At 40.4% G+C, this 72,089-nt stretch overlaps 1 protein-coding gene and 1 pseudogene across 3 annotated transcripts; both read right to left on the bottom strand.

Annotated features, from left to right (window-relative positions):
• Positions 1-1,640: 1,640 nt before the first annotated feature.
• CAPSL (calcyphosine like) lies at positions 1,641-42,020 on the bottom strand. 3 transcript variants are annotated; one of them, XM_086676983.1, is made up of 6 exons: positions 40,308-42,019; positions 23,770-23,906; positions 20,730-20,907; positions 20,229-20,438; positions 15,116-15,219; positions 7,307-7,887 (listed from the first exon to the last, which is right to left on the bottom strand). In XM_086676983.1, the coding sequence occupies exons 2-5, from the start codon at positions 23,904-23,906 to the stop codon at positions 15,118-15,120; spliced, it is 627 nt and encodes a 208-aa protein (XP_086533109.1). In that variant the 5' UTR covers positions 40,308-42,019; the 3' UTR covers positions 7,307-7,887; positions 15,116-15,117. The 3 variants fall into 3 exon arrangements, with proteins under 3 accessions (XP_086533100.1, XP_086533109.1, XP_086533118.1); XM_086676992.1 differs by lacking the exon at positions 7,307-7,887 and adding an exon at positions 8,936-10,728; XM_086676974.1 differs by lacking the exons at positions 7,307-7,887; positions 15,116-15,219 and adding an exon at positions 1,641-1,934 and having other exon boundaries at positions 40,308-42,020.
• Positions 42,021-44,337: 2,317 nt separating this feature from the next.
• LOC112860452 (UDP-glycosyltransferase 3A1-like) lies at positions 44,338-52,439 on the bottom strand (annotated as a pseudogene).
• Between the last annotated feature and the right edge of the window lie 19,650 nt (positions 52,440-72,089).

The following is a 72,089-nucleotide window of genomic DNA, read 5'->3' on the forward strand; positions in this document are numbered from 1 at the left end:
CTAGTATTAGCTGGGAAGAGTTCAACATCAGCAACAGAACAGAAGTCAGCTGATTTAGGCTGGGTTCAGCTGGGAATACCACTGATCTGTGACTCTCCTATCTTTTTCTTGAGACAAAAAGGGAATTCAGGTTTATTCTTTTCATAGTAGAGGCACAAGAGAGCAAACAGAAACACAAAAACCTTTTGAGGCTTAAGCTCAGAATCAGCACACCTGTCACTTGCACCTCATCTTACTGGTCAAACAGGCCAAATGACCAAGCTCAAGGAGTGAAAGAATACTTTCTTTTGTGTGGGAACTCTGAAACATAAGGAAAAGCATGCAGATAGGAAAGGGATGAAGAGTTGAGTCACTAATGCACCTCCTTCAGTCAGATATGAAGACAGATATAAGGCCACATTTACAGGAGAACACAATGGCATCCCTATCTGAAGAAGCTCCCCTGTCCCATCCATACAGCAGCAGACCCAAAGATACCTTCTATCCAGTCCTTAATGAAATGGCTTTTGTCTATACGTGTACTGGGAATCTTTAGGGAAAGAAAAGTCGTTGGCCAATAAAAGGTTTCAATATTTATAGATCCTTTAATCTAATAACAAAAAATATAGCCATTTCTCACATAAATTGTTAAGCAAGAGGAAAAAAACACACACTTCTCTCCTAAGCACAAAATTTAATTTCTTCCCTTCAGTATGACTGACCCAGCTAAAGTCATGTGTATATCCTTAGACCAGTGCCAGTCACTAATGAATGCTATGCACTGACTGGCTTGGAAATGGCTCACTTTCTGGACCTGGGGATGAGATGGGAACCTGGACAAAATAGGGGTGAGAGGAAGGAAATAAAGGATGTTAAAGAAGCAAACAAAAGTGTCTACTACAAAATATATTTTTTAAAAAGTATATATACACAGAGAAAGAAACTTAGAGTTAGAATATGCTCAGAAAAACTCTGAGGCAAAACTTTGAAGGCAAAGCTCCAAAATGTTTTCAGTGGTTATTAATAAGGAGAAGAATGGAATGATAGATTACTATATAAAAGTAAGGGATTTTCCAATTACTACATTTGTCTTCTTTTCCTTTTGGAAGGGAGTATATATGTTTTATTATCATAAAAAAATAATTAAAAGAATAAAATGTTTCTTAATATAATTCTTACTTGGAATTAAAACTTCCATTTCTTTATGTAATGTTTAATTTTCTAGAATAACATTGATACTGATTTATTCAAGAAAAAAATGAGATTCTACTGTTCCAGAGTCATCATCTGATTTCTTCCTTGTGTTATGGGTGACACAACAGTGAACTTCAAGATTTCCCTATCCTCCTATCTTTTTTTTTTTTTCAACGTTTATTTATTTTTGTGACAGAGAGAGACAGAGCATGAACGGGGGAGGGGCAGAAAGAGAGGGAAACACAGAATCGGAAACCCTATCCTCCTATCTTTTAAATAATTACTGAATTCCAGCACAGTTCATTGAGCACCTCTTGTGTGCAAATTGCAGAGATAGATACTATGGAACAAGATGAAATTGTAACCAGGGCCCAAGGGTGCAAAAGAGCACCTGGCTCCAGGAATCCCAAATAGACCAGGTTTGGCCACTCATCACTGACAAAATCCAAAGGCAGAGAGATGAACAGTGGTGAAACAAGAAAGGAATTTATTTCAGTGAGGCCAGGAAGACAGAGGTCTGATGTCCCCGAGGCTGTCTCCAAAGTAAAAAAAAAATACTTCTAGGTTTATATAAGGAAAATATGGAACAAAAGTTGGTGGGTACATGTAGGTGAGAAGTAAAGGTCAGGTCAATCACTGCTTTGGGGTCAGTTATGTGGGGTCTTGCTAGCATCAGGGCAGTTATTGCTTGAAGATGTGGTTTTGGTTCCCATTATGGGATGCTTTTCCTGGCAGGTCTTTTGCCTGAGTTCAGAGATAAGCTGGAAAAACAGAACCTAATTAGGTAGAAAGTACACATTGAGGTCAAAATGGAGATAGCTAAAGTCCTATTTCAATATGACACATCTCTATGATTCACATCTCTTCTTTATCCTATCTGCTTTACTATCCTGGTTGAAAAATCTCATAATTCTGCCAAAATGGTGTCCACATAAATTTGTGCTTTCCTTTATTTGTGCTTGGCAGCATCTTTTCCCTTCCAATGACCTCCATGACTACTGCCAAATCTCCACCTCCCCAAGTCCCCCATTGAATCTCAGTCCTCCTCATTCCCAGCAGATGTTTTTGCCTTTGCTTTGAGAAAACTGGGCCATGACTCTTTTTCTTCTCTTTCTATTTCCATCTACAAGCTCCCAAATTCCCATAAATCCTTAACAACTGTTCTCCCAGTCAAAGGAGAAGATGCCCCTCTGTCAGTAGAAGACCAAATCAACATTAAGTCCTTTATTCCATCTTTCCCTCCTACTCCAGAACTTTGCCCCTTCAGTCATCTGATATCTCTTGTACCTTTGTTTTTTTCATTACATTCACTGGCTCTTCAAGATTTTCCTATCCATCCAGACCAACACCCTGAACTTTAGAATCATGTCTAATAATTTGAACTTCCACAAGTAAATATATCATATGTCTTTTGTTCAAGGTTAAATCCCCAGCACCTAAGATATTACTCACTGATAATACTGAATATTTTCTCAGTAAATACTTGTTGGTTTAATGGATGAATATCCAACTTCCTGTTGGATTCCTCACTTAGATATCCACAGATGTCTCGAAAGTGAGTTCTTCATCTACCCCATTAGTAGCTTCTCAAAGTTGTCATTTCCCAAGTATGGTAGAGAAGCTGCCATAATTCAATGGACTTAAGAGACCTTGAAAAACAGTAGATGTCTCAAGGATAGCCTGTATGAGCTGAGATTATATCCTGCCCCTCCCCTGCATGCCAGATCTAAGAACCATAGAAAAACCTTAAGTGGAAGTCCCAGGAAAGACTTAAGCTACATTTTCTGCCAGCCATCTTGAATGGAGGAATGCTCCAAGTCTGAAAGTCTATTAGAGAAAATAAAGTAAAATTTCTTATACATCTGACTGGCAGACTGTCATATAAAGACACATATATACTCAGTAAAAGAGGAATAGAATAATGAAAGAGGAAGTCAATCTGGTTGGAAGATTGTGGAAAGCTTTGTAAAGACTTTATCTTTTGAATTGGGCCTTGAGATTTGAGCCAGTTTAGCAAAGAATCACTCAGCTTGTTATGCTGCTTCAACCCCAACTGAGTGTACTGAAAATCAACTCTGGTACTAACCACTCAGAGTTAGGACAGGCCCCTCAAGTGATAGAGGACAGTCTCCAACAAGAATGCTCTTACTTCAGATGTTTACTTCTTACTTCAGGGCTGTTCGCACATCAGTATTAGTCAGAGTTCTCCAGAGAAACAGAACCAATAGTGTGTGTTAATGTAGGCTGGGGGAGGGGGGAGGGGGTGGTGGAGAGGAGACAAAGAGAGAGAGAGAGAGAGAGGGAACTATATATAGATTTACTTTAAGAAAGTGGTTCACATGATTGTGAGGGCTGGAAAGTCCATAGAGCAAGCTGGCAAGCTGGCATCAGGTAAGAGTTGATGAAGTCTTAAGTCTGAATTCTGTGGGGCAGGCTACAAATTCAGGCAGGATTTTTATATTACAGCCTTGAGTTTATAGCCACTTGGTTCAAAATGCAGGTTCGTATGACACCCTCAGTTTCAGTAAGTCACTAGCATGACTCCAGAACTCAGAAAAGCATTATGCTTACTGACAATTACAGTTTCATTATAAAGAATGCAAATCAGGAGGATAAAGAGACATGTAAGGCAAAGTCTGAGAGGAAATGCAGAGTGCTCTCTTCTCTTCTTCTGAAATCATGGGATGTCACACTCCCAGCAAATCAATATGTTCACCAACCAGCAAGTGCCACTGAGACTCAGTATTAAGAGTTTTTATTGGAGTTCCTTATGTGGGCATGCTTGATTAAATCATTGTCTGTGAAACTGAACTCAGTCTCCAGAACCCCTCCCCTTTTCAGAGGTGGGCTGGCCCAAAGTTCTAACTCTTTCATCATATGGTACAGCTTTCTGGTGAGCAGTCTCCATCCTGAAACTGTCTAGGTGTTCACTCTGGGTCACCTTGTTAACATAACAAAGACATGCTCTCACTCAGGAAATTTTAGAAGCTCATGCTCCAAGAACCCAGGACAAACACCAGAGAAATTCTTTATGAGAACACACTGTATAACCAAAGCATGGAAAACATGAAGGATGTGATGGGACAGATGTCTGTAAATATATAGGTCAGGACAAATCAGGGAGGCCTTAAATGCCATGCCAAGATATCTTAACTTTTAAATGGGCTTGGGGAGTTACTGAACATCTTTAAGAAATGAAGTGATATGGGTGAACCTGAGGCTTAGGAAAAATCATCTTAGTATCAATGTGAAGGGTGGAGGAAAAGGTAAAAGACTGAAGGTAAGGACTTATCTGGGGACCATTCTGAGTTTGAGGTAAGAGGAACTGAACATGTACAGTGGAGAAGGAGAGAAGGGACACCCTAAAATATAATCAGATGACTCTAAAAAGTGATGCAAAATAATAACACACACTTCTACATAGCTTACTTACCTGGCATCAGGTAAAGTTCTAAGTGCTTTCCATATATTAACTCATTTAATCCTCATCCTGTGGTGTAGTTACTATTATCTCCACTTAACAGGTGAGGAAACTGAGGTTTGAGAAGTCAAGTAATTTGCCCAACATTATACAGCTAGTAATCCACACAGAGTCAGATTTTAAACCATGCAGACTGGTTCTGGCATTTGAACTCTTAACCATCTTTATTCTGCCTCTTGGAAAGAGAGGGAACAAAGATCCTGGGATTTCTTGCTCATGTAGCTGAAGACGCAGACTGAGATAGAAGCATCCTTGGTGTAAGTAGAAGATGGTGGGGGGAGGTTAATGGAGGGCATGGAAAGGAGTAATGAATTTTATTTTGGATCTGATCATTTCAAGTGAAAGTAAGGAACATGTGCAAACGTCTACTACCTGAACTCCTGCAACCAAAAAAAGTAAGATCTCCCCTCCTACCATTTTTAGCAGCTGGTATTATAAGTTAGGGCTAATATCTTAATGATATCCTGATTTTTAACTCTACTTGATTCTAAAACTGTTCCCTACAATTTCTATCTGTAATAACAGTCCACTTTAATTATCAATATATAATACTTGCAAACCCCAAAACCTTCCCATGATTTATTAAATCAAGATGATTATTCTGCTGAATTATCTACAGATAAGATCATTCTCTTACGATTTAATTTTCCCCTCCAATATGAAACAAGAAAATTGCCTCAGTGTTGTCTTAGCACGAATTTCAAGGTCAGGAATAGAGCCATAAAAGCCCAAGTGACAAGACTCGCTAAGTGGGAAATCATTACCAGATACGGTTGTAGAAGTTGTTTTCTTGGTTGTTAACATGGTTAAAGATAGAAAGACCTCCATTCCATACTCCTTCAACCTGGAAAATATCTTATTCCACATGGGTTACTGAGACCACCAAGCATGCCTCCCTAAGAAAATGGAAGGCAATGGGGACTGCTGTTTTAAGTGGCAGAGACAGCTAGTAGTCCACTAAAATTTCTTTTGACCTTATGTTAGATATATTTTCACCAGCAAGGAGATTCCCTGACCAGGACTACGCTTCCCAGCCTCCCCTGCATTCTATGTAATCATGTGACTAGTTATCATGAAATGAAATGCCAGCAGAAGAGAGGGTGTCCCTTCCAGACCACAGCTTTTCAGAAAGTTGTTCAGTCTCCTCTATACACTCTTGTTCTTCAGGCACATGAATATCATTGACTACAAAACCCTGGAAAAACAGCCGAACTACAAAATGGAGGAATCTTGCAACCCAGAATCACTACACAGAGGAAAGCTGTTCATCGACCACAAACAGCTGGTACATAATACTGCTTCATGAATGAAAACTATATATCCATTGTTTGAACTTTTATAAATTTTAGGGTTTGTTTCCCACATCAAACATTACCCTAACATGCCATAGTAGTTGAATGGCTTGGCATTCCAGTTTTAGCAACGATTGCTATGAGCTTGCTCAGTGTAGTCCCTCTTGAGCAACGACCTACTCTCGGTGGACTGACACATTCAGATCCTCGAAGCTGGAAGGCTGTGGGACTCAGCCCTGGGCTGTGAGAAATTCTCCAATTAGAATGTCACCACACGAGGTCTCTTGGAAGTGCTATTTCTCTCCTACACATGCCTGCGAGGCACATACATTTTCTTGATGCTTCCTTCATATTTTCAGAACTTCAAGACAAAGAAAGGATGGCTCAGCAGTCAAAAATCACAAATTATGATGGCCAACTAGAGATGGAAAAATAATAAACCATAAGTACTGGAAATATACAGGCTGGTACCTCTATCCATTGTAACTTGAAGTGTTACCTGAAAACCAGAGGCATCAATATCACAGAGAAGCTTGTTAACAAGTTAAAGTTTGAACCCCAATCCAGCCTTCTGAAATAGCATTAGCATTTTAACAAGAGTCTCTGGTGATTTGGGTATTCATTAAAGTTCGAGAAGTGGGGCACCTGGGTAGTCAGTTGGTTGAGTGTCTGACTCTTGGTTTAGGCTTAGGTAGTGACCTCATGGTTTGTGAGTTTGAGCCCTATGTCGGTCTCTGTACTGACAGGGCAGAGCCTGCTTAGGATTCTTTCTCTCCCTCTCTCTCTCTCTCCCTCCCCCACTTGCACTCTCTCTTTCTCCCAAAATAAATAAGTATTTAAAAAAAAATTTTTTTTTAAGTTTGAGAAGCACAGCATCAGCCTTTCCTCTCCTCTCCCACTTCATTTCTTCATCTTTTCAAGGTGAAGAGCCTGTGGTTATATGAGTAATCAATTCCCAGCCACTTTTGTTTCCCGAGAAGCAGATATTAGAGGAAGAGAAATGGGTCCGGAAACCTGGTATCACCTGCCTTGTGAAGGAGCCTAAATGTAGGTTCCAAAGATGAATTCCCAAAACATTTTCAAAGTCCTCCTCATCAATTTACCTTAAAGCTCCAGAAAGTATCCAAGGCTTCTTATAAGCCCATCGATTTCCCTGTGCACTGCTTTTCATCCTAATAGGCCAACCCAGGAAGTGATCCCACTCCATGAAAACCCAGCCTTCAACTAAGAGGGCCAACTGAGCTCACCCTCCTTTTGTCCCCAGAATCCCTTATGTCCCCGTTCATTCATGTGTGGAAATTTGCTAACTTTAAATCCCTGGATCAAAATATGAAAATAGGGGGGTAAAAAAGCCACTAAATTTCAGAATAAAATAAATTTTATTTGCATTCACCAAGAGACACATTAAAATAAGTAAGCTCAGGATATTTTACACAGTCAGATGTTCCTCCAATCCTTTTATCATCACCTCCTGCTAAAGACTCCAAAGACAACAAATAAGTGAAAGTTGGGGAACCACCTACATGTACACCTATAAGAGAAACAACTATAACAAGAAATACATGATTTCACCTAAGAACCACTTTCCAGCCTCACTCCATGGCTTCCTTTCTTCCTTCTGTTCTTCCTTTCTTTCTGATTTAAATATATATCCTAGGCATTTAAGAATATGGATATGTTCCAGGCAATTAAGTAAGATGACTGAAGATCTATTGCTTTTCATAGGCTAGCTTTTTCAGAAACTTCAGTTTATATCTTATCAAAAATCTATAGCAATGGACTTCTTTCAAAGTCATTCCACTCTCTGAGAGTCCATGATTTCCAAAAGAATTAATAGTGTCATAATCTCCATGATTTTGTCATCATTAAAATGAAATAGGCGTCGGTGTCAATAGAAGCACTAACACCAGCGTAATAGTTCAAAAATTCTTCTTTTGAAACCTGGTTGGGGGCGGGGGATAAAGCAAGGGGAAAAGAAGGAAATGGTGTCAAAACATGTGAGTCTTAGTAGAGCATTTTACATTCTCCCTGAAATGTTTTCTATTGAGTCTGAATTGCCATTGGCAATCAAGAAACTCAGGTAATTGGGGATCAGGGTACCTGGTTTTCCTTTCCCCTCTAAGGTGGGGCATTTGCAAGATTTGCCAGCCCAGTGGCCATTGTTTTTTTTTTTTTTTTTTTTTTGGATTAAGATAAAAAATGTTTAGAACTGTGCTATCCAGTAGCCACTAGTCACATATGGCTTTTTAAATTTAAATTATTTAAAATTAAACATAATGAAAAATTGAATTCCTCGGTTGAACTAGCCACATTTAAACTGCTCAGTAGCCATATGTGGCTAGTGGCTGACATCTTGGAGAGCACAGATGTAGAATATTTCCATCATCACAAAAGTTTCTATGAGAAAGCACTACTTTAGAGCATCCTTTGTATGATTGCACCTGTGATTATTATTAGTACATTAGGATAGAGAAATTTACAGCATAAATGCACAGATAAAAAGCTCTTTAGGGAAAGTTTAGACTGATCACATAAGTAAGGATAGAACTAGAGAGTGGGGGCACTTTCCAGGATCCTTGGTCACCCAGGAATCCATGATGCCTGGTGTTCAATAGCAGAGGGCAAGGAACTAGCCATATAAGAAGTGCTAGAAGGCCAATTTCTCAATTTGGTCAGGATACATGTTAGCATTTCATAGTTGGCCCTGTGCCTCCTACAATGGGAAACGAGAAAGTAAAAGAGCAGGAATCAGCCCCTAGGTTCCAGTTCTCTCTCATCCCTCTTAACCACCTCCATTCCTCAATACCAACGCATAGAATAATTCTATTGCCCACAGTCCTAGGGGTACCACTCAGAGGCTGAGCATTGTGGGAACTTGCTTGGCCCACTAGACAGAAGTAGTCCAAGCCTGCAAGAAAATGAATGTTAACATAAAATTTTCAAACTCTCATTCTTGGCTGTCAAAATAATGTGGGGTTTTTTTTGGGGGGGGGGGGGGTGGATTACATTTTGTTCTTTTAAAAACATGAGCAAGTACAGTTTGAACAGGGCCTCATCATTTTCAAAGAATACATTCCATAACCTGAAACTGAAATATCACACACATAACATTTTTAAATGATCCAAAAGCACCATCTAGGAAGTAAACTTTTAAAGAAGCATGATATGTAACATGTTAGCTAATTAAGAAGAAATAGATTTTAGAAAGACCTTAAAACAGAAATAAAAACTAGATGAACTCTTTTAGTACAAGGGTCGTTAATGTTTTCCAGCCTTAAATTGAAGAAATTCTATTAAATCAGAATCATGTTAATGGCAAGGCACGGTATGATAAAATAACAATGACAAAGTTGGTATTATATATTTAAACCATATCTAATTTTGTAACTCAAAAACTTCTTAATTTCTGGTTCCTTGAAGTAATATCCTAACTATTGCTTTTATGACAAATTCTTACTTTCAATGCATATGTAGCTTACTACTATAAGCATGTATAACTTTTTAAACAAAATATTTTAAAATTTATAGCATAAATGTCATGGAAATTGTGCCTTATAAAACATTGTTTTTTCAGCTTCAATTTCTATTTAAAATACAATCAGGATAGGATTTACATATAGGAATGCCTCAATATCTAGAAAATAGTTTGTGTTACGTACAGTTGCATAAATAAAGCTTTGCCATCAAACAATTGGCCTAGGACGGTTTTGAGATATGTGGGAACTTTTTAGGACTAGCCTACTAATGGCATTCATATGCAAATAGATATCTCCAAGTACCTATAAAACACACATGAACGTAGGTAGGCACAGCTCCTATAATCTTTATATACTGACCTGCTCATTCTCTTTAGTATAGATGAAACAAAAGTAAATTTTCATTCAAACCCTATCTAAATGAACTCAATTAGCAAAGTTAAATTAATGGTGATTTATGGTATTTACTGTGCAGCTTCAAAGATAATCTTAAATAAATGAATGCTGAATGATATTGCTAAATGAGATTTGAGGCATGACTAAGTATGCAATCTGTGGAACAGAATTTAATTTCCAGTCCCCCTTGGAAACTAAAAGAATGATCTGGGTCTCATTAAGTCAGTGCCTGACGTTTGGTAATGCCCTGCATTTCTGTTGCACTTTATCCCATCAAGGTGGAAGTGCTTTGGGGCTCCCTATAACCGTGGCAAGAGCAAACTACTCTGCCATCTGTCATTTTCTCTCAATTATGGGTTCCTTTCCTGCTCTAAGGCTCTCTCCGAGCACTGATTGTCATCAGTTCTGCATGTGGCCTAAGTGTTTCTAGGAGACAAGCAACTCAAACCTTTCAAATTGAAGATCGAGATGTTCCCAGAATCAATACCAGTGTCTGAGCGCCAAATTTTAAGGTTGGTAAAAAAAAAAAAAAAAAAAAAAAAAGAAAAAGTAACTCAAGTCTTTCATGACAGGATTACAAGCTACATACTCAGGTCTGGCTTCAAATTTCAGGTGCTTGAGCTCTGAGTCACAGGGTCCATCTTAAATTTATTATGGGACCTAGAGCAGAATGAAACTGGAGATGAATGATAGTTACATGGGCAGCGTAATGGGTATGACCCTGTGCATATCTTGGCTATCTGCCACTTGACCCCATGTTGGGAGTGAGAGTGGGAACAGGAAACCCACGGCGCTCACAGGAACTTTGGTGAAACAGAAATTGCATCACCCGTGTTCAATGGCTGCTAGGATTTGTGTAACACTCCAGAGAAACCATAAATAAATTCCACTTATGAAGAGGAAGAAGAATCTAGAACAAAAGAAAATAGACCATTAGGAGATTTTTCTTTCCCTGATACAATATACCTTTCTGGTAGTTGCCAGGTCCATTATCAAAACCTCAGCTAATGGTTGGTGGCTCATAGTTTCAGTGTCTTGCACTCCTAACGAGCACCTTCCACTCTATTCTGCTGAGGGAAGATACTGGCTTTGGCGAAGCAGGTGTGAAAATAAAACAAGAAGGTCATGCTATTCTCAGAGAGGAAGAGCTGCTTCACCACAACCTCTCACCGCACCAACTGAGGTGGCAAAAGAACTCTTCTCACACAGCAGTGTTCTCAGAACGCCCATCAATCATTTGTTTATGTTTCTTCCAACAGATTTCACCCGTCATCTGTTTTACAAGACATAATTTTAGAGGATTCATTTAGTGAGCTTTTTTATGAGAAAAAAAGAACTGGCTATCTCCATCAAGGTTATATAGTTTCCACATCAGCGACCTGGAAGAGTAGGATCATGCTTAGAGACATTGGTTTTCAAAAAGATCAATTATATGAAGATAACATTATATGACAACCTATCAGATCCTTGGCCCCTTTGTTTTTCCTTGAATCATAAGCATTTCTGAAATGTAAAACTTTGCTGCTTCTTTCAACAAGCTCTTGATTTAAAAGAACAGCCTATAATTTCCAAGAAAGCCATTCTATGGACTGAACTGAGAAATTGGAACTGCCATGATTCTCTATGCCCCAGAGAGTTGTGTATAAATCCAAAAGGGTATAGCGCTCAGAGGTGTTAGTAGAATTTCATGAAAGGGGAGCAGAAAGGCACCCACACACCAGCCAAAAATGCATTTGGTTAATTTCATCTCTCCACTTGATTAAACATCAGCAGAACAAATTCCATCTGTTGGGTGCCTAAAGAGGCTTGAATCATTACCTGCTTGTACTCTTGTGGCTCAGTGAGGCAATCCACACTGGCCAAGAGAAGTGAAAGGCAGACACAATGGTCTGCTTCCAAGAACAGAAGAGTATTTTCCTGACATTGTCTTGATAGATTGTCTACATTCAACAAATTTACTACATGCTCTGCAACACACTGCCATATAAAGGGCTGCAACTGTCTTGGCTTCAGTGCCTATGTTTCCTCTCTGATATCTTAGCTCTGGGCTATTAGTTTGGTTTGAAAGCCAGTGGTTTTATTTACATTCATTCTAGCTCCTTCCTCTATCCCCACAGCCTAGAATAGAACAGGGCACATAGCAGTGACTCAATACATATTTACCAGTGGGATGTATTCAATCTAACACTGTGATGTGACAAAGCCAATCTACAGCCTACTTGGGGGGGGAGGGCAGCTCTGCCTTAGAAAGCTGCTACTAGGGTATGAAGTGTTACTCAATGCTGCCACCAAACCAACAGCCATACATCAGCCTCCAGGGTGCCATTTGGGTCTGGGAAGAAAAATTCTATCAAGGTTTGAATGTCTATGAATGTCAGAAAATTAGCCGTGCAGAATGACAGGAGGAATTCTGCCCTAGACTACGACACCAACGTTTCTTGAATTACTCACCTGTGCTTCTGAAGGGAACTCAGGCAGGATGTGAACCAGCCCTTGAAGAGAGGCTGAGTTAGGGTCACCCCTCCCTTCCTCCCTAGGGTTGCCTTTAGGGGGAGCTAGAATCCAGATACAGTACTGATATTGGCGGCTTATTCTGAGCAATTACGGTTCTCAGAATATTCACATACACTGTTTCTGTTTCAGGAGAAGCTACTAAATTCACCCTCTTATCTTTGGCTTGTATGTTTACTTGCTCTCTGGGGTTCAGACCCAACAGGTAAGGTGCTCCTACGGGTTATTTTGGAGATTTTTTTATCGTGTTTTATCTTCTGACCTCGGTACTTACTTTTTAATTTGCAAATGGAGTAAAATTTAAATTGTGAAAGTCAAATAAACAAAAACTACATCCAGAAAAGTATTAGCAAATGATTTTTCTTAAATGACTCTTCTCTGTTCCTCCCACTGCTACCAGAAGGAATAGAGTTAAATAATGAGTTAAATTTATAATACAGTTAAATTTATAATAATCGAGTTAAATTTCTGACTAGGCCAGAAATCACAGAGAAGCCTCAAAATAGGAGTGGAGTGATCCTTGATGATCAACTTGCTAGATCTTGTTTACAGGGGTGGAGGGAGGAGGGGGGTAGGGGAGAGGCCCTTGGGGGAATCCTCACTTTTGGGCCCACAACCTGACCTGCTAGAAGAGAGATAACTGAATGTGACCAAACAGACTGTGAGGCACGTGTTATCTAAAATCTGAGAGAATGGCCTGTGCCCCATTTAGACAGGAAGTAAAAATATGACTGGGGGAGACGAAGCTGATAGCTATGACCTAGTCCTTGTTCAGAATCACATGCTAACTCTATGTCCCCAGTTAAGCAGAGGTATGAGTCATTCCTAGAATCAAAGACACAGATCTATCTAGAGCAGTAGGCTTGAAACTGCCCATGGCCAGGAAACCAGGAACCTCTCCTTAGCCACGACTGGCAAAGTACAGGTTACAGAAAACATGGATATTTTTCTGATACAGCCCATCACAATTTCTACTGGATTTCTGCCTCATTTCTACATATTTCTTCATAATACTTGGCATCTTTCAGCCTTCCAATCTTTATATAAGCCTAGAAAATAAGTCCAGTGGAAAACCAAACTTGTGTAATTAATTTCTGAAAAACTAGCTTCCCAAAATTTGGGGGTGCTCCCATCCTCAAGAAAAAGGTCACTTTTCCAGTCTGTCATCAGAGTCTGTGGGAGTTTGGCTTCTTGACAACAAGCAAACTGCCATGATTCTCATCTGGAAACACCTGCTCTAAACACAAATTTTAAATCAAAGTATATCTTGATCTAGACTTCCAAGTCTGTGAGATAAAAGTAAACAAGTGAATTAGTACAAAATATGGCAAGTGTGCTTGAACCTAATTCTAGAGCCACTTAAATACATGGGATCTTAACTATTATCCCAATGCATGCCCCCAAGCCAGGGGATGAGTACAGCCAGGGACAGAGGAGACAAAAAAGGATGGCCCTGATAACAAGGCAGGTGGTTATTACCTCCAGCATCATAGCCAAAGGGCTGACCACTGTGTTTTTATCTCTGACCCCAAACACAGAACACATAGAAGGAGAGTGATAGTTTCAACATCTATTTCCTAACAGCTGAAGCTGCCTTTGCTTCGAAGTCTTTCATGGGGAGATTCTTGCACATTGACGATATAAAGCCAAAGCTTAGAGCTGGAAGGAGAATACTTTGGGCCATAAAGTGTCAAGATGGAACACACTCTTTGGAGTAGGCCTGTGACCCTTGTCTATGTCATACCCCACCCTCTTGTGATGGTGGGAATGTCAACATCATTGGCCCATGGCAGGCCCATGGTGAACATTCCACCGGACAAAGGTTTGATGATACAATCTGCTCACTCACTAAACAAGAGGTCCCCCATAAAATCTGAGAGCACAGCCCAGCCTCAAATTTTAACCACAGGGATGGTCCTAGCTCTACTGCTCAAGGAAATGGCCTCCCATCTCACAGAAGCTTTAGATGACCCAAAAATGTCATTCTAATCTATTCACCACACCAAGGCTTCCCTAAACCACGGGCAGAGAAACTCAAGATTCAGGTATAAAAATTGAGGCTAATGTGTGTTCTCTTCTGGTACCCAATTTGTAACTGAAGCTCTTAAAGTCAGGGGGGTGCCTGGGTGGCTCAGTCAGTTAGACATCTGACTCTTGGTTTCAGCTCAGGTCATGATCTCACAGTTCATGAGTTTGAGCCCCTCATCTGTCTCCTCTGCAATGATAGCATGGAGTCTGCTTGGGATTGTCTCTCTGTCCCTGTCTCTCTCTGCCCCTCCCCCATTCATGTGCGCTTGTGAGCTCTCTCTCTCTCCCTCTCTCTGTCTCTCTCTTGCCAAATAAATAAATAAACTTAAAGAAAATTTACAGTCAGTCATAAAAACAGATGAATTCTCACACCTAGAAATAAACCATCTAAAAGGATGTGGAGAAAGACTGTGGGTGTGTGGGTGGGAATTATAATTAAAATACTCAAACTTTTATTAGTGGCCAAGGAAGGCACCTAATGTTTATTAGACACATGTATGTATCCTAGAGCCTGGCTCTAAGAGCTTTCCAAATCTTATTTTAATTAATTCCTATATTAGAGCTAAGGAAACAGCTTCAGAGAAGTTAAGTCACAGTTAACTACATAGTGTCATGCCTGCCCTAGAAAATACAATGTGTGTTGATAGGGAAGAATCACTGGGATGAACATGAAATCAAATGTGATCCTGCTTTGGGGCTGATGTTTAATCATTTGGAGCCATGTGGCTGCACCCAATGCCCTGGTCCCCAGATCCTACATTTAGAGCTTCCAGGCAGTTCTCATCATGATGATGAAATACACATCAGTGTCAATGGATGCGCTCACCCCTGCATAGTAGTTCATAAACTCCTCGGGGGTCACCTGCAGTGGAAAAGTCAGAAACAAAAACATAACTTTGCTTCCCACCACTTCAATGGAAGCATATTTCTAGTACCTGTAAATGGGAGGGGAACTTTGGTCAAGGAAGCTTTTTAATGACACAGATCAAGAATAGATCTCAGACAAGAGCAGAGTCAAGCTGAGGATGGCCTTGATGGGTGGCAGAGGGGAAGATGAATAGAAAATCTTGAAAATTTCCACACCAACGTAAATGGAAAGTGAAACATAGGTTCTCGCCTCTCTTTAAGAGCAGGAACCCATCTGTTCGGATCAGTGAGACTGAAATTCAGAGCAAGAAACAAGTTTCTTTAGCTGTAGTTAGTACAGGCTTTCTGTGACACATCAGAAACAACACGGCATGCCCTGGGGTCGAGGCAAGTAATGTGTTACCTTTTAGAAAGTGGAATTCTGTCCTGTGGATAAAGAAATAGATTTATAGTTAAATCCTCCTTAACTTCATGCTTTTTTAAGATAGAAATTACTCATTCAAGGCACAAAGTGAGTGAAAAAAGACGCCCCTCCTCCATGCCCCCTCACACTAGCCTGGGTTCTCTCCATCCTGTTCTTAGAACTGTCTCTTTGGTATAGCAACCAATGTGTTTTTCCAGGCTAGATTTTATATCACTTTACTGCTAGAAAGAAGAAACAGGTATCGATCTTATTTTTTAATAGCTGTCGGTGATATGTACACTGCAATTCAACCATAGTAGCTGACAGGATTAGTTGACTCAGAGAAGGAATTGTCTTCCTGTTGGAAGGATCTCTGTGAGCAATCAGTGTAACCCAAAGTACAGCCCTGCTTCCATGGGAGGACACAGACACAACAACAATGGCTGGGAAATTTGTTGTTCTCTAGTTAGCCCTCAATTAAAAATTTTTTTAACGTTTATTTATTTTTGAGAGAGAGAGAGCGCGCGTGCACAAGAGGGGAAGGGGCAGAGAGAGAGGGAGACACAGAATGCAAAGCAGGCTCCAGGCTCTGAGTTGTCAGCACAGAGCCCCATGCGGGACTCAAACTCACAAGCCTTGAGATCATGACCTGAGCCAAAGTTGGCCCCTTAACCAACTGAGCCACTGAGGCACCCCTAGTCAGCCCTCAATTTTAAATGTCATGAAAGATTAAAAACATCAAAAAGTGAAATCCATAAATAATTCAAAACCCCCCTTCCAGAATGCCTACTTATGTCTTCTAATAATCATATGAGCTGATCGACCCACTTGCCTTTTTTACTGTAATCATAAGTGAACAGAGAAAAAAAAAGTCAGGGGACGAAATTTCTCTCCCTGTACTTACCCCCTGCCCCACCACCCACAAAATAGTAAAAAGCAGAAGGAAGAAAGTCATTGGACTGAACTAATAGTTGAGCTGGGCTTTTCGATGGTCTGGAAGTAGAAATAAATATGTGCATAGCTTTTGTTAAAATTAGAATACCATTAGTGTTCTCCTTTCTTCAATTTCTTTACGTATGTCCTCCTTTGCATTTCCCAGTTATCCAGCATTAAACCTTCCAGAAGTCAGATTACATAAAACCAGACATCAGAGCTAATATACTTGATCATTTCAGAAAAGGCCATCAGTTATTCTTAGTGAAGTGTCTGCTTGTTTCCTGAGACTCAATTTATACTCAGAATAGCCTGAATGACAAATCCTATAATTTCCCCAAGTTTTCCCTCATTGTAGTAAATTAATTTTCAGTCATAATAACTACTCCTACTTAATTATTTTGTTTGACATTAGTAAAATGGAGAGAATGGACACCTCTGCTTTTGATCAGCCTCTTGACTATGCTACCGTGAATTGACAGAATATTCGTTATATAATGGAGAAGGTCCTGAATGGGAGCATTGGAAATATTTGAGTCATGGTACAGAACACAGTACCTTTTTCTCTGTTTCAGACTGATTAGAAAAATCATAAAATAAGTTCAGGTTATTTATATACACTCAGTAATGTATTTAAAATATTTTTAATTATTAAAAAATTTCTATATGAGAGAAGACTGTAAGACCCATATTTGCTCAAAGGCTAATCTACTTCTGACATCTAAAAAATATATTTGTAATTGTAAAATAACATATATAAATGAAAACTTCCAAACCTAGATATTAAAAAAAGGAAGAAGTGGAGCACCCCAGTGGCACAGTGGGTTAAGAGTCTCACTCTTGATTTTGACTCAGGTCATGATCTCACAGTTCGTGAGTTTGAGCCCCGTGTTGGGCTCTGCACTGCCAGTGGTTGGAATTTTCTGTCTTCTTCTCTCTCTGCCCCTCCCCTGCTCACACGCTCTCTCCTTCTCTCTCTGTCAAAGTAAATAAACATTTTAAAAAATTGAAAAATAAAAATAAAAAAGTAAGAAATGAAAATCTCACCCAACTAGGGTGGGTTTTAGGGATAGAATTAGAGTGAGGAAGGTTCACTTCATACATGATTTGGTTGCTTTCATACCTCTATCCATATGGCTTCTGGTGTACAGAGGGCTCTGAGGATGGGGTGTGAGGATTATTAACACAGGATCCATTACATCAAAATCCATGACTGCTACAAACTCAGGAGTTTTTATGACTACCTGAGAACTTAGCCCAAACTATTAAAAGTTCACAAATTTCAGCATCATAATGAGTATGCTAAATTTATTGGCTTATTCTAAATTCTGTCTTATTTGGATATCCGCTACATTTTTTAGCCATATATGAGTGCACTGGCTTCAAGCATCGCTAGCTATGCTTCACCATAAGAAATCTTAATGTATAAAACAACTCAATTTGGAAAATCTCACTTAAGGACTAATTCTTCTCTTTATAAAAGAATTTATCGGGGCGCCTGGGTGGCGCAGTCGGTTAAGCGTCCGACTTCAGCCAGGTCACGATCTCGCGGTCCGTGAGTTCGAGCCCCGCGTCAGGCTCTGGGCTGATGGCTCGGAGCCTGGAGCCTGTTTCCGGTTCTGTGTCTCCCTCTCTCTCTGCCCCTCCCCCGTTCATGCTCAGTCTCCCTCTGTCCCAAAAATAAATAAAAACGTTGAAGAAAAAAAAAAATTTATAAAAGAATTTATCGTGGAGTTTGTTTACATCAATAGTTCTTTGTGTGTTTAAAATATGATTCAATGAACAAAAGTTTGAATTCCACATCACTTTCCAAAAGTATTTTCATTACGTATTTTGAGACCCTTAGTACTATATCCAGTAGATAAGTAGTCAATAAATGATCCAGCTCCATAATTATGCCAAATGAGGTTCATTTGCATATTATATGTAGTAATTAAAAAGTACTTCTGAATCTTTTAGAGACAATGATCTCAAATATGAATGTGAATAAGAGCCATCTGGGGTACTTACTAAAACTGTAAATCCTTGATCCCCACCCAAAAATAATCAGATTCTGTAGTTCTGCAGTACAGCCAGCAATGTACGTTATTAATACGTAGCCTGGATGATGATCATGCACAGTCAGCTGGATATTAACACAGTGTCTGTGATAGTCAGGTGATAGCAAATGCTGTAACTACTAAAAACCCCAATGACCTTTATGAGTATTTGAGAACTTAAGATGGCTTGTTAAAATAAATGTCAAAAGGGACAGAAGTGGGAACTTTAAATCAGTTGAATCATAACAACTGGCTACTTTGACTTGGGGTAGAGAAAAGAGCAGCTGAGGTTTCCCCTGGCAACGAGGAGAAGGAACCACCTGCAGAGAGGAGGCAAGTACACCCTGGGATCTCACGTAGAGGCGGGCTAATTTGGGGAAATGGCAGTTGACTCTTTTTCCACTGCCATTTCAGAGATCAAAGGCCAGCAATGTTGGAAGAAAACATATGGTTTGGTTCTGTTACTTCTGTCCCTAAGCATTAGGCTCCCCTGAGACTCTAGCCCCCCCCCCCCCGCCCTTTTTTTAATCCACCTCTCTAATCCTTCAACTAAAATGAAGGGTATTTCTCTGTCCCCAACAGGAAAATGTCAGTAGGAAGGAAAGAAAGGTTGCCTTACTACTCCCCTAACCCCTTGCTAATTAGACTCACTATGAAGTTTCATGGAAAAAGTTGGGAGAAACTCCCTTAAGAAGGGGGAGCCTTGCTTCCTATTCCTATCATTAATATCTTTTCTTCCTGCCCAGTGCCCCACTACTCCTTTCTGTGTGACACAGGGGTTCTCAGTAACCCTCCCCAGGCATCTGCTGGTGCTGACTGTGGACCAAGTAGAACACTCCCTTCCCCATCATCAGGGCCTTGAGGACACCTAAGACCAGAGCTGGTTCTGAGTTCAAAAGCCCACTTAAGCCTGTTGATAAAAGACAGATGACATTGTCATCTCAGCCTGGGGAGACATCACAGTTGCAGAGATGTAATTCCTTACCCTACCAAGCTATGTGTTCATAACTTGAAGATACCATTAATGGAGATCAGGTGTTTTGAAGTTCACTATAGTTTAGAAATGCAAGTTAATCTCAAGCCTACTCAAGACAAAATCGAAGTAAATTCTGTTATCTGGCATTCCCTTTACCGAAAGCTTCCCTTAAACGGCATTTCCACACAGCAAAGTGTGATAACAAATGATACTGTAAAGGATGAGTGCGAAAAGCACTTCAATATCTTGAAATACCTTGTGAATCATGTTCCAAAAAATTAAATCATGGTTTCATTTTGAAGTTAAATAGGCTTTACCCTAGTCGAGTTCATTGGAATATGGCTGGCTAAGTATGGTAAACATAAGTAACCGTGCAATGGAGTGTTAAATCAAAATGTTGTGTTCTTCAGATGATGGGTATTTAGCTATATGTGGACCTCTCACCAATATATATATCACATATATATCATATATCACACACACATATATCATCACTTTAGTTGCCAACTTTCTAAATAGTCTCTAAGGAGATATTTTACTCCTATTTATAATGAATATGCTATAAGTACTTTTTAAGGCTTTGGACCTATTTCCTAATTTCAATGACAAATTCCACAGAAGAAACTTCACTTAGATTAAGCTCTTTTACTTACCAATCCATCTTTGTCATAGGGTGAATCAAAGTTATCCAGAAACTTCCTGAATACTTGTTCTTCGGTCCATTCTCCATTTTGGTACTTAGGATGGTGTTTCACATTATACACTTCACGAAGATCTTCAATCGTTATAACTCCATCTCCGGTCTTGTCTAACTTCCTAAAAGCTTGCATAATTACCTCTTTCCTGGCTCTAGACATTGGAGGCTAGATAAATAGAAAAAAAAAAAAAACACAAACACAGACAACACAAGCAAATGAGCTTTTTTTTATAAGATATATGATGAAATATCTGATTCCTCTCAGTAGTATGAAATTGTGTGCTGTTAAATGACATGCATTATGGTTACTCCAAAAAGTCCCTAAACCTGTTATCAATCTCCTTCCCATCTCCTCCACAGCACAGTAACAACTTCTGAAAACAAAACCTCAAAATAACCAACCCAAACCACGTGAAAGCCAAACTCAGAAGATACACTGATTCATGAGGCCACTTACTCTTAATGTGAGAAGAAATTCATTGAAGTCTATTGTTCCATTTCCATCTTTATCAAACCTCCGGAAGAGCTCTTCTGCCTCTTCCTTTTCCATGACCACAGCATAATCATTTAGTCCTTTCAAAAATTCTTTGAAATCAAGGGTCCGGTTGTTATTGTCATCCATAATTCGAAACACTCTGAAGAAAATGCACACACACATACACACACACACACACACACACAGGAAAGAAAAGAACATAGAATAAGATGTAAGCACAAAGATTTAAAAATAAACCACTCTCAACGTTATTCAAAGTAAAATACAGAAGCCCTAGATTCTTGTCTGTACTCTCCTTCCAAAATTGGAGAGCATCTTCCCAGAATCTCATAAAAGGAAAACCTTAAAAGAAAATGTACTATGTGATTCTAATTCTATGACATTCTGCAAAAGGCAAAACTATACATAGAATGAAAAGAAAAAGGAAGGAAGGAAGAGAATAGGTGGAGCAACAGGGAATTTTTAGGACAGTGAAACTATTCTCTATGATGGTGGATACATGATATACTTGCTAAAGCCCAAACTATAATGGTGGATACATGATATACTTGCTAAAGCCCATAGAACTGTAGACTACAAAGAATAAAATTTAATGTATACAAATTTTAAAATAACTATTTAGGAGGTCAGGGGATCCCAGGAAGGAATGCACAGTGACAAGAGAACTCAACTGTATTACAAAAGTTTGAAACAACCTCACTGAAAGGGGGTGGGGGGGAGCCATGGAGTATGAAGGTGCTGACTTAAGTAGCTGTGGAGATGGGAGTCTGTAGGACTAAAGGCAAAAGGAACTGCACATAAGCACTGGACTCTAGTTGATAATAATATTTCCCATGGAGATTTGAGTTAACAATTCTGACATTGCTATAAGGTATACTGGAATTGAACAATTAAGTAAATAGATGGCAGATGGTGGGAGCCAGATTTATCACTGTTGAAATGGGAATTTATAGATAAGCCAGGGGAGGAGGCTAAATGGTCGGATGCATGTGGTAATGGGCTAGAGTTGGAGACATTAGTATGAACTCATGCTTAGCTTAATATAAACACAGATGATTACATATAAAGATATCTATAGATTGTACATATATTTACACATATACTTTCTTCTTCTGTCAGCTAAGAGAACCTAGAAGTAATACACCAGTAACAACAAGTACATCTAGAGCCTAGATCTTGATTTCTAATGCAATTATCCAATAAAAAGAATCGGGCTTCTTGGAGAAATGTCTGATTCTAGGACTGGGACACGAAATACTCAAGATGAACTTGGAGTATCTTGTACAGAAAGTAAGGAAGCACTCAAAACAAACAAACAAATAAAAAAACTTAACAATGATGGGGATATGTCAAAGGGACATAGGAGCCAACTGAAAGAGCTTCTAAAGCTCAATTTTCTAGAGTTTGAGCAATAAGATAGTGTTAAACTGTAACACAAAGTATAAAATAAATATCCATGAGTCCATATGGGTTTAAATAAATGATTAAATAAATAAATAAATAAATAAATATTATTTAGAAAAGACAAATTTCCCTTGAGTAGAATTCCAAATAAATTATGCACATACGCTCTGTCCTCAAGAAGGGAAGCATACTCCCCACTTCCTAAGTGTGGCTTTGCATGGAGACTTCCTTCCTTCCAGTCCAGTATGGAATGGGGTTGGGGAGGAATGGTAACTTTACATGGGAAAAGCCAGACAAACACTACCTCAGCCAGGTGATCAAGGTCAATACCAATACCGATAAATCATGTTGACAGTATGTATCCTTGACATCATGTGATGAAAATGGCACTTTACTTTTGTGGTCCCATGAAGAGGAAAACTAGGGAGCAGCTTCCACTTGAGTTGAGGAAAGATTGAGGGAAGGGAAAAACTAGTAAAGGGGCCAAGGCAGAGCACACAGTGGAGCAAAAGGCCAAGGATGAGCCAATAGACTGGCTCACATTGGAAGGGCTAGGAGGGGTTGGGGGGTGGGTAGGCAGTAAGAAGGACTCAACTGAGTGGGCCAGTGAGTGGGACAGAGGGCAGTGTTCCTGAGGGATTTGCACCACGGACAATAACATGGCTCCAGGATGAAAGACGTGGAGGTTGTAGGTTGGGGTGACACAGTATTGAAGAGAAATGGGCTAGTCTTCTCACTGGACTGTGACTGCCTGGGCCACCAGGGTCCACATACCCACAGCCTGGGCTTCTGACAGAGCCAGGCTTAGTCTGAGAATTTGAGACTATTAAAAGTGATGTCCCCAATGCTCAGTAAGTTCCTCACTGTAAGTGAAGCTGTCTATAACCTCCACATGTGAGGTCGGATGCCCCTGCTGTGGTGCCCTGTATTTCTCTAACCTACAACATAACCACGGAGATTCTGGTTTTTGTGACAGTCAATTTCCTTAGTCTAAGTCCTGCCTGGGGCCTGGAGAAGCCTTGTTCACCCACAAACATACAAACACCTGGCCCATGGCAGGCATTCCATGCAGTCTGTTAAAAAGAGATCCTGCCAGTTGGAGGCTTACAATCTCTTTTTCCTTGGGTTTCCTGGTCCTGAGGACTTCTCACACTCTCAGAGGGCCAGAGGACAGGTCCTATGGAGTTGGGAGAAGCCCACCGGCAGTGAATATCCCACAGGCAATTCCAGTGCCCCGTGGAGGTCAGCAAGATGTGACTGCCTGAAAGCAACTTCCTCCCTCTTCCAAGCTCGCTTCCATTGTCAGTTTCTAGCAGAGTCCCTCTCCGCATCCTGCTGGGTGTCGCTGGGACCTGGGCACGCCTCTCTCTTCACTTCAAGTTGTCCCAGGGGCTGTGCTCTCATCTCAGACACAGCCTTGCTGAATCTGGGACTAAGAACCAAAAACGGTTACAAGATGCTTCAGAGATCAAGTCTTCCAAACTACATTTTACAAATAGGGAACTGAGACCCTAGGAGAATAAGACTCGGTCAAGGTCACACAGCCAGTATTAGCCTCACCTGGCAGTGTCCTTCCTCCCCATGGCCGGGACCCTACCTGCCAAGACCTTTGATGCCTGCGGAGCCCCTGGCCAGACACTGCAGTCGGAGTCTTTCAATGGGATCGGTGGCCGTGGTGAGCTTCCTCTTGGACTGGATCTCCATCTCTCGGTCATGACGTGCCGTGCCCGCCATCTGACAGAAGAGTTCACAGCACATTAGCAGAGCTCGGCCTCTCACCTGCTTCTGGCCTACGGGGTGGCAGCAGCCTCTCCAAGGAACAGCCTTGAACCTCTCAGAATTCCCAACTTTCATTTAGACCAACTATGTGCTCAGCATATTTCTTACTTACTTGTTTAGTCCAGAGAACATCTGATTTCTCCAGCCTGGACAACAGTTATAAATAAACAGCTTTTCCTAGATACACTTTCATATAGTTGAAACCCTCCTCCTGCCATAAAATAAAAAGTCTTACTTCCCTTTACTCTCCTTTTTGAGTCAACCCTATATGCTTTATTCTCTTATTTAGCATTCTACATGTTCCCCTTTGACTCCACATTTAATATTCTCATCTTTGGTCTAAATATTAACTATTATTGTTTCTGTCTTGACTGAGATTCTCAACACTGAATGATCCCTGCCAGGAACCAGCATGTTTTGATTAACAGACTAGTGTCCATTAACACCTAGATTCTGAGGACAGAAAAGGGTAAATAGACACTAACTGTCTCCTGACAAATAGACATAATATTTATTTTTCTGCAGTTTGGCTTTTGTGATTTAAATATTCAGGAAGAGAAGAGTGGGTGCAGTGAAGCATCCTCTCCTGAGAGGTCCCTGGCCACATACAGACTCCTGCAGTGGGGCTGGAGTTTTCAAAACCTGCACAAGAGTAGAAAGCATACTGGCCTGGGAGCCTGGAGACGCGGCTCCAGGGATGTCTGAGCAAATCTCAAGGTCTCTGGTTTCTCCTCCTCTGTGAAATGGAAGGATTGGATTAAATGATCTGAAAGTTCCTCCCTATTCCAAAAACAACTAATCATCTTACGAGCTCACTGACCAATGTAAATGAGGGACTCTAGAAACTACTTTTTTTTTAATGTGAATTGTGAATGAGGGAGCAAGATGGTTGAAGGCTATGCAAACACAGCATTCAAGATGCAGAAAGATGGTGTTAGAATGGATCTGCCCTTGGCTTAAGGGCCCCCCATCCCCCCATCCCTGGCCAAGTGCTGATATTTCTCCTGAGCGCCACATTAGGAGGGGATTCTTGTCATCAGAGAAGACAACTCTCAGATTAACGCTCTCTAAAGCTGTTCCTCTCCAATACAAGCTATAAATTCTCCCCAACAAAGATCATATTGGTTAACTTTGGAGGGAGGGAAGCTCAGATTGAAAACAGACCAGAAGAGGTAAGTCAGGGATGCGCGTGCCTGACTGCCTCATTTCCTACAGCACCTCCTAAGAGCCATCTTATGGGTTCCCTCCACCTAGACCTGCATTCTAATTCACACTATATAAATGCAAATGTGAGTAATTATTCTCAGTTCTCTTGGACACCAGGGCAAGAAGGAGGCCTTTGCCTGTTAGGTCGTGGCCTCTCTATTCCACATTAAGAAGAAATTGCTCTGACCAAAGTTATGCGGATCCTTCTTTGCTCCCTCCAGCACCAGAGGTACAGGTGTGCCAGAATTCCAGATGACCACACGCCACACGTTTGGAGACCTCCCTCTCAGCTCCTGAGGAGCTTTTACCCAGAGTGTTCAGACTCTACTCCAACAATCTCATCCACAGCCCAAATCAACTGCCTTCCTGGCAGCATTCGTGTTCCTCAAACCTGCATTTTCTTGTTACTATTTTGTCACCTGATGTCAAGCTGACGACCCCAGGAGCTTGTTCCCAGCTTCTGGCCCTAAAGCCACCCCCACAGAGTGCTCCAGACACTATCAGAATCTCCTCTTTCTGTACAAAAACATCAGTTCACTCCAGCCACCTCCTGCTCCCTTGCACATCCTCTCCTGAGGTACCTCTTAGTCCTGACCAGAGGCTGCTGGTGGTACCGGCCCCAGCCTCACCCCGCCTCCCTCCACTGGAGCAGGAAAGCAGCAACCCCGTGCCCTCCTCATTCTTAGACCCACCTCAGGGTCTGCTTTTTCCGGACCTGGTGTCCTTCCTGCCTCTGCCCCTTCCTCCGTACTACCTGTCCAGTCGTTCCCAGCCGCTCACCTCCCCCTCTGCATTTCCACTACTTCTCCCCTGCCTCTTTCACCCCCCCCCTCCCTGGTTTGCCACACCAGCCACGGCAGCAGGCAGGAGGGGAATGGAGAGACATACAGGCTACAAACCAGTAGTGGGAGAAAGCGAGATCCAGCTCCCATGTGTGTGAGACGGCAAGAGAAAGAACCCACGTGGGGCCCTATTTACACAACTTCAAGATAAAATTAATAACATCAATCCTAACATTTATTCTGCCCCCACCATGTGATAAGCATGTGCCCAGTCCTCATGAAAACCCTAGGAGCTGAATTGAAAACAGAAACTCAAACAAATACACATACGTCATATTCACAGCAGCATTATTCACAATAGCCAAAAGGTAGAAACAACCCAAATGTCCATCCACAAACAAACAGATGAACAAAAGGTGGTTCAACTTGTCCCAGGCCACCAAGTTTCAAATGCACTATTTCCACATGACCCCAGATTTAGGATCATAGTAACAGTGCATTATCCTGAGCTGTTTCCACACTACTGCCTACTCCTTTTGTGTAATAAGTGTAAACTTGACAAATGTGAAAAGAATCTCCTCACTCACTAATTCAACAGATATTTGTTGGGTAGATAGTGTTGGTCAGGTCTGCTAGGTGCTACGAACCTGAAGATGAACAAAGTTCTGTCCCTGTTCCTAGGGAGTCCAGACTTCCCTAGTGGGTAGAGAAAGGGAGGTACACATGGATTATTATGGAACAGTGAGAAAAGTACAATATTAATGCCTAAACAGAGAGCCACAGGAATTGGGGAAGTAGCCTGAGATGTGGGCATCAGGGGATGAATAGCAATTTGATAGGCAGAGAGTGGGACAAAGCCACTAATGAGAGAAGAGATTACGTACAAAGGCAAGAGAGTAAAAGCATACCACAGAATATTATTCAGTTATAAAAAGGAATGAGGTACTGACACGTGCTACAATGTGGGGGGATGTCAAAAACAGCACACTAAGTGAAAGAAGCCAGATACAAAATGTCACACGGTTGTACGATTCCATTCATTTGAAATATCCAGAATAGTCAAATACGTAGAGACAACACCGCCTGGTCACGGCCAAGGCCTGGGGGAAGGCGGCAATGGGGAGTGACTGCTTAATAGGTATGGGCTTTAATGTTTTGGGACTCAATATGGGTGGTGATTGCACAGCATTATGAATGTACAGTATATTTTTAAATGACTAATTTCATGTTATGTAAATTTTATCTCAATTAAAAAAAAACCCTATTAGCTAATCATAACTATGATTTCTATTTCACAGATAAAGCAAGTGGGGAGCAGTCAGTGTGGCTCCCAGGAATTCACACACCATGCGAGACCCTGAGTGACGGCCCCGGGTCCTGACCTCTGTCAGCAGACTAGGGAACTAAGGCGCGGGCTGGTAAAGCAACTTGGCCCAAAGTGTTGGCTCATACCCAAACATAGATCTTCTGACTTTCATGCAGACCTCTTTCAACTTCACCACCTTTGTGAAATAATATAAAAGAACCTCAAAGAACAGTTTGATGGAACCCACTCATAGGAGAGCAGGGTAGAGTCCAGGAAAACACCCTGCTGTTTCTATCTCCTGTGCCTAACTGGACACAGTGACCATACTAACAGTTACCTCTGGAGTCGAATTTGATATATTCAGGAAAAAAAAACCCCACAAATTCTCTCCAGCCATCATACTTGAAATACCCATGTTAAGCATTCTCTTTCATCATTTATTTACACATTTCATGGACAGTTAATAGGCTTTGTGTGCTGTTTTCGGGGCACCAGTGCTGTAAAGGAAGGATTACTCTGACAAGCAAGCCCTTGAATAGCACAGAATCCTAAATTTGAGTACTGAAGTCACGTAGTTAAGCAAGGCAGGAAACAGGTTTGGTAAGAACTGGGGGCTTTCAAAGAAGGCACGGATCGGGGAGGGTCTTGGGGAAGAAAAGAGACACTCAGGGCTTCCATAGGCCTGGGCCAGAGTCTGTCCCCAAACGTGTGTCACCAACATCACAGCGTGGCACAAAGTGTGTCCCTGACTGCAGGAGACCCTTCCGGAGCCTCGAAAAGCAGGCATGGGGACCACAGAGGAGGCCCAGCCTTGCCAGGGCAACGTCAGGATCCCTCCTGATGCACGTGGCCGCAGCGCCACCTGGTGTTGGCCCTGCACACTTCCCTGGGCCAGGTACACTTGGTCCATGGTGCCACCAAATGTTTAGTAAGGGCTTAGTTAAGAGGAGGGCACTGGGTTAGACTGCAGAAGAGGGAGTAAGAAACACAGTGCTTCCGGGAGTGGGAATTGGCAGGGAGCAACCCACTACTCAGCCATAACAAATCAGAAGGGGGTGCTAACCCTGAAGACTTCTCAGAGGAGGTGATGTTTAAGCTTTCATCCTAAAGGAGAGTAGTCATCCAGCCCAAGGTTGTACGGGGTGGAAGAAGGAAGGACACTGGGCATTTTCCAAGTACCAAGGCCAAAGCGAAAGAGAAAACGGTATAAATACAGAAACACAAGTATTGTAGTATGACTGATGAAGGGTGGGTGGGTGGTAAGGTGAAGCATTGTGGCAAAAGGAAGGGGGTGTGGGAAGTAGAAAGTCGGAAAAAGACGAAACTGGGCAAGTAAGCAGGCACCAGATCACAAGGAGCCTGGAACACCGTGCTGGGCAGTTTGGATCCTGTACTGAGAGCAACAGAAGATCACAAAGAGCTTCAATGAGGGGGTGACAGTTTGCAATGTCAAAGAGCTCTCTGGTTCAGTGTGGACAATGGATGGGAAGGTGGCACAGGCTGGGGATGATCAGGTGAGAGGTCATGCTGACTGGATGGAGATATTGGCAGCAGGGCAGAGAAAGGTAAAGAGATCTGAGATGGAGAGCACATGAATGTGCAGTCTGAAGGAGAGAGAGGGCTCAGCTGTGGCAGCTAGAGTGCCTGCTGACAGCTCCTCACCACCACCCCACCCCCACTGGCTGGTGAGGAGGAACACGCACAGAGCAAAAGGATGCAGAGTCCTGGAGGCATGGGGCACTGGCTGAGTGGAGCCACCAGCAGCAAAGCCAAAGGAGACTTTGCAGCAATGGTCACCAGGTCTTCTCACACTGTAACTAGTTAAGGCTCTTTCATCCCACTGTCCTGGTGCACAGCTGCACTCTTCTTGGAATGCAAGAATCATTATGGGACAGGATGTGGAAAGCTAAAAATGCATGGAGGTCTGTCTCTTCATGATTCTCAATGAAAGTCTTCTTTGCTGAGTTCAGGGACAGAGTTAAGTTGAACCTTTATGGGGGAAAAACAAAAAAACAACCACCACCTCTCAAGCCCCAGACTGTGGTCTTTGGTGTCCTCTAGTGGCAATACACTGAATTACATCACCCTGTGTGTCTGTCTCTCTGTGTCTGTCTCTCTTTAGTGTCAATAAGCTGAATTACATATTTCTCTCACTTCTCTCTCTGTCTCATGAACCTACACCCCAACAATCTGCAACACAGAGGTAGATCTCAAAACCAAAGAGACAGCCCCAGGGATCACTTATTCAGACATCCATCAAGAGAAAGCACAAAGATCTTCCATATCCTCTGATGCAAAAATCCAAAGGAAATGTCTCACTCCACTCTCTATTTATTTTTGGGACAGAGAGAGACAGAGCATGAACGGGGGAGGGGCAGAGAGAGAGGGAGACACAGAATCGGAAACAGGCTCCAGGCTCTGAGCCATCAGCCCAGAGCCTGACGCGGGGCTCGAACTCACGGACCGCGAGATCGTGACCTGGCTGAAGCCGGACGCTTAACCGACTGCGCCACCCAGGCGCCCCTCACTCCACTCTCTAAAGAACACTATCCTCTCTGTTTTCTGTGACACTACACTTCTTGTTTTCATCTCTCGGGAAAAGGGTGGTTATATGAAGGAGCAGAGGGAGCTGAAGCAGGTTTAGTCAGCTTGGGTAAACTTTAGAGAGCAGAGTTAGCCTGTAAGAGTTGAGACAGAATTAGGGAAACAGGAAGGCCTTGTAAACACGGGAGGGGGAGCACAGGGGAGGTGGGCCACGTACTGAGGAGAAGGAACGGCAGCAGCCCGGCCTCGCCAGGCTAGGCAGGGATGTGCACTACGATGGGTGGGCCTGGTTTTGCCTGGACAGTCCTTCTTTGCACCCTAGTGCTCGGGGTGCTGGGACAGGGGGACAGTGTGTGCCTTGAGGAAACCGTCCTACTGAGAAAGTCACACAAGCCCACCCTGTGAGGACAGCAACTGCCAGCAAAGCCATCCAATCTTTCCAAAGACCTCTCCTGCCTCTTGTTGCTATCAAGCTCATTTTCCCCACAGCCAGGCCATGTGATGAGTTTTGCCTTAAAAGCATTTTTAGGAATTTATGTCACTGTTAAATACCTGTGCCATTACATTAACCATTTCAGTAGCAAGGGTCCTAGGGTTGCTATAATAGCTCCTTGTGATTTTAAACTCTCTTCTATTCAGAGAAAAGAGTAAGGCAAAGAAAAGACTAGGTAGCTGCTGCTAAAACATTAGGGCTCCAAGCTCATTCTTAAGACGTGGGAGTCATACTTTCCTTCTCCACAGCTCACATCCAAGCCAAATCTTTCCCCATCTGCCAGCTCAGATTTGACCCTGTACCTAAGGGCCATCCCCATGGGGATGGAGGGCATGCAGTGGTTTTTACCCTTTCTCTACTTGGGAACAGAAAGTAAGACTGGAATTTTAATTTTGACTCAGTGCATCTTTTAATACTTGAAATGTCATCCAGGGGTGGAGCGAGACTTACAACAGATCACGTTTGAAGGTCGTGGTTGGGAAAAATTAAACTATCTCTATTGACTCCAGTCCATTCAATAAATTAATTATTGCTGTGTGGTAGACGGCAAAAAGCTGTGGTCCCTCAAGAGGTTTTCCCCATAGAAAATGTTCCTCTGGAATAAACATTAGATCCCAGTGCTCAGAGCAGTGTAGCAGGTGGCTAGGATGTGCTTCCTCTGAGACTGAAATGAAAGACTCAGACGATATGAAGAAAGACATAGTTTTTGCAGTAGAATATTGGGAACCACCCCGCTCCAGGCATAATCACAGGTGTGTGTCAGTGTCATTGACATCCTGGGAGATCCTTCATTGAACCCATCTGAGCTCAATTCAACTAAACAGACTCTTGGCACCTCTGGCTATGCAAGGGACTGTGCTAATTATGCAGGTGAGGTAGAGCTGTAGTTCCATTCAGGTCTGATTTCACGCACCCTGCCCACCCAGCCCCTGACCCCAGGGACATTTGACAAGGTGGAGATATTTTGGGTTCTCCTAAGAGGGGTGAGGGGTACTACTGGCATCTCACGCGTGGAGGCCGGAGATGCTGCTAAATGTCCTACAATGCACAGGAAAGCCCTCAACAACCAAGAATCCCTAGTCCAGAATGCCAGTAGTACTGAGGCTGAGCAGCCCTGCTGTAGAGAAGGAACTGGGAGGGGCGCCTGGGTGGCGCAGTCGGTTAAGCGTCCGACTTCAGCCAGGTCACGATCTCGCGGTCCGTGAGTTCGAGCCCCGCGTCGGGCTCTGGGCTGATGGCTCGGAGCCTGGAGCCTGTTTCCGATTCTGTGTCTCCCTCTCTCTCTGCCCCTCCCCCGTTCATGCTCTGTCTCTCTCTGTCCCAAAAATAAATTTAAAAAAAAAAAAAAAAAAAAAACGTTTGGAGAAGGAACTGGGAGCATCAGGGACAAGGAAAGCCCCAGAAGTGTTGTTGAAAAATAAAGATGTCCACACCCCACCCCAAACACAGGAAGCTTGAATCTCTAGGTGTGAATGCCAGTTTCTGTATTTTAATGTTTTCCAGAGGTTTTGCATGTACATCAGAGTTTGAGAATCTAAGTGACAGGAGCTGTGAAGTTCGTCTGGTGGCAGGAGTGAGACCTTGAGGGGAAGGCCTGGAGGAAAGATGGGAACCCAACATAGGATCAGATCCAGGCAGGAGGAGAAGTGGTAATAACCACAACTGTAACCACTCCGGTGGCCAGGCCTATGGCTCAGTGCTTTACACACATGAGCACATGGCCTCATGCGGTGGGTTCTATGAAATATTGCTGCCCTATTCCAGGAAGTCAGCACATACCCCAGTCATGGGCTGAGAAAGTGCCACAAGGCAGTGGCAGAGTCAGGGTTGACAGCTAGGAGTGTCCTGCCCAAGTCTCTGCTGTCAACAGCTATGCCATTGTGCTCATAAACTGCTTTGGGAATTCGGAGAAGGCCCATGAAATGAGAAGGAAAGCAAAAGCTTCAAGGAACAGACTGCCTTGGAACGCTGGAAGGATTTCACTGCCGAGGAGGGAAGGGGACGACAGTGCACAGCAAACACAGGCCACACAGGGTCCTAAATGCGACCCCTTTCCCTCTCTCCTCAGGGTCCTTGCTCAGTTAGTAGAGTGATGTGCAAGGTGTTTTTTTTTCTTCTGAAATCTAAACGCAAAGCTACTGTGGTGATTATCTTCCATTATATTTACTCTTTTCCCACAAATTATGTTGACAATTATTCCACAACATATGAATATATGAAACAGCTGGGTTTTGTTTGGATTGCCAACTTCCATGTAGATTTAAAGTAGGACAGTATGTAATCTATGCTTTAATGACATGGGCACACTGTGGAAATGAGATGGCACTGAATTCTGGCATCTTATCAGATCCTCTCTGCCAAAATGCATTTTCTCAAGATGCTTAAAATTCATGCTTTAGCTCTTGTCAATAGGCAGTTTTCTCTAGAGCCCACCTCTACTTATAGTCTTTTATTCTTTCTGCTGATCTTTGGGGTGTGATTTAAATCCTCATTTTAGTGTTTATGATATGGCATGATTTGAGAATAACGTATAAATATCAGTGTTGTAAAGTGTCTACTTCATACATCTTCTTGAAATTTCATTTTATTAAGTTCAACCAGGGCTGGGATTCAGGTAAGTGTCTAGGGTGCAATGTTTGTTTGTTTATTTTTTAATTTTTTAATGTTTATTTATTTTTGAGAGAGAGACAGAGAGAGAGAGAGAGAGAGAGAGAGAGGCAGAGAGAAAGGGAGACACAGAATCCGAAGCAGTTTCCAGGCTCTGAGCTGTCAGCACAGAGCTCAACACGGGGCTCAAACTCACGAACCATGAGATCATGACCTGAGCCAAAGCAGGATGCCTAACCGACTGAGCTACCCAGACCCTCCTAGGGTGTAATGTTCAAGGAATCTTTCTATCTCAGAATTGTGCCGATGTCAACCTTGTACCTGCCTGAGCCTCAGAGTGAGTGCCTCCTTTTGCCTCACTCTAGTCCTGGTCCTAAAGCCAACTTATATTTATTGAACACCTATTACGTGCCACACAATAGTAATGAATGAGATAGCCAACGTCCCTTACAGGAGTTTACATTCCTCAGGGTAGTTTTAACTTGGTTGGATTTGAACTACAGCGGATTTTCCAGGCACTGTCAACTGGCTCTTCAAGGGTCATTCCAATCTCCTTTGTCTGCTACGTTCCACTTTCAGTTGGGTGGCAGTGGGAATGAGTTCTGGCCAGAGACTCAGCTGAAAAATACTGAGGGCTCTGGGAGAACTCTTCCATCTCCTTTGCCTCTTCCTGCCTTGAACGAGAAGGCTGGAGATGTGACAGCCTTCGTGCAATCACAAGGGAAAAGCCAAGGGAATCACAGAGGTACCAACTTACAGCCCTACCATCACTGTGCCGCTGAACGAGTTCTGGCAATTGCCTGACTTCACATTCACAACTTGTGAGAAACAGAAGCCCCTATTTGCTTAATACACCTTTGGTCAGGTTCTCTATTACTTACAGCCAAATTACTAACTAATACAATCGGCAAAATCTTATTCCTACATGCTTGGGTTGACCCGACATATTCACCTTTACCTGGGAAAAATAACTAACAGTCCAGTGTGAGGAGAGACTCAGCTCCTCCTGAGAAGTGGGAGAAGAGATAAAGTAACTCCATTATAACCTGTTCTCTCAGCAGAATTTTTTTTTAAGTAGCTCTACACCCAGCATTGGGCCCAACATGGAGCCCAACATAGGGCTTGAAATCACAACCCTCAGATCAAGACCTGAGCTGAGATCATGTGTCAGATGCTTAACCAACTGAGCCACCCAGGCGCCCCTCTCAGTAGAATTTTATCAGCATTTAGCAACCTCTGTAGCATTTTTGGCCATGAAGAGAGTGAGAAATACTGTTTAGTGTGATATTCAAGGGCTCATGTAGCTAACACAATGTGATACCAGGTTTTATAAAGCACAGAGGTCCCAGGGTTACAAGATCCTTATAATGAGCATCCCCTGGGAATCTCTGGAACCAGGAGCTTTCTTAATAACACTGTCCTTGCTGTCTCCTTCTCCATCTTGCTGTGACTTGAGTCTCTGGGGTTTTTACCAGGAAATTACTTACAATCTATTCTGGTCAGGCAGCCCGCCACATGAAAGATCTTAAAGAAGCAGACTAAAAAAAGGATCTAAGCTACACAAAAGTAAGCAAAGATTTGGCTAGATTCCTGTACAAAATGCAAAAAGAAAAGAAAAGAAAAGAAGACAAAAGAAAAATAATTTTTTTCCAAACTCTCTGGTTTTAGTGACTAAGCTCTTAGAACCAATCAGGCAACTTTCCAATACCCCGTTTCAAACTCACCGCAAGGACAAACCTCAACTGTGGATCTTCCACTGTTGTTAGATGGGAATAAAGGGAATAAAGTTATGATTACCATTTGTATTTTTGCAACATTAGAAACCAAAATCACTTACTTACTATTTTATCGTCACTTAAAATGTTTCCTTTGGAGTCAATTGTCTATTTAATGCTTATTTTGTAGCCACTTAGAAATCCAGCCAATTATTTGCATCTTACAGGTTCTTAACTGATAACTTCCAGAAAACCAAGAAGTGTTGATGGATAGAAATCCTATGTCAGAGTGTCAATATCAGTGCAGACTGGAATTTCAGACAGGAATTCTGTCTAGATACTCATGATAGAAACAGGTAATTATCTCTGAAAATGATAGAGGTTTATTTTCCTCTGGTATAAAGGAAGTCTGGAGGCATTTCAAAGAGTGAATGTCTCAAGGAACTGCTATCTTTCTACCTTACCATTGTTTTTATCCTCAGAGTTGCCTGAAGTTACAAAATCACCATAGTTGCTCCCACCATTACATCCACACCCCAGGCAGCAGAAAAGAACAGAGGGCAAGAAGAATGTACTTCCTAGCTGAGTCATCCCCTTTTAAGGGATCCCCAGAGACTCCACCCAACTCCTTCCACTTAAATTTCATTGACTCTTCCTGCAAAGGAGGCTGGTGCTGTGATCTGAATGTTTCTGTCCTTCTAAAATTCATAGGTTGAAATCCTAACTCCTGGTATTAGGAGGTAGGGACTTCTGGAGGTACTTAAATCATGAGTAGAGACTTCATGAAGGGGATTAGTGTCTTATAAAAGAGGCTCCAGTCTTATATCAGGAAGAGGGCCCCACCATGCTGGTATTTTGATCCTGGACTTCCCAGCCTGTGGAACTGTGAGAAATAAATTTTTGTTTTTATAAGCTGCCCAGTATGTGGTATTTTGCTATAGCAGCCCAAGCAGACTAAGACAGTTGAGAAACCTAATTTTTGGCTGGGTACATTGCTATCCTTCAGGTTTAGTTTATAAAGAAGAGGAAACTGGCCATTGAGTGGGAAGCTGGCAGTTTCTGCCACAGTTGGCAGAAGAGATAGAATCCTTCTAGAAAGTAAGTGTGTGAACACATTCAGATCCTTCTAGAAATTAAGTGTGTGAGCACATCCAGATCAGTTTATTCCATGCCATTATCTGGAGCAACCAGATCACTCTGATGGAGAGTAATGTGAGTCCTGAAATCAGAAGTTAGCATGTTGATGATTTCAGGGTTCTCAACCTCTGTTCCCCTGAAGAAAATAAGATCCACCTTTCCCTGGGCACTTATCAAAAAGACCCTGAGTTCAGGCAAACATAACCTAAATGATCTAGACCTGGGTACATCAAATCATAGCCCATGGGCCAAATTTGCCTCTCCACCTAGTTTTGTAAATAAAGTTTTATTGGAAAACAGCCACACACATTTGTTAATATGTTATCTGTGGCTGCTTTCATGCTACAACAGCAAAGTTTAATAGTTGCCACAGAGACCTCTGGTCCACAAGGCCTGAATTCTGAGTGTCTGGTCTTATATAGAAATAGTTTGTTAACCCAGGACCATACAGAAGATAACATACAGACCATAACAAAAGCAACAGGAACACTTATTGATCATTTACTCTGTGTCAGGCTTTCTGTGGCCCGTGTTTTGCAAATTATTCACTATCCATTTGTTTAGAACAGAAAATGTGTCCGCTCTAAAGTAAGTTTGGATAATAACTCATAATTTACAAAGTACTCTTACATTAGAGGGGATGTGGCTGTTCCTATTTTACAAAATAAGGAAACTGAGGTACAAAGAGATTTAGAGTTTGTCCCAGTTCAGACGTAACTATCAGAGCCAAGATTATGAGCAGGTTCTTTTGTGCCTGCCACTTCCCCAGGGATCTTTTGTAAGCTGTCCACAACATTTCAAGAAATATTCATTTTTTAAACCAGGAACCACTGTAGTCACCACAAATCATTCTTGTATAAAAATAGGGACAAGCTTATTAACAATAATGCACCTCCTCCTGCCCTGCCTCTCTATGGTGGCCCTCTGGTGTTCAATTACCCCTTACCTGCATCCCTTAGCTCTATCCAAATTATGCTATTACTACTTGTGAATGTGCCATCCATTCCCTCCCAAGGTGCTGACTGGTCTAATGTCTTTCTCATACCTGAGAACTGAATTTGTATAAGGAACTCTATTTCTGCAGTCTCCACAGATAAAGATACTTTTCACCCCAAATTCTAAGTACTATGGAATCTCACAGTCTCTAAAATGACCTATTCTCACATCTTTCTTTGAAGCACAGCACAGTTGGGAATCCCTGCCATGTCCCTCTTTGGCTCTGTCATTTTCTAAAACACTGAGACTTTGGATACTACCTCAGGGACCTCTTCCCCATCCCAGGTGCCCCCATCAACCTGGGCAACCTCACAACTCATCTAGACAATCCATTCAACATGCAGCCGTGAAGTTCCTGGAGCTGCTTGATTTCTGCCAATTTCATCTGCTCACTCTCCCAGCATCCTTTTCTAAGACCATCTCTTACTTTTATCACCAGCCAAATATGGCCTCCTCTGAAAACTCAAAATTCAATATCCACTTTCTCTCCACCTTTTAGTTTCTTTCTTCCAACCTTAGATACTTGTGACCACTAGTCTCTTGACTCTGCATTTCTGCTGTAGCCATTACGTACCGCATTCTCCCTTCTGGATCCATTTCCTCCCCTCTTCATCCTAGACACATCAGCATATCATTCTGACCACTTCTTACCAGAGCCTCTGTCCTCAACCCTTGTCAGCTTCCTATGCTCCCATATGGATGCCTAACTTGGCTTGATTTCTCCATGTGCCCTCTCTTTTTTTTTTTTTTAATTTTTTTTTTCAACGTTTATTTATTTTTGGGACAGAGAGAGACAGAGCATGAACGGGCGAGGGGCAGAGAGAGAGGGAGACACAGAATCGGAAACAGGCTCCAGGCTCCGAGCCATCAGCCCAGAGCCCGACGCGGGGCTCGAACTCACGGACCGTGAGATCGTGACCTGGTTGAAGTCGGACGCCTAACCGACTGCGCCACCCAGGCGCCCCTGTGCCCTCTCTTTTAAAGCGGGCTGTGAAGTGCAACTGAACAAACCCACAGGCCAAGATGGACATATGCCACTGCACATTTATTCTTCAACCACAGCTGGGCCTTCTAAAACAGTCAACCATACTTTTATATGACATTGGTTAGATTCCTCCTTCAATCTTTTCAACCTATGCCACTCTCCTCCACACCTTACCTTGAAAATCACAGTACAAACAGAGATGAACTCACATCACCTCCTCCAAGTCTACAAAGGTATTTATCTCTGAAACCATCCTCCAGAGGAAGTTCAGAATTGCCTTCCACTTAAGGATAATCTCCACCTATGACATCAATTTCAGTCCCTCTTCAACTCTCCGCTGTTCCCCTTTCCTCTCCTCCACCAGCTCCTCTTTTTAGTTCCTGAATCTGCAGTGGTCCCTCCATCAGAGACTGCTTCTGTCAACCCCACCCCCACCCCCTTCATAGTCCAACTACCTGAAAGAGTCTCTAGTTTCTCCACTTTGTCATGTTCCATTCATACTTCAGTCCACTGCAGTCTGGTCTCCTCTGTCCCTCCACTGAACATTCTCTCAGGAAGCACTGCCAACCTGATGGCCATCTTCAACGGTCACTTCTAGTTTCTATTTTACCTTGCCCAGCAGTTGGTTGTTTTGACCATTCTTCCTTCTTAAAACTTTTCTCTCAATGTTTATGAATCTACTTTCCTCTGTCTCCCTTCCTCTGGTTCTGACCTATTTTGCCTATCCCTTTTCTTCTGCCTGTTTTTTAAATGCTGTTTCCCAGGATTTGGTTATTTCCTCTCATCATGCTCTCACACCATCCCATGGCCATGTCTTAGCCACATCCACTGACAGAATGACAGCTCCCAAATCTTTATTCCAACTCATGCACTGTGCTAGCTTCAGAGCCACATTTCAAATTTCCCACAAAACATGCACACTTCAATGACCTACAGACACCTCAAGTTTAATGTTCCAGAGCCAAATTCATTATCTTTTCCTCCTTATTCTTTGCCTTTCCACAGGTCATTCACTGAACATTACCTTAGACTCCTTCTCACCCTCTACATTGAATCAGCAGCCAAGTCCTATAGAATTTCACCACCTTGACACTCCTTGCATCTCTGTTCCCTCCCTCACCTCCATGGCCAAGGATACCTCCTTAATCTAGGACCTGTTCATTTCCCATTTCCACTACTGCAATTGCCTCTTAGCTGGTTCCTTTTCTCTAGTCTTCCCCCTCCAACCATCCTTCAAATGACTGTCAAAGCGATCTTTACAAAATGGAAATGTGAACTTTACACTCTAATCAAAAACCCTTTGGTGGCCCCCCCAATGTGTGCAGGTAAAGAGCAAACATCTTACCACTTGAAGTATACATTGGCCCTGACTGACTCTCCAGCCTTGTTTCTAGTAATTCTCCACTGCTTTAAAATCTATTCTGCATTTATACTCACTCACATTCCCCAAACACACTATGGTATTCTGTCTCTGTGCCTTTGTACATGCAGTCCCACCTTAAGGAACACCCTCCCTCGCTTGTTAGCCTAGAGAAGTCCTGTTCTTCCTTATATAATCACTATGGTGAAGCCTCACATAACCACCCTCACCAGAGCAATACAGCTTCCACCTTTCTTTGTATAATCTGTGAAAAACCCAAATAGCGTCCATGTTGAAGCCTGATGTAAGTCTGCTTTCAGAACTGCCTGTCCTACTAGACTATAAGGCCCTTAAGGACAAAGGTTGTAAACTCTGTGTCTTCTGTCTTCATATCATCAGCACCTAGGACTATGCTACTAGATTGCTATTTGGAATTGATCACTGCTATGGTTATTAGACTACTGCTATTTGAATATAAATGAATGGCCATGATTTAAATCTCAATATTCAAAATGCACAATTACAAAATAAAGACATTTCTGTAGTTATAAGATTTTGAGGGGACAAAAAAGAGCTCTAAAACCAGGAAACAATTTCATCTACTTAGTATGGTTTACCTATACCCCAGACTGAAGTCAAGATATTGCTATTTACTAAGGCCCTTCTCAATTTTGTGATAAATCAAATCAACTCTACAAGTTTTAGCAAGTTATGCCAGCCCACTTTAATAAGAGTTCTGTTTCTTATCTGAGTCTATGTGGTCAGTTTGGCAAGGTATGGCAGAAATAGCACATCTGTGAATATCAGAAAAACCATGGTCTGAATCAAAGCTCAATCTTTTAATTGCATATAACTTGGAGATATTTAATATTCTTGAAGGTCAATTTTTTAATGGCCATACAAGCTAGTTAAAGCAATTCACCCAAACACTTCACTCATAGGTACCTAGTACAAAGTGTTGCTCAGTGATGTTTATTTCCTTTCCCTTTATCAAATATTTTTTTTTATTTTTATCTGAGCACCTCTTCATAAAGATGACAAAAGCCTCTCCCAGAACCAAGCTATTTCCTCCCTAGACTGACAACCAAGAATTCTCACCAACTGTTGGTTTTCTCTTTAGAAAGTAACACCTTTCCTCTTTCTTCTCCCTGTCTTTCTTTCTCTGTTTAGCTAAATCTAAACAAAGTGATCAAATAAACATAATAGATCAAAAACACTCATTTACCTTAAATGCTAACCTGCTGCCACCGGTTGCTGGGATCTGAAACTAGGGACGCTCTCTCCGGCTCCCCTGGGAGGGCTCAGCTCCTCCATCCACCTCCCTCCCAGTTCCCTCCCCTCCTCACACTTGCTGGCCGCCCTCTTCAGGCTGATTGCACAGCTTGGAAATCACTGAAGCAGATTCACAGCCTAAGTGGCTAAGCTCACTGTCAATCCCTACCCTGGCTCTGCCTTTTCTCAAGTTTACACTTCTGTTGCCTAGGAAATCCAGTGGCTGTGAAAGCTCAAGTTGTTTGTCTTCTGAGGGAAGCCAGCAGGAAGTGTAGCTGGCAATTGTTTGGTTTAGAGGACAGCATCAAAATGTGCCTCATGTGTTGTATAAGATAACCCCTTCCTGCTCTTCTGTTGTCTCTGAATAGCTTACTGCTAGGATGTCTCATCTATCCAGTAAGATTTAAAACCTCAGCACACAGGGGGAGCCATAGGTGTAATTGTAAGTGATTCAAAGCCCTCTCTCCTTCTCCACATCCTCACATTGATAGGATACCATTGCCTACTCTTTCCATCCTTGATGTCTTCTTTTTTCCTTTCTTCTCTTCTCTTCTCACACTTGTTCCTTAGTAACGAGTTTGCCAGTTAAGAAGCAGTCTGGTGCCCTGTTTAGAAAACAGTACCTAACTCATGCTCTCCTTCAAGACATCCCAACCTACCTCATCATTTCCATCCCTTCTCTTGCTTCCACCAATAAGTACTACAAAGAAACTAGGACATGTATTCCATGTTCTGTTCTGCACTGTACATTAACCTGTATTCTCAGGCAAGTGTGGTCATTGATTTCTACAATCTCTAGAGAAGACATTATATTTGTCTTGTCCACTTCTCAGCCTTGCCCTGGAGATCAAGGTGATATTCTCTGTGGATTTTAATAAAGACTTGCCTATGTTGAGGGAATTTCCAGAGGAGTGTGATTTGAGGAACAAGAAAAACCCACTTGCAAAATAAGTCCTTTGTCTCTCTTTTAGGGTTACATTCTGTTTTCAGAAGGTCCCTGTATATGGTTCATGACACCCACCAAGCACTAAAAAGCTGTTGACACTGGCAGGGTATTTGATGTGCAACCAACGTCCACCCCAGGATAGTTCTGACTGTCTTCCCCACACACCATTAGCTTTTTATCCAGAAACATTCTTCCTTACTGCAGCTGAGCTCATGGTATTACACTGTGTTATTTCATTACACTAAGTAAAATTACTAAGCTAAACTCACCACTGAGACAAGATGCCCTGACAATGACAGATAGATCTACCTTTCAATTAATTCATCAGTAAGACTGTGGGAAGCCACTTGAGAGGACCAGGATGCTCTGGTTCATCTTTGCATCTTCCAAATTGCTCCCCATGGTGCCTTGTACAGACATAAAATCAGTCAGTGTTGTCTGAATCAAATTGTTGAACGAGATAAAATGCATTCATATTAAGGGCATTCAAAATATGAAATCTGCTTTTCAGAAATAGTTCCTTGACTATGTTAAAGTTTAAGACAAATATTCCATTTACTTCCTTTTCATGGTTAATTGGTTGACAAATAAACACCTCACTAAGCCTGCAATCAGGATGTCATAAACCAAACAACAGAAGATTGACATGGGGGAAAATCACATCTACAGAGCATTTAGTGTAGCTAGGCAAACAAAGAATCAATATGTGATTGTGGTTGGTGGTAATGGTAGAAACACATAAGTGGAAGATAATGAAAGGAAACATAAATGACAGATTGAACTTCATTTCAACATCTTAAAACATATCTCCAGATACATGCATTTTATATGTAGATCCTTATTGTGTGTCATGCTCCATGCCCATTAAAGATCAAAACATTACATGTTTTGCCTGTGTTTGTCATTTTCCATGTGTTATTTTATAATTATGGAGAGACTCCTCCTGGTCCCACTCACAAAATAAATTTGGATTACGTCTCAGTATGTAAACCTGATCCCTTAGTCTGTTTACCATAAGTCGTCTGATTCTCCAGGAAGTAACTCAAATTCTCACACACACATATCTCCTCCTTCATCAAAACTGTACTAGCTCTACCATTTTAGAAATTATTAAGATGTGTCTTCATTTCCAATAATACTCACATGCAATAATAATTCATGAATAGTACATTTTAAGTACCATTTTTCTTAGTCTGGGGCTATTATAAATAAAGCTGCTATAAACATTTGTGTACAGATTTTCAAGTGGACATATGTGTTCATGAACTTGAGTAAATACCAAAAGTGAAATACTGGTTCATTTGGCAAGTGCGTGGCTTAACTGAAAATTGCAGAGTGATTTTCCTATGTGGCTGCACCATTTCACATTCCCCTCAGCAATGGAATGGGTGTGAGTTCCAGCGGCTCTGTCTTCTTACTCACTATTGATATGATCAGTCCTTTTAATTCTAACAAGTCAGGTAGATGTGCTATGGTTTTATTTTGCATTTCTCTAATGATTAATATGTCAAGTAACTGTTCATGTGATTACTGGCCATTTGCATATCTTCTTTTGTGAAGTGCCTGCTCAAACTTTTTGTCCATGTTAGTACTGATTATAAGATTTGTTTGGATAGGGGCGCCTGGGTGGCGCAGTCGGTTAAGCGTCCAACTTCAGCCAGGTCACGATCTCGCGGTCCGTGAGTTTGAGCCCTGTGTCGGGCTCTGGGCTGATGGCTCAGAGCCTGGAGTCTGTTTCCGATTCTGTGTCTCCCTCTCTCTCTGCCCCTGCCCCGTCATGCTCTGTCTCTCTCTATCCCAAAAATAAATAAACGTTGAAAAAAAAAATTTTTTTTTTAAAAAAAGATTTGTTTGGATATTCTAGATACAAGTTATGATAATGCAAAAGCAAATATGAGCATATAGTCATTTGAAAGTAAAATATATTATAAAGGAACCTACCAGAGAGGGAGCCTGGTGTCTAGTAAAGGATCTAAAAGTCAAAAAGAAGGAGGGGAGTGAGAGCTACAGACAACAGGATGGAGCCACCACACCAACCCTTATCAAAGAAACAAACAGCAAACAACACAAAACAAAAAAAAACCCGGTGTTTAAGGCACACTTTCCCCGTGTATGTTGCTAGGAATTGAATGTAATTCCTATACACTGAGGGTTACTTTCTATTTCTGCCACATTAGGGTGGCAGAAAGATGTTTCCTAAATCAACAAAGTCCAAGGAGCTGCCATACTCACTGGACCTGAGGCCCCAGAGCCTTGTGCAGAGGTCTGGGATCTGACATGAGTTCACCATGACTACATTTTTAAGAGTGGGAAACATAAGAAGGGAATTTTAAGAAGTGAAAACCACAGCATCAGCTGTGGCCCAAAAACAGGCTCCAGGCCTGACCAGCAAAGAGAGTGCTCTTTGCAGGGGAGGACTCAGCACAGAGACCATGGGTGGAGTCCTGGGAGGGCCACCCTTGCCTAACTGCAGGACAGAGTCCAGGCTTCCTGAGCTTGAGGTGAGGTGAGAAGGAGACACAAGAGGAAGACCCAAAATGGAAACTGGCCAATATCCTTTGTCATATCATAAAAAGTGAGGATGGAGAAAGGTCAGAAAGCATGAGAAGTGTCCAGACAGCAAGGATGAAGTAAGCAGGGCCCTGTGTCTAGGAACTGGAAGTGCAGAGGAAGGCAGGGCTGTGTGCTGAAGGTCAGGGCCTGAGTGAGGAGTCTATTGATGAGGGGCAAGTCAAGAAGCCAAGATAAAATTCACACACACAAAAAGTAGAACGGGGACTGAGATTGTGGCGTGAGATGTGGGGGCAGGGATATGAGGAATCACTGTTTGATCAGCATGAAGTTTTAATTTGGGTTGATGACAGCAGTTCTGAAATGAGTGACAGTGATGTTTGCACAATGATGTCAATGTGCTTAATGCCACTGACTGTACACTTAATGGTTAGAATGGCAAATTTTATAGAATATATTTTTTACCACAACTTGAAAAAAGAATCCCAAGATTACATCATAAGAATTTCTAAACAGATGCAGTAAATGGTGAGGAAATATTTGTGTGCTACCCTCAGGTGCCAATATGGGGAAGACACCAGGGCTGCCCTGTGCTGGGGAAAGCCTTCTAGAACCAGTGGCTCCCCAAACACCCATCAAGGCTGCACCCCCATCAGGCCTTCTTCAGCTTCCTGGCCCCACACAGCCACCTGGCCACCATGCCCAGCAGCTTCCCGCAGAGCCACAGGGTGCCCAGGGTGACCACCAGCAGGAACAAGAAGACGTCCAGCAGGTATTGGTCATGCCACGGCTGCTGCAGGGCATGGGGCTTGAGGTGGGCCGCACCCCCTGTCTGGAGGATGTGGTCGATCCAGCCCACCAGCCTCTGGGCAGGGGTCAGGGGGTGGGAGTGCCTGATGATGCTGGTGGCCACCGCTGCTGACTTGCACCTGTTGGCAGACCCAGAGGTGGGTGTTACTCAGGTGGTCTCAGAAGTCTTAGAGACCTTGTATCACACACACTCTTCCCTCCACACACAGAAGACTCATTTTCAAGGAAAAGTTGTTGGCCTGGTCTTGCCATAGTCTAACTGGTTCCACTGAAAGGTTTAAACTGCTCCCTCCACACAAAGTTCCTTGCCTAGTGCTAAAGGTGCTAAACTATAAAACAGTGACCAAGCTGCAAGGAAAAGTCTCTACCCAGGAGGCTTAAGGTCGCTAAAGGAAAAAATATATATGAATATAAGGGATGTAACATACCCACGACTCAGGGTAGATGTCCCTGAAATCCTAATAAGTTATTCAGTTAATCCTGGTTATCAGATCATTGTGCTGGATGGGAATTTACCTAAGACATCACGGGCCCTTTTACTGACTCAACAGAAATTCATCCCAACTTACTGTGTGGCAGGCCCTGTGTTAGGCCCTGGGGATGCAGGGGAAAGCAAGAGACACACTGGGCCATCCAGGGGAGCTTCCTCTCTACTTTCTAGTGTGAGTGACGCACAACAAATTAAAACAAAAGAAATGGGGTAGTTACTGATCCTGAGAAGTGTTAAGAAGGAAAAATGAATTATGATTGAAGGGGGTGAGAGAGAAGTGCATTTAGGGCTGTCAGACAAAGATCACCTATCTGAGGAAAGGACATTGGACATGAGCCTGACTGCCATGAAGGAGCCAGTCCTGAGAGGAGAAGGAAGGATGTTCTAGGAAGCAGCACTGACAAAGCACCTGAGGCAGGAAACAATTTGGCATATTAGAGGACAGAAAGGCAACCTCTGCCTCAGTGCAATTCTACTATAAGCAGCCCCAAAATCCCCTCAGAATCTTCACAACCCTTTTGGTAGAAAATTGTTCTTGGCATATAACCTAAATGCCTAGTCTTGCTCTCAGAGGAAATAGGTTAGCTGTTAGTATCATACTAATATCATTCTGTGTCCTGGAAGTTTCACTTTTATTGCAAAAATGTGCCACACAGGGCCCTTCGTATTTCATATCTTCATTCAGCCTACATGACGACAAGTTCAGAGAGCTCCATACCACTTGTCTTCCATGACTTTCTTCATCTTCAGAGCAAATGTCTTTGCCTTTATCTGCATAATCTGGATAGAGACACTAAACTTTTAGCTTCTGCTCAGACCAAGTTTTCAGGCTGATCTCCAAGGATGGGAATCCCCACCATGGGCATACCATGTTGGATGGCCTCCATTATGCTATTCATCCCACCGTGGGTGACAAAAAAAAAGGATGCGTGGGTGAGCTGTTGTAAATCAGGAACAGATCAGAATATGTCAGGCTGAAATCTTTCAGAACACCAGGGAAAGCATCTCAACAATAAACATTAAAATAATAAAATTAAATAAGGCAAAATAAAATAAGATAAAAGGACACAAATAAATGGAATAAAGCCCAGGCTTACTGGGCTCTAAGACTTAATACTTTAAATATGTCATTACTATCCAAAATGATCTCAGATACCATGCAATCTCTATCAATAGTGAATAACATTTTGTTGCAGAAATAAATAACCTACTCTAAAATTCATATGGAACTTCAAAAGAACCTGAGTACACAAAACATCATTGACAAAAAGAAGAGTTGAAGGTCACACATTTCCAGATATCAAAATTTAATACAAAGCAACAATAATCAAAATAATGTGGTATTGGCATAAAGATAGATATATACATACATGAATAAAAAACAAGATGTATATTTGGTCAAATAACTTATGACAGGGGCGCCTGGATAACTCAGTTGGTTAAGCATCTCACTCTTGATTTCGGTTCAGGTCATGATCTCACAGTCGTGAAATTGAGCCCCATGACAGACTCCACACTGGGCATGGAGCCTGCTTAAGATTTTCTCTCTCCTTCTCCCTCTCCCCCTCCCTCACTCACACTCTGTAGATGATAGATAGATAGATAGATAGATAGATAGATAGATAGATGATAGATTGATAAATAACTTATGACAAATGTGCCAAGACCATTCATAAAATAAAAGACAGTGTTTTCAATAAATAGTGTTGGAACACTGGATATCCACATACTAAAGATTGAGTTTGAACCAGTTTTATTATACCATACTCTAAATCAACATAAAATGGACTAGAGATCTAAAGGTATGAGTTAATAGTATAAAACTCTTAGCAAAAAATATAGGGAGAAATCTTCATGTCATTATATTTGGTAGTGATTTCTTCGGTAAGACACCAATAGCACAGTCAACAAAATAAATAATAGTGAAATTGTATTTCATAAAAAATAAAAACTTTATGAATCAAAGGACACTATCAACATAGTAAAAGGGCAACCAAGGAAGTGGGAGAAATATTTGCAAGTCATATATCTGATAAAGGATTGATATCCAGGTTAAATTAAGAACTATAACTCTCTCCAACCCCCCCATCAAAATCCAAAAATTGGCAAAGACTTGAACAGATATTTTTTCAAAGAAGATATATAAATGTCTAATAAGTTTATGAAATGGTAAAATTCACTAATCAGGGAAATTTTAATCTAACCATAATGCGACACCAATTCCCACCCATTAGGATGGCGAATAACAAAACTAAAACACACACATGCACACACACACACAAACAGAAAATGACAAGTGTTTGTGAAAGTATGGATAAATTGGAATCCTTGTGCGTTGTTGGTGGAAATGTAAATTTGTGCAGCCACTGTGAAAGACTATATGGCAGTTCCTCAAAAAATTAAGTATTACAATTATATGCCTCAGAAACTCCATTTCTCAGTATATTCCCAAAAGAATTAAAAGCAGGGACTCAGGGGCGCCTGGGTGGCGCAGTCGGTTAAGCGTCCGACTTCAGCCAGGTCACGATCTCGGGGTCTGTGAGTTCGAGCCCCGCGTCGGGCTCTGGGCTGATGGCTCAGAGCCTGGAACCTGTTTCCGATTCTGTGTCTCCCTCTCTCTCTGCCCCTCCCCCGTTCATGCTCTGTCTCTCTCTGTCCCAAAAATAAATAAACGTTGAAAAAAAAATTTTTTTAAAGCAGGGACTCAAACAAATATTTGTACGCTACTTTTCATAGCAACATTATTCACAATAGCCAAAATTGGAAGTAACCCAAGTGTCTATCAACAGATGAATAGATAAACAAATGTGGCATATACATACAATGAAATATTACTCAGCCTTAAAAAATAAAGAAATTTGGACACATGCTACAACATACCTGAATCTTGAAGACATTATGCAAAGTGAAACAAGCCAGCACAGAAGAGCATCTATTGTAAGGTTCCACCTGCATAAGACACCTAGAATTGTCAAATTCATACAGAAAAAAGGAGAATAGTAGTTGCCAAGGTCTGGATGCAGAGAGGAAACGAGGAGTCACTGTTGAGTGGGTATGAAGTTTCAGTTTGGGAAGAGAAAAATGTTCTAGAGATGGAGGCAGGTAATGGTTGCACAACAATATGAAAGTTCTTAATGCCCCTGAACTGTACCCTTCAAAATGGCTAAAGTGGTAAAATTTATACCATGTCTGTTTAGCCACAACAGAAAACTTGGGAAATAAGAGAAGAAAAACTGTACAAAGCCAAAATCTGTTATCTCAAAGTTTATACACCTTCACTTCCATTATTCTCTTCTTTAATAACTCCTGTCTCACTTCCAAGACTTGACCTACCATCATGTCAGGTAAGATCTGTGTTTTGGCCTAGTCTTATTTGTGCAATTGAATCATCCACTCTGTGGTCTGGCCAGTGTCACCAAAGGAACCCAGCCTCATGGCCATCTTCCTTAGATCTCCACACATGGGGCCCCCTGTTCTCTCAACTTGGTGTGTCTTCCTTCCCAGTTCTGTTTCTTCAGATTCACAGAGTGTAAAATATACAGCCCTTAATTTATTTTTCAGGGTTTCCAATAGACATTTCTTACTCACCCAAGGGTTAAATTCTCTATAACTCCATCTTAATATAATGTTGAAGAGTTTTTGCCAATTTATTCAACATTTATCACTTACTGTTAAGGGTCTACTTTGCTGTAGGTACAGTATTAAGTAGTGAATATTCAGCAGTAAGAAAATAGATATGGATCCTTCTCACATAGAGCAATCCAGCATTTAAACCAAAGTAAACATAAATATAATTTTTTTTAAAATGCCACCATGAACCAAAGTCCATTTTGCCCATGAACCATTCCCCCAACTTTTTCTGTTCACTCAGTGCAAGATCAGTAGGGAAAGAATAGAGACTTTAGTGCCTAGAAAGTCCAGGCCAGATATGGGCTTTTGCTGCTCTGAGATGAATGGTGTTGGAATATTATGTACATCACCTAAACATCTGTCCTCTCATTTATAAAACTGGAGATCATGACAGTTCTCCCAAGGTGGCACAATATACAATATATGAGATAATGTCCATGTAATAGTAACCCAGTACCTACCTGCAGGCAACAGGCAACCACTAAACTTAGCTCTACTTCATTTTTATAACTATTAGAGCAGTGGTTATGAGTTCAGGCTCTGCATTCAGACCATCTGGGTAACATTTAAAATTTTTTTTTCAACGTTTATTTATTTTTGGGACAGAGAGAGACAGAGCATGAATGGGGGAGGGGCAGAGAGAGAGGGAGACACAGAATCGGAAACAGGCCCCAGGCTCCGAGCCATCAGCCCAGAGCCCGACGCGGGGCTCGAACTCACGGACCGCGAGATCGTGACCTGGCTGAAGTCGGACGCTTAACCGACTGCGCCACCCAGGCGCCCCTAAAACTTACAATACCTAGACCCACTCCCAGACAAATCAAATCAGAAAATCTAAGCTGAGTCAGGAACCAGGCCTCTATAAGAAGGAGACATTGGAGATAATGCCCACAATTCTTGCTGTGAGTTGAAACAGTCTTAACCCGGTTATACTATGTCTTATTTTTTTAATATATCACATGGGTAACTTATCTCCACAAAAATTCATTCATGTGGTAGCCTCGCACTCCATGATTATTTACTGTGATAATAAAAAATGAAAATTAAAATATTGATTTATTGATGGGGTGCCTGGGTGGCTCAGTTTGTTAAGTGTCTGACTTCAGCTCAGGTCATGATCTCATGGTTTGTGAATTCAAGCCCTGCATTGGGCTCTGTGCTGAGAGCTTGGAGCCTGGAGCCTGCTTCGGATTCTGTGTCTCCCTCTTTCTGCCCCTCCCCTGCTTGAGCTCTCTCTCCCTCTCTCTCTCTCTCTCTCTCTCTCTCTCTCTCTCTCTGCTCTCTCTCCCTCTCTCTCTCTCTCAAAAATGAATAAACATTAAAAAAATGATAGATGATAGATAGATAGATAGATAGATAGATAGATAGATTTATTGAAGCATTTTTACCACCAAGGCTAGGTCTATGGTAAGGCATAACAAGAGACCTGGGTATCATTATTTAAGAAGACCCTCAATCTCAGGGTCATGTGGGACATAACAGTACTTCCATGACCATTGCAGGAAGTGTTTCCTTAAAAGTGGACCCTGGAATCAGCAAGATGGCAGAGTAGGAAGCCCTGGATGTTCCTTCCCCCTACAAACATGCCAGTTTAGCAACATTTCATGTTCAAATTTCCCTTGTAAGAAATCCAGAAACCAAATGAAAAGGTACTGCACCCAAGGAAAATGTTAACCAAACTCATGAGAGCTGGCAGATAGTTTTGAAAATACCCTATCACGAGAATCCCAGCGTATGGATATCCACATGAACAAGAATAAAATTGGACCTTTACCTTACAGCATACAAAAAACTCAAAATGGATTAGAGAATTAAACATAATACCTGAACTACAAAGCTTTTAGAAGAAAACACAGGAGGGAAAACTTTATGGTATTGGTCTCCGCAATGATTTCAATGATATAGGACCACGAACAGGCATGCATAAATAAATAAATAAACAAACAAACAAATAAATCAAACCAAAAAGCTTTACACAGCTAAAGGAACAATCAACAGACTAAAACACCCTAGAGAATGGAAAATATTAAAAACCATATCCTGAAAAGAGGTTAATCTCCAAAGTATACAGCATGGTCCACAAATCAATAGCAAAAGTGTAAAAAAAACCTAATAAACCTATTAAAAAATGGGCTAAGTACTTGAATACACATTTATCCAAAGATAAAGTACAAATGACCAAAAGATATATGAAAAAATTCTCAACCTTGTCATCAGAGAAATGCAGATCAAAACCACAATGAAGTGTCACTTCACACTTGTGGGTATGACTATTATCAAAAAAGCATACAGACAAGTGTTGAGGATATGGAGAAATTGTGAACTTTATACATTGTTGTTGGAAATGCAAAATGGTGCAGCCATTATGGAAAACAGTGTGGACATTCCTCAAAAATTTAGAAATAAAACTACCTTATGATTTATCAAACTGATTTCTGTGTATATAGTCGTGAAAACAAAATCAGGATCTCAAAGAGATATCTGCACTCCCACATTCATTGTAGCACTATTTGTGATAGCTGAGAAAACCACCAAAATATCCATCAAAAGATGAATAAAGAAATTGTGGCGCGCACACACACACACACACACAATGGAATACTATTTAATTTTTAAAAAGGAAGAAATTTTTCAGTATGTGAAAACATGGATGAACCTTTATCACTTTATGCTAAGTGATGTAAGCCAGAAAACAAACATTGCATGATTTCAATTATATAAGACATCTAAAAGTCAAATTCATAGAATTAAAAGTAGTCTTTCACTTCCAGGGGTTGGGGGAAGGGGTAATGACTAGTTACTACTCAAAGGAAAAAGAGTTACAGGTAAGTGAGATGAATAAGATCTAGAGATCTGAGGTAAATATGGTACCTACAGTCAATAATTCTGTGTTGTATGGGGCTCCTGGGTGGATCAGTCAGTTGAGTGTCTGACTCTTCATTTTGGCTCATGTCATGATCTCATGGTTTGTGGGATCGAGCTCTGTGCCCAGCTCTGAACTGATAGCACAGAGCCTGCTTAGGATTCTCTCTTTCCCTCTCTTTCTACCCCTCCCCCATTCGCAAGCTTGCACCCACTCTCTTTTTCTCAAAGTAAATGGATAAACGTAAAATAATAATAATTATACTTAAATGTTGGGCTGTTAGAAATTTGTTCAGAGGGTAGATCTCATATTACCTATTTTGATCACAGTAAAATAAAAGATAATAGAATAGAAAAAATAAAAATAATAATTAAATTAAATTAAATTAGTATATCTTAGGTGTTTTGCTTGTCTCACTCTATTTCACTCTCAGTTCCCACTGGGAAGGGAACCACCAACTCTGCACTGAAGAGTTTTGCAAGAGGTCCACATTAAGAGCTAAGGTTTCATTTACTTGTGGTACTTGTAACAGGTCTAGCCACTAAGCCTCCAACATACACAGTGTTGGGAAGCAGGGGCCTAGCAAATTCAAGGGCAAAGTCAGAGTTAACAAATCACAGCTCTGATTTCTTTAGAAGATGAGACAAAACCAGCCTAGAGCCTTCCAGAAATGTTCCTTGATGGTGTTGTCAAACACAGTCTGGATTCGCCATTGTCTCATGAAGAAATCAAAGAACATCAGAAAATTCCTCACTCTGCGCCAGAAGTCCATGTGATCAGTTAGCAAGGAATGGAACACTAGAACATAAGACACAAACAAGGCTTTGTAGCCCATGGTCCACACTTCCAAACGGTGTGGGAAGAATTGACACAAATGGCTTCCCAAGCATCTCAGCAACCAGGAAAGAACAGAAGGCAAATGCTTCAACAAATACCAGATCAAAGTTCTCATTTGTTTAAGGAACCCATGATATTGCCTCTCCTTAGCAATCACTGCATCGAATTTCCAGTTGTTCCATTAACTTTACAAAGCCGTCAAGTGCTTCTCTGTAAGGAAAAAAAATAATGATGACAAATATTCACTAGAGATGTTAATTTCACAATACTTAGCAGAATCTTTGACTCAAAGAAAATACTCCAGTTATGTCAGACCACATCTGGCAGCTGCCCACCTATGTTACCAGTGTCCAATGAGTACTCTACTCTGGTCACTCTGCTCCAAGTGTTTCTGCTTCCTAAAATATTTTCCCTTTTCCTCCTCCCCCTTCTCCAGCCAATCATTCGCACCCACCATCCAGCCAATTCAAGAGCCTTCTGCTTTGGAAGTTATCTCTGACTGTAGCAGACCTTACAGTTCCATATCTACCTGACACATTCTGTGATGCTCTCTTTAATTTTCATCTGTATACTGACTGTTTATGAGTGACTGTCTTGTTTCCCAGCCTAACTGTGGAAGTAACTTGGTAGCAGAGTCTGTCAATGTTGATAATATAGCCCTTTTTTGTTCTTTAAGTTTTGTACAGTCTACATTTGAAAGATTGCTTCACACAAGGAACTTTGTGATGATAATATTAGAATCCCAATTCTAAGCTGAATACAAGGTTTCTATCTTTCTAGCCTATGAGGTAAACAATTTAAAACAATAAATAAATAAATAAATAAATAAATAAATAAATACCTATTTGAAGCTTATCATTAACCTTTCTATTTCATGCTTGCTGGAGTAGTCAAAGTAGTTAATGCTAAAATTTTACTGATACCTAAATAAGATGCTGTCTATGGCCCTATTCTCCTTCAATGCTTTTGCAGCAGTGCCTCCAAAGAAAATGACCCTTTTCGCACAACATATGAGCAAAGAAAATGACCCTTTTTGTACAACATTTGAACAAGTAGATGAGAATGCTCCTGACCAGAGTTTACAGGTACAGGTGATTTGGAAACCCATGGGCCTCCTACTTGTATGAAGGACTGAGAGAATCAATGGCCCAGCAAACCTGTTACCTGTACAACACTGCACCATGTCAGCTCGCTTAAGGAAGGCCCTTAGGTGAGAACAGGTAGACATCTGCATATTGCTAATGAGTTCTAACCATGCAGATTCAAATCAACTTCATGTGACAACAGATGATTAGCTGAAATTATTCTCTATTATATTTTTAAAATATTTTACATAATGAATGATTGCTACATATTGAAGATAAATTCAAAATATAAAGTACAAATTCCTCAAAGTAGAGCGTTAATCTCATTTGAAATTAAATTAATAAATTTAACAAAATATAGGAAAGCACTTTTCTCAGTGTATTGCACCATTTTTAACAAGAATGTACAGCCAGTCTTTGAAGTATCAAGCTGGGGAGCAGAGGCAAGGCATACTTAAAAATTATGAATAACACAAGATGACAAAGACAAAGTTTCAAATGAATATTTTAGATCAGATCCCTTATAAACGAGAGAATTGGGTCTTCTAGTAAGTAATAAAAAGTAAGGAAAAAGACTTTATGGAAAATGCTGAATATTAGAACCACCTTGACAATTGAATACAATTTTTTAAAAAAAAATTTTTTTTTCAACGTTTATTTATTTATTTGGGACAGAGAGAGACAGAGCATGAACGGGGGAGGGGCAGAGAGAGAGGGAGACACAGAATCGGAAACAGGCTCCAGGCTCTGAGCCATCAGCCCAGAGCCCAATGCGGGGCTCGAACTCACGGACCGCGAGATCGTGACCTGGCTGAAGTCGGACGCTTAACCGACTGCGCCACCCAGGAGCCCCGACAATTGAATACAATTTTAAGGAAACAGGGGAGATAGGGTTAGGCTACTATAATTAATCAAAAAATCATACATTTGTTTGTGTCTTTCCCTCTAATGTCAAAGAGGAAGAACTTTCTATAGATCCCAGGCAATGATAACAACTCTCAGGCTAACCTCTCATTGTATATCATCAAGGTATTTGGTTTTTTAAATGAGCTTAAAAGACAATGGCTCAAGGTATAAAAAATCAGTGCTTATAAGATTTTTCCATTCTTGAATTTATGTAAGAAGAAGAGAAGAAAAGTAAGTAAAAAAAAATGGTGGCTTTGATTTGCCTACCAACAATGGAAAATTAAGTTGTCTACCCCAACTTCTCCATTGGGGAGATTATATACACAAAGGCTATATAGGTGAAGTGTTGCCAAGAAGATCCAGAAGGAAGAATCCCCCACGCTATACAGAAATACCTCCATGCTTTCAGTGGAAGAGGCACAGTACACAGACTGAATGATTGGGAGTGCAAAACTCATCTACTTCATCCAATCACTGCCATCCATCATTGATCTCCCCATCTATCCACTCATACATTCATGCATCTATTTCTTCTCTTAAATTCACTCCAAGTGTCCATGCATTCAACCATTCATTTGTTTCATTAAAATGTCAAGTTTTTCTTTCAGAGAATAAAAGAAATTACCTGCTATGCAAAGCTTCTGTCATAAAAAAAGTTAAAACTTTTCTTTATTTCTTTTTCATAATCTTCAGTGGGAGGCCAACTGATAACTTGGTATGGTTTTTCATTCTTTTCTTTAAAAATGTAAAAACAATAGGGAAATATATAATTATCTCATGCACCCCATATTAATATTAGCATGATACCACAGTATTTTTATTCTAAAAGGTTTATATATACGTGAATATTTGCTTTTTGAAGTATTTTTGTTATTGTTGTTCTTTTGCTTGCCTTCTCATTTCTTCAGTCATAGGACCTGATAATAATTATTGAGAAATATACAATGATTCCATCATTTTTATTCAATTTAAGGTACTGGAAGTTTCTATTTAAAACTTTCACTTAAAGGTATAACTATTCTTCATTTTACAAGTGAGAAAACAAAGATGAATGGAGTGTCAAATAATTTATCAAGATTGAACATACAGTAAGTGGTATATTTTTTACTTAAATACAGATCTTTTATGGGGTGCCTGGGTGGCTAGTCGGTTAAGCATCCGACTTAGGCTCAGGTCATGATCTCATGGTTTGTGGGTTCAAGCTCTGCATCAGGTTCTGTGCTGACAGCTCAGACCCTGGAGCCTGCTTCATATTCTGTGTCCCCCTCTCTCTCTGCCCTTCCCCTGCTTACATTCTCCCCCTTTCTCTCTCTCTCAAAAATAGATAAACATCAAAAAAATTAAATGCAGATCTTTTATTATCTTAGCTCCCCAGTCCTTTCTTTTTTAGAAAAAAACAGTATTTCTTAAAGGTGTTAACAGGCAAAGGTTTTTATTCTGTCAAAAAAAAATGCCAAGGGCTGAGTTAAAACTACTGGTCCTGTGGCTAGCTCAGAGCCTGGAGCTTGCTTCAGATTCTGTGTCTCCCTCTCTCTCTCTGCCTCTCCCCGACTTGTGCTCTATCTCTCTCTGTCTCTAAAAAATAAATAAAAACATTACAAAAAAATTTGTTTTAAATGTAGTCCTGTGCAGCCCTACTTAACATCCTGGAATTTCCCCTATATTCATATATAACAGACTGTGACCATTTTTCAGGTTGGACTGCTGACAACTTTCAAATTATACCTTCTTAATCTTCTCAACTGGGAAAACTGAGAAGAAAGCCTCAATATGCCCTCCCTTGTGTTAACAAGATTTTCAAGCCAAGCAATCCAGACCCAAGTAGGGGAATCCTCACCTCCATCCCACTCAAAAACTTCCATAAATGACATTTAGAGAGAAAAGAATGAATTTGGCCTTTAAGTGGCCCTGGTCATATGTGTCACATAAACCTGTTTTTTGTGTTAGATTGGATTGTATTTCTGGATTCCAGCATGAACTGTGATTGACACTAGGCTAGGTGGATCCCTGTGACCAATGGTTGTGTGTCTAAGTCAAGCATTTTCCTATTAGAAACAGTCCCCCGGTGTAGGACTGATTCCAATTTACAAGCCTACTGAATGGTATGAAGAAGAGTAGCCACCATGTGGTATGATGAGATTCACACCCATAAAAGTAGATGGTGTACTAGAACCCTAGAAAATGCCTTTGCTACTGCTGCTGATTATATCTATGTAGCTAAAAGCAAAACTTGATTAACACAGTAATGGGGAGGGGGGGACACCTGGGTGGCTCAGTCGGTGGAGCATCAAACTCTTGATTTTGGCTCAAGTCATGATCTCACAGTTCATGAGATCAAGCCCCACATCTAGCTCTGTGCTGGCCATAGGGAGCCTGCTTGGGATTCTCTCTTCTCTCTCTGTACCTCCCTGCTTATGCTGTCTCTCAAAATAAATAAATAAACTTAAAAAAAAACAGTAATAGGGCAAAACACTGATGACACCCCCATGGAGTTAATTCAAGGGGTTAATTCAAGCTCATCTTAATCTCCCATCTCTCAAAATCATCACTGAGGAGGCCCCCAGCCTTGATGATACTAATTGGGACATTCTGAAGAAGAAACTTACAAATATGAGCAAGTTAGAATGGACACCCTCCCCCCCCCCACAAATACATTTAACAACAACCAAAAGAAAGAGGTAACAGAGGAGAAAGGCAGGGTGGGAGAGTGAGGAAAGAAATTAAAGCAGAGATCTCACTTTTGACACATGTGGAATCTAACATTACTTAAAAAAAAAAAAAAAACTATAACAGAAAAACGGTACACATTCATTGTCTTTTGCACCTCTACATCAGAGCTTCTGAATTACTTTTAACATTGCATGAGATACACCAATGACAAACCTCAACGTTCGTAATCAATACTGGGGCAACAATAACACATACACCAAAATAGCCATCTGCATTCATCAAGGTAATTCCTTGGAATTACTTTTAAGAGTCTGTAACTCTTAAGAGTTACAAAATATTAGGTAGAAGACAAATATCATGCCCTGTCTTACCACATGAAATTAAATATTCCATAGTTAGAAAACCCATTTGTTAAATGACCTCAAAGTAGGCATGGAAGTTCTCATCTAATAAGTCATAATTTAAAATAAAATGAAGATTTTGGCATTTACAGTCAGTGTAACAAAAGGGCACACTTTGGATCTGCTCAACACATTAAAACTGTTAATAAACCCATTTCATATTAAAGAGGTTCCTTTAAGGATTAAATCCTATTTAGTGAAGGAGTGATTACTCCCAGTGGTTCTCCATTTAAATGCCTAATTTGGACTACTCTTAAACCTGGAAAGAATGAATGGTGCCTCGCAGTGCACTTCTATAAACTTTAATGCCAAGCCCCATCTATTAGGGTACCCATCTCCAAAGTTACTGAAATTGCTGACTATATCTAAGTATGTACTAATAAATACTATCTCACAATCACACATCTGGTCTGCTCAACTCCTATTTCAACAAGCTCTCAGCTGCCATTTCTCTTCATCTTCATCTTTGAAGGATACAAATCACTTGTAACTGGATTCTCATGGACTACCTCAACAGCCCTCCCAATAAGCTCCCTCACAATAAGCTTTGTGAACAAGATCTTAACCACATTTAACTTTCTCCGGGAGCACATGTATGACACTGCATTGAAAACAAACTTCTTTTGCAGATTCATTGAGACTACTCATTCAAGACACATTCACATAGGAGCTCACAAAAAGGTAGATGCTACAGCCTTACATAGAGCATACACCAAGGCACTTCAGTTGGATTTCTGAGGAGAAGCACTTGTTCATTTGAAGTCTTTCCAACCCTGACTGTCAAGGATGCATGACAGTATTACAAGCTTTCCAAAACACATTTTCCCACAGACGTATATATGTATGTGAGGAAAATTCTGGGATGATGTTGGAGCACCAGGAATATGTCTCCTGACCTAGACAACAAGTCCACTGGCAAAATCTGTCTAAGATAACTATTTTTGAACTCTGCAGTCAATTGATGGCTTTTAACACCCAGGGGAAGTCTTTAATTATAAATTGCAGATAATTTCATCTCTTATCACAAAACAGGCTACCCATTCCACCAACCCTCAGTCTCGAAGCAGGCAGCTATACGTGTGTTCATAAAGCAGTTTGCACACAGGTGTCAGGAGCCAGAAAGGGCAAAAAGGACCTTCTCCTCCAAATATCAAGTATCTGTGTTCTGATTGCTGATTGCTCCTTCTGATCAAAGAGGTGCAGACAAATAAGTCAGTAACAATAATTTTCCGTCAGTGCCCCATTGTTGCAAGCACCTCCTCCTGTGGTTGAATGGACATAGACTCCCAGGGGATTTAAAAGGGTGATAGCCTTTTTTCCTTGTTTTTTCTTATTTTTCCCTTTTGAGAGAACACATTAAAGGCTAAGAAATTGGAGGGGCACCTGGGTGGCTCAGTCAGTTAGGCATCTGACTTCAGCTCAGGCTGTGATCTCATGGTTCATGAGTTCAAACCCCCCATCAGTTCCCTGTTCTCAGCACAGAGCTGTCTTTGGCTCCTCTGTCCCTTCCCTTTCTGCCCCTCCCCTCCTCATGCTCTCTCTGTCTCTCTTGCTATCTCTCTCTCTATATCAAAAATAAATAAACATTAAAAAATTTTTAAATGTTAGGACATTGGAAAACAACTATATATACCAGGAACATTAGAAAGCGTCCATTTATGACCAGGACAAGGCTCATTAAAGACCTGAGAATAGTGAAATTTACACTTCAGGTTGATCCTCACCACAAAGGCAGGATAAAAAATTTTTTAAAAACCATCAAAAACAATAAACAAAATTAATAACAAAAATCTGCACATCTGGAGAAGGGAGGAAAGTCTCATCTCCATATTTGACACACCATTAGATTCAATTTTTCATTTTTCAACAAAAATCACAAGACACTCCAAGAAACTGGACACTAAGGCTTATTGAGAGGAAAATAATAAATCAACAGAAACTGTCCCAGAGAAAGACCTGATGGCAGATATACTAGACAATGACTTTAAAATAACTGCCTTAAAGATTCTCAGATAACTAAAGCAAGATGTGGATAAAGTCAAGGGAAAAGTGTGTGCAAAATAAAAATGTCAATAAAAGAATAGAAAATCTAAATGGAAACCAAAAACAAATTCTAGAACTGAAAAATACAATAAATTAAATGAAAATTTCACTTGAGGGATTCAAAGGCAGATTCGAGCAAGCGAAAGAAATTATCAGTGAACCTGAAGAGAAAACAATGGAAATGATACAGGCTGAAGAAGAGAAAGTTAAAATATTTAAGAAAAGAGAACATAGCCTAAGAGTCCAACATATACATTGTGGATGTTCAGAAGGAGAAGAGAGAAAGAAAGGGATAGAGAGAAAATTTTAAGTAATAATGGTTGAAAACCTCCCATATTGGATGAAAGATATGAATATAAATATCCAGGAAGCTCAACAAACTCCAAGCAAAATGAACTCCGACACTCACATCAAGACACATTATGATCTGGGGCGCCTGGGTGGCGCAGTCGGTTAAGCGTCCGACTTCAGCCAGGTCACGATCTCGCGGTCCGTGAGTTCGAGCCCCGCGTCAGGCTCTGGGCTGATGGCTCAGAGCCTGGAGCCTGTTTCCGATTCTGTGTCTCCCTCTCTCTCTGCCCCTCCCCCATTCATGCTCTGTCTCTCTCTGTCCCAAAAATAAATAAACGTTGAAAAAAAAAAAAAGACACATTATGATCAAAGTTTAGAAAGATAAAGAGAGAATATTAAAAGCAGCAAGAGGAAATTGACTCATCACATACAAGTGATTATCAATAAGATTATCAATAGATTGCTTTTTAAAATTTTTTTTTACATTTATTATTTTTGAGAGACAGAGACAGACCACTAGTCAGGGAGGGATAGAAAGAGAGGGAGACACAGAATCCGAAGCAGGCTCCAGGCTCTGAGCCATCAGCACAGAACCTGACGCGGGGCTCAAACTCACAAACCGTGAGATCATGACCTAAGCTGAAGTCAGATGCTTAACTGACTGAGCCACCCAGGTGCCCCTCAATAGATTTCTAATAAGAAATCAGAAATGAGAAGGCAGTGGGACAACATATTCAAATCACTAAAATCAAGACACATTATGGATCAAAATTTAGAAAGATAAAGAGAGAATATTAAAAGCAGCAAGAGGAAATTGACTCGTCACATACAAGTGATTATCAATGAGATTATCAATAGATTTCTAATCAGAAATCAGAAGTCAGAAGGCAGTGGGCCAACATATTCAAACCGCTAAGAGAAAAGAATGCATCTGGCATGTTGAATGCAACAAAAAATTCTGCATCTGGCAACACTGTCCTCCAAAAGTGAGGGAGAAATTAAGACATTCCCAGATAAACAACACCTAAGGAAATCTTTTGCCACTAGACCTATACTGAGAGAAAAGTTCAACGGAGTCCTCCAAGGGAAAATGAAAGGACACAGGATACTAACTCAAAGGTATCTGAAGATACAAAGATTTTAGCAGAGGTAAATGCATGGATAATTATAAAAACTAGTACTATTCTAACAATGGTTTTAACTGCACTTTTTGTTTTCTACATGATTTAAGAGACTGGTACATTAGAAACTACTATTAGGGTTTTTTTAATTTTTATTCAAATTCCAGTTAGTTAACATACATATAATATTAGTTTCAAGTACACAATATAGTGACTCAACATTTCCCAGGGCTCATCACAAGTGCATATTTCTGTCACATATTTAACCTACCCCCTGATCCACCTCCCCTGTGGTAACCATTAGCTTGTTCTCTATAGATAACCGTCTATTTCTTAGTTTGCCTCTTTTTTTTCTCTTTTCTTATTTGTTTTGTTTCTTAAGTTCTACCTATGAGTGAAATTATATGGTATTTGTCCTTCTGTGACTGACTTATTTCATTAAGACTAATACTCTCTAGCTCTATCCATGTCATCCCAAATGGCAAGATTTCATTTTTTTTCTATGGCTAAGTAACATTTCATTGTAGACACATACCATTTCTTCTTCATCCATTTATTTGTTGATGGATACTTGGGCTGTTTCCATAATTTGGCTATTGTTGATACTGCTGTTATAAACATCGGGGTGCATGTATCCCTTTGAATTCATCTTTTTGTATATTTTGGGTAAATACCTAATAGTGCAATTGCTGAATATAGGGTAGTTATATTTTTAACTTTTTGAGGAGCCTATATATTGTTTTCCACAGTGGCTACACCAGTTTGCATTCCCACCAATAGTGCAAGAGAGTTCTTCTTATCCAGATCCAGGAGGCACAGAGAACTCCCATCAAAATCAACAAAAGCAGGCCAACATCGAGAAATATTATAATTAAATTTGCATAATATATAGCGATATAGAAAAAATCTTAAAATCAGCCAGACAAAAGACGTCCTTAACTTACAAGGAAAGACCCATAAGCCTAGCTGGAGATTTCTCAACAGAAACTTGGAAGGCTAGAAGGGAGTGGCATGATATATTCAAAGTGCTGAATGGGAAAAATATGTAGCCAAGAATACCCTATCTATCAAGGTTATCATTCAGAGTAGAAGGAGAGATAAAGAATTTCCCAGATGAACAAAAACTAAAAGAGTTCATGACCACTAAACCAACCCTGCAAGAAATGTTAAAGGAGACCCTTTGAGTGCAAAGGAGAGACCAAAGGAGGCGAAGACAAGAAAGGATCAGAGAAAATCTCCAGAAGCAATGACAAAACAAGTAATAAAATGACAATAAATACATATCTATCAACAATTAATTTAAGTATAAATGGACTAAATGCTCCAATCAAAAGACATAGGGTGTCACGCTGGATTAAAAAAAAAAAAAAAAAAGACCCACCTATATGCTGCCTACAAGAGACAATTTTAGACCTAAGATTGAAAGTGAGGGGATGGAGAAAATTTATCATGCAAATGGATGTCAAAAGAAACCCAGAGTAGTAATAATTATATAAGACAAACTAGATTTTAAAACAAAGACTATAACAAGATAAAGGAGGGCACTATATCATAATATAGGGGACAATCCAACAAGAAGATATAACAATTCTAAATTTTTATGCACACAACATGGCAGCACCCAAATATATAAAACAATAACAAACATAAAGGAACTATTGGATAAATAGGAGTTTTAAAACTAATATTTTTAAACCTTTGCTTGTAACTCCAAGTTTTCTACATAATTTAAGATACTAATGCTTTGAGATGAAAGATAGATTATGTCTGGAAGCACACAATTTATAAAAATATAATTTTGTGACATCAACAGCAAAAAGGTGTGGGGCTAAAGCTTTACAAGAGCAGAATTTTAAATGTAATTAAATGTAAGCTGATATAATGTAAAATGTGAGTGACATAGATTTAGCAGGTTAAATGAATCCCCACGGTAACCACATACCAAAAAAAAAAAAAAAAAAAAAAAGCTATAGAATATACACAGAAAGAAATCAAAAAGAAATGTAAGCACTTTACAACAAAGATTCAACTAAACGCAAAGGAAACAGTATTGCAGAAAATGAGGGACAAAAAAAGCTGTAAGGCACATAGAAAACAAATAGCGAAATTACAGAAGTTAAGTCATTCCTTATGAGTAATAACTTTAACTGTAAACGGTTTAAACTCTCCATTAAAAAGACAGAAAATGGCAGAATGGACAAAAACACATGTTTCCATAGTAATAGATTTGTATGGTGATAGATGGTAGCTATGTGTGTGAGCATAGCATAACATATAGAGTTGTCCAATCACTATATCATACACTTGAAACTAATGTAACATTGTGTATCAACTATACTTCAATAAGAAATAATAAAAATAAATAAACATTAAAAAGATATTAAGAATAGGGGGAAAGGTGAGTGGTGTATGTAAACTTTCTCTACAATCTTAACAAGTTTTCTGAAAACCTAAAATTATTCCAAAATCAAGAAATGTATTAACAAAATAAATAAAGAAAGAAAGGCAAAAATCAAAAGGGCACACACACACACAAAGAAAAACATGATCCAACTATGCACTACCTACCAGAGACTCAATTTATATCCAATGACAGAGATAGACTGAAAGGGAAATGACAGAAAAAGATATCCCATGCAAATAATAACCAAAAGAAAGCAGATGAGCAAATATCAGCCAAATAGCCTTTAATAAAAAATATCCCATGAGACAAAAAGGACATTACAAACTAATAAAAGTTTCAATACATCAGGAAAATGTAACAATTTTAAATACACATGTGCCTAATGAGAGAACATCAATATATCTAAAGTAAAAACTTGCAGAATTGAAGGAGAAATAACAGTTATATAATAACCATTGGAGGTTTCAAAATCCACTCTCAATACTGGATAGAATAACCAGAAAGAAGATCAGTAAGGAAATAGAAGACTTGCACACATTGATCCACTAGATGTAACAGACACATACAGAACTCTCTACCCAACAACAGCAGCATATACATTCTTCTCAAGGGTACATGGGACATTCTCCAGCAGATGCCATATGTTCAGCCACAAAGAAGTCTGAATAGATTTTAAAATACAATTTTTGCAGGACATCTGAACACAACAGGATGAAGTTATAAATCAACAACAGAAGGAAAACCAGAAAATTCACAAATTATGGGTATTTAAAAACACCCTTTTAAAGAAGCAATGTATCAAAAAGAAATCACAAGGGAAAAGAGAAAATACTTAGATATTATATGCACCAAAAGCAGTACTAGAAAGAAATTTAAAGCTGTAAATGCCTACGTAAAGAATAAAGTTCTTGGGGAGCCAAGGTGGTTCAGTTGGTTGAGCAACTGACTTCAGCTCAGGCCATGATCTCCTAGTTTGTGGGTTTGAGCCCTGCGTCAGGCTCTGTGCTGACAGCTTGGAGCCTGGAGTCTGCTTCAGATTTTGTGTCTCCCACTCTCTTTGCCTTGCCCCTGCTTGTTAGTTCTCTCTATCCCTCTCTCTGTCTCTCTCTCAAAAATAAATAAACATTAACAAATTTAAAAAAGAAAGAAGAAAATTCTCAAATCAATAACATATTATGCCATCTTAAAACACTGGGAGAAAAACGTAAACTAAACCTAAAACAAAAGGAGGTAGAATTAAAAGATTAGGGGAGAAATTACTAAAATGAGAAATAGAAAAACAATAGTGAATCAATGAAAACCAGTTCTTTGAAGAGATCAAGAAACTTAACAAACAAGACCGAAAGATACAAATTACTAGGACCAGAAATAAAAGAAGGAACACCACTAATGTTGACACAATAATTAAAAGGACTATTAAAAAAATCTATGAACTTTTGATGTCAATAAATTAGATAACACTGTTGAAATATCTAAATTCTTAGAAGATGTAAACTACTAAAGTTAATTTAAAGAAGAGAAAGACATTCTGAGTAGACCTATAAAGAAGAAAGCTTGTCCCATTTGGGGCAAGAATCTCTTGCCTTATAAATACCCAAAATATAGGGGAAGGAGCCAAGATGGCAGAACAGCACGGAAGCTTTTTGTGTGTCTCACATCCATGACATACAGCCAGACCAACACTAAACAATCCTACACACCTAGAAAACTGATTGGAAGATTAACACAACAATCTGCACAACCTGAACCACAGAACTCAGCAGGTACACGACACGAAGAGCTGAACTTGGGGAGCAAGAAGCCCGGAAAGTTAGGGAACCCCTTTTGCGGGCAGTGAGAGGACAGAGACTGGGGAGGGGGGAGCATACAGGAAAAGCACCCTTCCCCAAAAGCAGCTGCAGAGAAAGTGGAAAATTGGAAACAGCCGCAGGGACTAAGCTGAAAAGGGAGAGAGGGTTTAAATTCCATTAAGACTGTAAACAAGGGGAGCACAAAGGCTGCATCTCTGCAGCTCCATACCTGGCGGTGCTCTGGTGGGAAAGGTGAATCCCCAGGAACAGAGTGGGGTCTGGGAGGTTCTCAGGCCACACAGGGAAAAGCGGTTCCACTGCTGGAGGGACACTTGGTAGAGACTGTTGAAGCCGCCTGGTCCCAGCAGACCCCGGAAGGGAGCCACATTCACTGGTGCTGGGGCAAGGTTGTTGAGGGTGAAGCCTGGTGCCAGATGTGTGTTGCGATTTTCCATGGTCCCCGAAACGCTGAGGCTACACTGTCTCGCGATCTTTTTTTGGGGTGGGCTGGCACCTGGCCGCAGTCTTGGGGCACCGGCAATAGCAGCATCCAGAAGGCGTTCCTGGGTGCAGCCGACATTCGGCACTGCTCATTCAGCCATTGCTCAGTGAGACCCTCCCGCAGAGGTGTGGAGCGGGTCAAAGCCGCAGTCCTTCGGAAGTAAGGGGCCGGGGAAAACAGCTGCATCTGAGACAAAACTCGGGAGAGAGGTAGTGCCTGGGGCCTGGTCACGGAGAGTGAAGAAGCGGGGAGTAGAGGAGAGCTGAAGATGGAGGACTGGTGCATGATTGCTGATCCGGGAGAACAGACTGGTTGGCGCCATTTTTCACCGCTCTCGCGCATGCGCATGTGCACCAAAACAATCCACCCCAGTAGTCTAGCAGCTCCATCTAGTGGAGAGCAGAGCTGTTACACCAAGCCCTGCCCAACTGGGCCAACTTCTCTCTTCAAGACAAACCTCAGGGCTGGTTTAATTTATGGACTATAAAGAGCTGCATGGACTGACCTCTAGGGGAAAGCAAAGCAATTTCAGTCCTATTTCAATCTGTTAGCAGGTTCATCTATTCAATTTTCTTTTTCTCTCTCTTTTTCCTTTTTCTCTTTTACAATGCTTTTCTTTTTCTTGAATACAGAAAGAGAAAAAACTCATTTTTTATTTTCAATTTTTATTAAAAATATCTGTCTTTAATTTTTTACTATATTTTTTACTTTTGTGTAATTTTTTTCAAATTATGCTTTACTTCCATCATTTTATTTTAGTCTACTTCAGCATACTCACCTTTTCAAATTTTCAAACAATTTCCTTTTTTTATTTCTTTTTCTTTTTTCTCTTTTTCATTTCTTTTCTTTTTCTAGAATGCAGAAAGAGAAAAACTTCATTTTTACTTTTAATTTCTTTTAAAAATATTTTTTATTTAATTTTTATTACTGTATTTTTTGCTTTTATGTAAATTTTTTGAAATTCTATCTTATTCGCATCATTTTATTTCAGTCTACTACAGTGTATTCACGTTTTCAAACTTTCCAACGATTTCTTTTTTTTTTGGTCTTATCTTTTCTTTTTTTCTTTTTTTAATCTTTTTTTCTCTTTTTTGTTTCTTTTCTTTTTTCTTAAATACAGAAAACAAAAAAATTCATATTTTTAAATTTTTATTAAAAATATTTTTCTATATTTTTTTCTACTATATTCTCTAATTTTGTGTATTTTAGTCTACTTTAGTGTATTCATTTTTTCAAATTCTCAATTTCTTTTTTCTTTCTCTCACCCCCTTTTTTGTTTTTTGTTTGTTTTTTGTTTTTTGTTATTGTTTGTTTCTCTAATCTGTCAAACCACCTTCTACACCCAGACCAAAACATACCTAGGATCTAGCATCATTTATTCGATTTGTGTGTGTGTGTGTGTTTAATTTTTAATTTTAATATTTTTTAATTTTAATTTTTTTTCAATTTTTCTACCTCATTAATTCCTTTTCTCCCTTCAAAATGACAAAAGGAAGGAATTCATCCCAAAAGAAAGAGCACAAAGAAACAACAGCCAGGGATTTAACCAACACATACAAAGCAAGATGTCTGAACCAGAATTTAGAATCATGATAATAAGAATACTAGCTGGACTCAAAAATAGATTAGAATCCCTTTCTGCAGAGATAAAAGAAGTAAAAAATAGCCAGAATGAAATTAAAAATGCTATAACTGAGCTGCAATCATGGATGGATGCGGTGGCAGCAAGGATGGACGAGGCAGAACAGAGAATCAGTGATATAGAGGACAAACTTATAGATAATAATGAATCACAAAAAGAGGGAGATTAAGGCAAAAGAGCACGATTTAAAAATTAGAGAAACCAGTGTCTCTTTAAAAAGGAACAACATCAGAATCATAGGGGTCCCAGAGGAGGAAGAGAGAGAAATGAGGGTAGAGGGTTACGTGAGCAACTCATAGCGGAAAACTTTCCTAACCTGGGAAAAGACACAGACATCAAAATCCAGGAAGCACAGAGGACTCCCATTAGATTCAACAAAAACCGACCATCAACAAGGCATATCGTAGTCAAATTCACAAAATACTCAGGCAAGGAGAGAATCATGAAAGCAGCAAGGGAAAAAAAGTCCCTAACCTACAAGGGAAGATAGATCAGGTTTGCAGCAGGCCTATCCACAGAAACTTGACAGACGAGAAAGGAGTGGCAGGATATATTCAGTGTGCTGAATCAGAAAAATATGCAGCCAAGAATTCTTTATCCAGCAAGTCTGTCATTCAAAATAGAAGGAGAGATAAAAAGTTTTCCAGACAAACAAATATATATATTTTGGTATATATATATATATATATATATATATATATATATATATATATATCAAAAGCAACAAAGATTAGAAAGGACCAGAGAACACCACCAGAAACTCCAACTCTACAAGCATCATAATGACAATAAATTCATATCTTTCAGTACTCACTCTAAACATCAATGGACTCAATGCTCCAATCAAAAGACATAGGGTAACAGAATGGATAAGAAAACAAGATCCATCTATATGCTGTATACAAGAGACTCACTTTAGACCTAAAGACACCTACAGATTGAAAATAAGGGGATGGAGAACCATCTATCATGCTAATGGTGAACAAAAGAAAGCTGGAGTAGCCATACTTTTATCAGACAATTTAGACTTTAAAATAAAGACTCTATCAAGAGATGGCAGAAGGGTATTATGTCATAATCAAGCGGTCTATCCACCAAGAAGACCTAACAATTGTAAACATTTATGCGCCAAATGTGGCAGCACCCAAATATATAAATCAATTAATCACAAACATAAAGAAACTCATCGATAGTAATACCATAATAGTAGGAGACTTCAATGCCCCACTCACAGCAATGGATAGATCAGTCTAATCAAAAAACCAACAAGGAAACAATGGCTTTGAATGGCACATTGGACCAGGTGGACTTCACAGATATATTCAGAACATTTCATCCTAAAGCAGCTGAATATACATTCTTCTCCAGTGCACATGGAACGTTCTCCAGAATAGACCACATACTGGGACACAAAAGAGCCCTAAGTAAATACAAAAAGATTGAGATCATACCATGCATATTTTCAGACCACAATGCTATGAAACTCGAAATCAACCACAAGAAAAATTTGGAAAGGTAACAAATACTTGGAGACTGAAGAACAACCTACTAAAGAATGAATGGGCTAACCAAGAAGTTAAAGAAGAAATTAAAAAATATATGTAAGTCAATGAAAATGATAGCACCACAACCCAAAACCTCTGGGATGCAGCAAAGGCAGTCATAAGAGGAAAGTATATAGCAATCCTAAATAAGGCCTTCCTAAAGAAGGAAGAAAGATCTCAAATATACAACCTAACCTTACACCTTAAGGAGCTGGAAAAAGAATAGCAAATAAAACCCAAAACCAGCAGAGGACAGGAAATAATAAAGATTAGAGCAGAAATTATTGCTATTGAAAACAAAAAAAACAAAAAAACAAACAAACAAAAAAAAAAAAAACAGTAGAACAGATCAATTAAACCAGAAGCTGGTTCTTTGAAAGAATTAATAAAATTGATAAACCACTAGCCAGTTTGATCAAAAAGAAAAAGAAAAGAACCCAAATAAGTAAAATCAAGAATGAAAGAGGAGAGATCACAACCAACACAACAGAAATAAAAACCATAATAAGAGAATATTATGAGCAATTATATGCCAATAAAATGGGCAATGTGGAAGAAATGGACAAATTCCTAGAAACATATACACTACCAAAACTGAAACAGGAAGAAATAGAAAATGTGGACAGGCCCATAACCAGTAAGGAAATCGAATTAGTAATCAAAAATCTGCCAAAAAACAAGAGTCCAGGGCTGGATGGCTTTCCAGGGAAATTCTACCAAACATTTAAGGAAGAGTTAACACCTATTCTTTTGAAACTGTTCAAAAAAATAGAAATGGAAGGAAAACTTCCAAACTCTTTCTATGAAGCCAGCATTACCCTGATTCCAAAAACAGACAGAGACCCAACTAAAAAGGAGAACTATAGATCAATTTCCCTGATGAACATGGATGGATGCAAAAATCCTCAACAAGATATTAGCCAACTGGATCCAACAATACTTTAAAAAAAGTATTCACCACAACCAAGTGGGATTTATACCTGGAATGCAGGGCTGGTTCAATATCCGCAAAACAATTAATGTTATTCATCACATCAATAAAAGAAAGGACAAGAACCATATGATCCTCTCAATAGATGCAGACAACGCATTTAACAAAATACAGCATCCTTTCTTGATAAAAACCCTCAAGAAAGTAGGGATAGAAGTATCATACCTCAAGATGATAAAAGCCATATATGAGCAACCCAACGCTAATATCATCCTCAATGGGCAAAAACTGAGAGCTTTCCCCCAAGGTCAGGAACGAGACAGGGATGTCCACTCTCGCCACTGTTATTCAACATACTATTGGAAGTCTGAGCCTCTGCAATCAGAGAACACAAAGAAATAAAAGGCATCCAAATCGGCCGGGAGGAGGTCAAACTTTCACTCTTCATAGACGACATGATATTCTAGATGGAAAACCCAAGAGATTCCACCAAAAAACTGCTAGAACTGATTCATGAATTCAGCAAAGTTGCAGGATTTAAAATCAATGCACAGAAATCGGTTGCATTCCTATACACCAACAATGAAGTGACAGAAAGAGAAATCAAGGAATTGATCCCATTTACAATTGCACACACAAAAAAACATAAAATACCTGGGAATAAATCTAACCAAAGAGGTGAAAAATCTATACACTGAAAACTATATAAAGCTTCTGAAAGAAATTGAAGAAGACACAAAGAAATGGAAAAAGATTCCATGCTCCTGGATAGGAAGAACAAATATTGTTAAAATGTCAATACTACCCAAAGCAATCTACATATTCAATGCAATCTCTATCAAAATAACACCAGCATTTTTCACAGAGATAGAACAAATCATCCTAAAATTTGTATGGAACCAGAAAAGATCCCAAGTAGCCAAAGCAATCTTGAAAAAGAAAACCAAAGCAGGAGGCATCACAATCCCAGACTCCAAGCTATACTACAAAGCTGTAATCATCAAGACAGTATGGTAATGGCACAAGAACAGACACTCAGATCAGTGGAATAGAATAGAGAACCCAGAAATGGACCCACAAATGTATGGCCAACTAATCTTTGGCCAAGCAGGAAAGAATATCCAATGGAATAAAGACAGTCTCTTCAGTAAGTGGTGCTGGGAAAACTGGACAGCGACATGCAGAAGAATGAACCTGGACCACTTTCTTACACCATACACAAAAATAAACTCAAAATGGATGAAAGACCTCAATGTAAGACAGGAAGCCATGAAAATCCTCAAGGAGAAAGCAGGCAAAAACCTCTTTGATCTTGCCCGCAGCAATTGCTTACTGAACACGTCTCTGGAGGAAAGGGAAACAAAAGCAAAAATGAACTACTGGGACCTCATCAAAATAAAAAGCTTCTGCACAGCGAAGGAGACAATCAGCAAAACTAAAAGGCAACCGACAGAATGGGAGAAGATATTTGCAAATGACATATCAGATAAAGGGTTAGTATCCAAAACCTATAGAGAACTTATCAAACTCAACACCCAAAAAACAAATAATCCAGTGAAGAAATGGGCAAAAGACATGAATAGACACTTCTCCAAAGAAGACATCCAGATGGCCAACAAACATATGAAAAAATGCACAACATCACTCATCATCAGGGAAATACAAATCAAAACCACAATGAGATACCACCTTACTCCAGTAAGAATGGCTAACATTAACAACTCAGACAACAGATGTTGGCGAGGATGCAGAGAAAGAGGATCTCTTTTGCATTGTTGGTAGCAATGCAAGCTGGGGCAGCCACTCTGGAAAATAGTATGGAGGTTTCTCAAAAAATTAAGAATAGAACTACCCTACAACCCAGCAATTGCACTACTAGGCATTTATCCAAGGGATACAGGTGTGCTGTTTTGAAGGGACACATGCATCCCCATGTTTATGGCAACACTATCAACAATAACCAAAGTACAGAAAGAGCCCAAATGTCCATCGATGGACGAATGGATAAAGAAGATGTGGTATATATATGTACAATGGAGTATTCCTTGGCAATCAAAAAGAATGAAATCTTGCCATTTGCAACTGTGTGGATGGAACTGGAGGGTATTATGCTAAGTGAAATTAATCAGTCAGAGAAAGACAAAAATCATATCACTTCACTCACATGAGGACTTTAAGAGAAAAAACGGATGAACATAAGGGAAGGGAAACAAAAATAATATAAAAACAGGGAGGGGGACAAAACAGAAGAGACTCATAAATAAGGAGAACAAACTGAGGGTTGCTGGAGGGGTTGTGGGGGGGGATGGGCTAAATGG

The sequence above is a fragment of the Puma concolor genome, chromosome A1, assembly GCF_028749965.1.
Source record: "Puma concolor isolate L17-30 chromosome A1, mPumCon1.1.hap2, whole genome shotgun sequence".
Taxonomy (NCBI): Eukaryota; Metazoa; Chordata; class Mammalia; order Carnivora; family Felidae; genus Puma; species Puma concolor.

What these genes read in the sequence shown, in the direction of transcription:
- CAPSL (XM_086676974.1), bottom strand. Translation starts at nt 23,906, where the DNA reads ATGGCGGGCACGGCACGTCATGACCGAGAGATGGAGATCCAGTCCAAG. An exon ending in GGCATCAAAGGTCTTGGCAG is followed by an intron (nt 20,908 to 23,769) that starts GTAGGGTCCCGG and finishes CATTTTCTTCAG; the next exon opens with AGTGTTTCGAATTATGGATG. An exon ending in AATTTCTTCTCACATTAAGA is followed by an intron (nt 20,439 to 20,729) that starts GTAAGTGGCCTC and finishes CTATTTATCTAG; the next exon opens with CCTCCAATGTCTAGAGCCAG.